At 41.4% G+C, this 72,089-nt stretch overlaps 1 protein-coding gene across 2 annotated transcripts; it reads left to right on the top strand.

The window, feature by feature from the left end:
- The first annotated feature begins 20,166 nt into the window (after window positions 1-20,166).
- GTF2H4 (general transcription factor IIH subunit 4) lies at window positions 20,167-40,655 on the top strand. 2 transcript variants are annotated; one of them, XM_063428197.1, is made up of 15 exons: window positions 20,167-20,376; window positions 21,450-21,585; window positions 22,853-22,972; window positions 23,772-23,876; window positions 27,804-27,935; window positions 28,185-28,281; window positions 28,599-28,687; window positions 30,429-30,537; window positions 32,015-32,083; window positions 33,132-33,215; window positions 36,909-37,041; window positions 38,535-38,665; window positions 39,553-39,600; window positions 39,721-39,799; window positions 39,953-40,655. In XM_063428197.1, the coding sequence occupies exons 3-15, from the start codon at window positions 22,854-22,856 to the stop codon at window positions 40,123-40,125; spliced, it is 1,368 nt and encodes a 455-aa protein (XP_063284267.1). In that variant the 5' UTR covers window positions 20,167-20,376; window positions 21,450-21,585; window position 22,853; the 3' UTR covers window positions 40,126-40,655. The 2 variants fall into 2 exon arrangements, with proteins under 2 accessions (XP_063284267.1, XP_063284263.1); XM_063428193.1 differs by having other exon boundaries at window positions 21,450-21,595.
- Window positions 40,656-72,089: the final 31,434 nt, after the last annotated feature.

Below are 72,089 nucleotides of genomic sequence, written 5' to 3'. Positions count from 1 at the left end.
AGAGAACCGAATTTACACAGGCGCCTCTTAGTCGCACTATACAACGAGCTAGAGATCCGAATTTACACAGGCGCCTCTTAGTCGTACTATCAAAAGTCTAGTGGGTTCCAAATTTACACGCCTTCCCACTTAGCCCAGATAGGATGAGAACTAGCGAACCGAATTTACACAGGCGCCGCTTAGTCTCCCGGTCCCTCCGACCTAGCGAACGTAATATACACCCTAGAACGCTAGTCTAGACAAGACACCGGTGTCCGGCTAGGGCTATTTACACCAGGACCCCGCCTGACTAACCAAATCAAACGGTCTGACTAAAGAGCGTTCGATCGAGCGGTGCGCCTTCGCTCCTTCCCTCCGACAGAGGGGGCAGATACAGATTCAAAAACCCCTTTGGGCCTACCGCACAATCGGTATACCCCTAGCGGGTCCTGCCGTCTAAAACAGCAGTTATCTTACCTCCTCGTTCCTGAACCTGAGTTCACACTCATCGACGGGGACACCCCAGCACTTCTTACGTAGAGGCCGATGATCTCCTGGACAACAGACCAGTGGCGCCGAGACGAAGGGAGGTCCACGCAGAAGTTCAGGGGTGCAGCCGTAGAGAACGTGGGCAAAGATAGACCGTCTCACGCCTCTGCCTCTCAGCTACCGTTGAACGATGAGCTTCCCGGCCAATGCACCAAATGATACCGGAGAAACTGACGGAAGCCAAGCACAGAGAGATGGACACAGGTTTCTTCAGGAAGGAAGAGATTCTTTATTGGATCACCGATCGGGACTCAGAGGGACTAGCGTCACCAAAATACAGCAAAGTCTGAGTACTGAATACATAGAGTACATTCCTTATATAGCACTGTAGCTCCTCCCACAATTAACTACACCCACACATACCCTTAACCTATTTAATGAATAGAGTCTAAACTCATCCATCCGGTCTAACCACGTGGCTCATCTGATACAAAGGAGAGGGACGCGTAATTCCAGTTCTTACATTCCTGCACCTGGTCAGTACAGTGATGACAGTATCTTAGCTACGTGTAATTAACCAACTGATACTACAAACACATATACATACATATGCCTTGTGGCAATCTTAGCCTGCTAAACTTGTATTTTACTGGAATTACATCACATGACTTTTGTCTGAAATGGAAAAAATGGAATCTCTACTAAATGTTGTAATTATATTCTGAGATTAATCAGCCTGGTTCCATAACAGAACTCCCAGAGTCTTTACTCTGGGTTAATTAGAAAATATATCCAATGGCTGTTATGTCAGTATGCTTACATTTTACAAGTTGCTCCTGTTTGGTGTGTTTTGAGCATTGCACAAAAAGTCTACTGATTTGGCACAGATTAAAAGGCACACCAGATGTTGTAGACTATATCGCCCATAATGCTCTTAAAGCCGTAATGCTAGAAAAGCATCAGGGGAGATGTACTCCACAAAATCTGGAGTGACAAAGGTTGCCTACCCCTGCCTTAGTGAATTATTATTTTCATGTATGCTCTACAGATATAATTAAATATTGAAATACATTCTTAGTACAGGTCACCTAGTTTAGTGATTACTTAAACATTTTGTTGGACTTACAGCCATGTATATTAATTCAAACATTCTGATAACAATTTAAAAAATATATTTTACCTGGTGTTTAGTCCTTGTAAATATGCTCTTTTGATCCCATATTACATGCTCTGTTCAGTTTATTGCTTCCTGTGGGAGCAGTCACAGTTGAGTGACCCATGGGAGCATTTAAATGACCCATGGAAGCCTTTAAATGAAAGGCCCAGCACAATCCGATCTCTGCCTTAAAATAATATAGTTTCTATAGAGGACAGGGGAGGAACAGCCATTTTGGACTGGTACAGGCAAGTACAATTTAGCAAGTACAAATGAAAGTGCCCATTTTTGTGCACAAATCTCACAGATCTTAATTTTGCTCATGTGGAGCATGCAAGAGGCTGCTACTGCAACATGTGAAATGAAATATCTTGCAACTTAACCCCTTAAGGACCAAACTTCTGGAATAAAATGGAATTATGACGTGTCAGACATGTCATGTGTCCTTAAGGGGTTAAATGAATATGACATGTGAATATGAATATGGCAGTATAATGACATTTTCACAAATATTTTCACAAATATAGGAGACTCCATTGCGACTATGATTACCGCTATGAGTAATGAATTTCACCATCTCATTTTTCTGTGCAGTCACTTGCAAACACCTCTAGGAATACTACACATACTTACAATAGTCTAGCAGCCTGATATTTCCCAAATACTGCAGTTTACCTGGAAATATTCCAGTGGGCTGGTGTATGCCTGAAAAACATAGAGAACGTAGGCCTTCAGCCCATGCACAAAACTATACAGTACTGAGCTAGTGTATGCTAGTGGCTTGGGGGCTGTCTTCATTGTCTTCTGTCTTCTCTACTTGGTTGTGTAGCAGAGCAGGAAGGGTAGAAGTAGGTGCTGGTGAGAAGCTGAGAGAGGCAGCTTATGCTCTCAGGCTATCTCTGGCAGCCAATTGCAAGTACAGTATACTCGCAATAGATGAACAGTGATAGGCGGAGAGCAGCACTGGTGCCCACTGTTTCCTTTTTTTGCTTGTCCACATGGTGGAATAGGCCCTGGGGAGATAGCACAGCTAAGCGGACAAGTGCACATGTAGGAGTGTGGGGATAGATGCATGGAATTGGTTGGGAAAGAGTGTGTGGGTGAGATTATGTTCTGTGTAAGTTAGTGTGGGGGAGGTCTTACCTCAGTGCCACTTGGGATTCGGGCCAGCAAACAGCTTCCCTCCCGCCCGCCCTATTAGTATATTTACTCACAGCTAGCCGGGGGTATGTCCTTGCCAAATTGAGTTCGAGGCGTTACGTTTAAGTATATGGAATGAGATGAACAAGTTTTTAAGGTCTCAACCTCCCCTGCTTCAAACGGTTAACATTAGGTTGCCTGAGGTGTCGTGCCCATCGAGCGTGGATAAGGTCGGCTGATGGCGGGTGTGGCAAACCTAGCCACTTTTGGACTATAATATGGAAAGGTTGTCTGGAGGTTGTAATATATAATTAATATATATAATGTATATTTGCTGTGTGTATGTTATGCTATGGTGATTCGCATGCTGGCAGCCGTAAGCTACCAGCATACAAGTACTTCGTTCGGCGAACAGCGGCGATCTAAGCCGTTCGCCGAACGAATAAGGGCCCCCCTGGTAGATCACACACTTAGGGTCGTGTGGCACTTGTTAACCGATTGCAACAATGTTGCAATCGGTAATTATAGACTATCCTGGGTGGCCGTCGTTCGACTACCGACCATGCGGTGGTCGGCCATCTTGGATTTGTCTATTTCGCAGCGGTGTTTGGTCGTCGAGTGCCTGGAACTAAAAACGGCTACTCGATGAGGCGAACACCGCTGCACTTCCAAGCCATTCGGGAGCCCGGTTTTCGGTAGAATCGTTCCCCTAGATACGTTCGACAGATTGAGGGGAACTTCTATACAAAACTGTATTTGTGTGGCGTTCGGTCATTTCAGCTGGGATCTGAGCGGTATTCTCACAAAAGGTGCGCTCAGACCCCAGCTATCTACCGAACATTCGGTCATCTCAAAGTACCGAATATTGTGTAAAATGTGTATTTTAAAGTAAATTGTCGGTTCTGCTGCACGAGGGGATAATCCACTTAATCGTCCATTTTAGTGGGAGTATCCCTCTCGTGCAGCAATGCCTGTTGGGAAAAGAACAATGCATGTTGGGAGAAATCCCCTGAATTATCTATACGGAAACCCCTTGCATGGGGAACTGCTTAAATATGCCAGCTTGTGAATAAAGCTAGTTAGTTGACTCCCAAACTGTGTTTCGTCCGGTTATTGGGAGGATTTGGGGACTTGCCTTACTTTTCAGCGCTGACTGTGGATTTACTCGTGGAACCAGCGGAGATCGTGGTCTTTAATACCTGCCCTCCGCTACAATTGGTGGCAAGCGACGGGATCCGACCTTACAGCCGAAAGAGCGCAATTCGTGCAAATTGCAACTGCCGAATGAGAAAAGGGAATGGCAAGCAGAATCCAACGAAAGAACCGACTACCGAAGTGAATGGAGACGGATTATTCTAAATTAAAGAGACAGACGCTAAAGGAACTACTGGAAGCCAGGGGTAAAGTAGCCAGCAGCAAACCTAAGGCTGTACTAATTGCCGAGCTGATGGAGGGAGACCAAGCCCGCAGCGCTACACCCCCAGCAGTCATGGAAGAAACTCTCTACGAGAGAGAAATGAGGACCAGGCTGGCATTTTTACCACAGCCTATATCAGTGGACATGTTGAACTTAGTAATGGTGAATGTGCAGGAGTACGTGATGGCACACAGCCCGCAGTATACAGCATCTCGAGCAGGGGCCGCGACGGAGTCATCCCACAGCCAGGTAAAACCCAAAGTTCCTTATCAAGCATTTAAAGTATTCTGCGAGGAAAAGGAGGAAATCGATGGGTTTTTACAAGATTTTGAGAGGCTGTGCGATTTACATGACTTAGCACGGCCCACGTGGGTCCCCCTGCTGGCAAGTAAACTAGCAGGGCGGGCAGCTGACGCATACCGCGCTGTACCCAGCGAGGACAGCAAGGACTATGAGAAAGTGAAACGAGCGATACTGGAAAGGTATGCCATCACCCTAGAGGCATACCGGCGGAAATTTAGAGACCTGAAGAAACCAGATAAAGACTCACATGCCGAGTGGGCACACAAGCTGGACCAAGCATCCAAAGGGTGGATACAAGCGAGCCAAGCCACTACCATGGAAGGATTGCGGCAGTTAATGCTGCTAGAGCAATTCTTTGACGGGTTAGCTCCAATGACCCAAGAATGGGTACGAGACAGGAAACCTCTCACCCTAACCGAGGCGGCACAATTGGCCGACCAGCATTTTGACGCAAGAAGGCATCAGATAACCCTCTCCAAGAGTTACACGCGACCCACGGGGTCACCCAGCGTTCCCGTTCCCCCGGGTTCCACTGCAACCCCTTTTCGCACGGCCCCAGGGAATATGCCACCCGCTTCCCGGTACAATGGGCGTGCCAATATCCAGTGCCACTCTTGTAAACAGTGGGGGCATATAGCCCGGGAATGCACCCAAAATCGGGGCAGACCCACCTGGAACCAAGCCCGACCGAATCCAGCACCAAGGGCTGCAGCCCACTATTATCAGCGGGAACCAGCGGCCCAAGAGATGTGGAGTGTTCAACCCGAGGAACCACTAGGGGTATTACACGAGGTGATGTCGGTCAGAGCCACTGACAACAGGCAGCATCATCGCCAGCTGGTGACGCTGGAGGGGAAAGAATTACAAGGGCTTCGCGATTCCGGAGCCACACTCACCTTGATTGCACCCCACCTAGTTCCCGGGACCGCTCACACTGGTGGATCAGTGGCCGTGAGGGTAGCAGGGGGAGCAGTGTATCGTTTGCCCACTGCTAAAGTACATTTGGATTGGGGTGTGGGGGAGGGGGTTGTGGAAGTAGGTCTCATGCAAAACCTACCTGCAGATGTGGTACTGGGGAATGACCTGGGCCAGATGACATCTGCTTTTGTCCCACAAGCTCCCTACCAAGAAGCCCAGCCAGTCACCACCCGGCAACAAGTCCGCACCACGGCTCCACCTACACACTCTGAGGCTCAGGTAAGAGACCAAGACCCTCACCCGACACGTATGTCCTGGGATACCCCAGCTAATTTTGAAGCCGAGGTAAAGGCAGATCCCACATTGCAGGTGTATAGAGACAGGGTGCACACTGAACAAGCGGGGACAGAGGGGGAGCGGTATACGTGGGAGAAGGGGCTACTATATCGCACTGCAGAACGGGGAGTGGGGGGGTCCGCCACAGTGACCACCAAACAGTTAGTGGTTCCCCAGAAGTACCGTCCCGAGCTACTTAAGATTGCTCACGATATCCCCTTATCCGGACATTTGGGAATGACTCGTACCCGATATAGATTGACCCATGCATTTTTCTGGCCAGGGATTTCTAAAGATGTAAGACAATACTGCACGTCCTGTGATATATGTCAGCGAGTAGGCAAACGAGGTGACCGTCACAAAGCGAAATTATGTCCCCTCCCGATTATTTCAGAACCGTTCAGTAGGGTGGCCGTTGACATAGTGGGGCCACTATCCAAACCCAGTCCCTCCGGTAAACGGTACATCTTAACTGTAGTAGACTATGCCACCCGATACCCCGAGGCCGTAGCTATCTCGAATATCCATGCCGTGACGGTAGCCGAGGCATTGATGAAAATATTCTCCCGGGTGGGGTTTCCCCAAGAAATAATATCCGATAGGGGCACCCAATTCACCGCCGAGGTCACCCAGCAACTATGGAAAATATGTGGCATTAAGCCAATAGTAAATTCCGCATACCATCCCCAGTCCAATGGCTTATGCGAGAGATTTAACGGTACGCTGAAACAGATGCTCCGTACGTTTGGAGAGGCCCACCGAGACTGGGAACGTTTTCTGCCCCATTTACTTTTCGCCTATAGAGAGGTACCCCAAGAGTCTACAGGATTTTCCCCTTTTGAATTGCTGTTTGGGAGAAGGGTACGGGGACCGTTAGATCTCATTAGAGAGCATTGGGAGGGAGAGAGTAGCACAGATGGAACCCCTATTGTATCATACGTACTGGAATTCCGGGACCGTCTGGAGGCGCTGACTCAGGAAGTGCGCACCAACCTCCAGGCGGCCCAGCAACGCCAGCGCCGTTGGTACGATAAGGGAGCCAGAGACCGCAGCTTTCAGGTAGGGCAGAAGGTTTTGATTTTAAAACCTGTCCGCACAGACAAGCTGCAGGCCATCTGGCAAGGCCCATACCAGGTGGTGGAACAGAAGTGTGACACCACCTACGTGATTGGCCCCTGCTCAGGGGTAGGGAAGAGACGCATGCTCCATGTGAACATGCTCAAACCCTACCATGAGAGGATAGAGGACGTGGCGGCGATATGCGCCTCAGCCTCGGAGGATCAAGAGAATTTGCCCCTACCTGACCTGTTGGAACAGGAGGAGCAGACCGAGCCCTCCAAGGGGGTTCAGCTGGGGGAGCGGCTAAGCCCACAGGAGCGTGCCCAGGTACAAGAGCTGATCGTAGCTAAAGGGGCTACCTTCTCCAATTTGCCGGGGTACACTCCGCTAGCCACCCACCGAGTTGAAACCCCAGGACAGCTACCCATGCGGCAGACTCCGTACCGCGTTCCTGAAGCAGTCAGGACTCACATGGAAAAAGAAATAGCGGAGATGTTGCAGCTAGGGGTGATCGAACATTCCGATAGCCCCTGGGCATCGCCGGTAGTGCTGGTATCCAAAAAGGACGGCACGACACGTTTCTGTGTCGACTACCGGAGGCTAAATGACAAAACGGTGTCTGATGCCTATCCGATGCCCCGGATAGACGAGCTGCTGGATAAGATGGCACGGGGTCAGTATCTCACTACCATAGATTTATGTAAGGGATACTGGCAGATTCCGCTAGCCGAGGATGCCATCCCTAAGTCGGCGTTTGTCACCCCGTTTGGCTTGTATCAATTTCGAGTCATGCCATTCGGGATGAAAAACGCTCCGGCGACGTTTCAGCGGATGGTAGATCGGCTACTGGATGGATTCCAGGAATACGCCTGTGCCTACTTAGACGATATAGCCATATTCAGTCAGACCTGGGCCGAGCATCTACAACACATAGGGGCCATACTAGATCGCATTGGAGAGGCAGGGTTGACGCTGAAACCCAGTAAATGTCATATAGGGATGGCAGAGGTGCAGTACTTGGGCCACCGGGTGGGAAGCGGGCGACAGAAACCCGAACCAGCTAAAGTGGAAGCGGTAGCTAAATGGCCGACCCCTAGAACGAAAACCCAGGTGTTAGCATTTCTGGGTACCGCCGGGTACTATAGAAAGTTTGTACCCAATTATAGCGCCCTGGCCAAACCCCTGACTGACTTGACCCGTAAGAATCTTCCTCGACAGGTTGTCTGGGCCCCAGAGTGTGAACAGGCATTCCAACAACTAAAAACTACACTAATTAATGCTCCAGTACTTGCTGCTCCTGATCCAACTAAACGATTTCTTGTCCACACAGACGCTTCAATGTTTGGATTGGGGGCAGTGCTGAACCAAGTTGGAACCGATGGCGGCGAACACCCCGTAGCGTACTTGAGCCGAAAGCTATTGCCACGAGAAGTAAGCTACGCCGCCATTGAGAAGGAGTGCCTGGCCGTGGTGTGGGCCCTTAAGAAATTACAGCCCTACCTATATGGACAACCTTTCTCCCTACTCACAGATCACAAACCGTTGGTGTGGCTTAACCGTGTAGCAGGGGACAACGCCCGGCTGCTGCGCTGGAGTTTGGCGCTGCAGCCCTTCGACTTTACAATACACTATCGCCCAGGGAAACAAAACGGTAACGCCGACGGGTTATCTAGACAAACGGAACTTGAAAAGGGATCTGTGAGTACTTTCCCGGACCTCCCCAAGCCGATCCGTTGGGATCAGACTGTGTATGCCGGCTTGATTCTGGGGGAGCATTGTGGCAAACCTAGCCACTTTTGGACTATAATATGGAAAGGTTGTCTGGAGGTTGTAATATGTGCCATGTATATTTGCTGTGTGTATGTTATGCTATGGTGATTCGCATGCTGGCAGCCGTAAGCTACCAGCATACAAGTACTTCGTTCGGCGAACAGCGGCGATCTAAGCCGTTCGCCGAACGAATAAGGGCCCCCCTGGTAGATCACACACTTAGGGTCGTGTGGCACTTGTTAACCGATTGCAACAATGTTGCAATCGGTAATTATAGACTATCCTGGGTGGCCGTCGTTCGACTACCGACCATGCGGCGGTCGGCCATCTTGGATTCGTCTATTTCGCAGCGGTGTTTGGTCGTTGAGTGCCTGGAACTAAAAACGGCTACTCGATGAGGCGAACACCGCTGCACTTCCAAGCCATTCGGGAGCCCGGTTTTCGGTAGAATCGTTCCCCTAGATACGTTCGACAGATTGAGGGGAACTTCTATACAAAACTGTATTTGTGTGGCGTTCGGTCATTTCAGCTGGGATCTGAGCGGTATTCTCACAAAAGGTGCGCTCAGACCCCAGCTATCTACCGAACGTTCGGTCATCTCAAAGTACCGAATATTGTGTAAAATGTGTATTTTTAAAGTAAATTGTCGGTTCTACTGCACGAGGGGATAATCCACTTAATCGTCCATTTTAGTGGGAGTATCCCTCTCGTGCAGCAATGCCTGTTGGGAAAAGAACAATGCATGTTGGGAGAAATCCCCTGAATTATCTATACGGAAACCCCTTGCATGGGGAACTGCTTAAATATGCCAGCTTGTGAATAAAGCCAGTTAGTTGACTCCCAAACTGTGTTTCGTCCGGTTATTGGGAGGATTTGGGGACTTGCCTTACTTTTCAGTGCTGACTGTGGATTTACTCGTGGAACCAGCGGAGATCGTGGTCTTTAATACCTGCCCTCCACTACAGCGGGCATTGGAAAGATATGATTTTTATGACAAGGGGGGAGGTGAGAGGTGAAGTGGTGATTAGGAACCACTGTATGTTTATTGGCAAGGACGGTTGGGTCTCTGTATAACACTATGTGTGGAGTTATATATGTATATATGTTAATTTATGCTTATTTATGTCTAACGTTTTTGGTTACAGAAAAAGAAGAGATTTAATAAATAAAGTTATGGATGTGTTATGCAGTAATTTAGTTTGTAATAATAAATGCTGTGGCCTGTTTCATCCATACTAAGTGGTCTGTCGTTATTCGGGGGGGTTGAATGGGGTTAGTTTTGTTCTAGGCTGCATTGCAATTCCCCACTACGTACATACAAGAGGAGGTAAAAGACAGTGCAGATGGGTGTTTAACAAGTCAGGTGTTTAACCATTTGAAAAAGGTTTATGCTCCAACTATGAGGAGCATTTGTTGGAGCGTCTCAAAAGTTTTAAATGTTACAAAGCTACCTTTGTGTATATTTGGAATCAAGACTCGATTCCTTTTGGGTTGAGCACCCCACCCCTCCACCATAGGTGCCCCTTTGGAGGTTACCATAGGAAAGCATAAATTTGAGGCGAGTCTTTGGAAGCAGAAAGCATAAATCTGAGGAGAGTCTCTCAAAGCAATTTAAGCAGTAATTATTGCAATTAGAATGTTTATCTCCCATGTTAAAATAAGTCTAGGACCCACTTATATTGGGGCCATATGGTGTTACTAAATCCGCATATTTGTTTTGCTAAGTTAGGTGATCCTAAATAGCCTTGTAAGATTAAAAAATAATGTGTGTGTGTGTTTGCACTGTTCATTAATCTGTATAATGTATATATTAGGAACAGCACCACTGCTGAGAAGTGTATGTTTCGTTGTGCCTCCAATCCCCTCTTTCTCTATGGACCTTAATAATAGACAGGTTTTGTTTGTTTGTTTATTTGTTTTGTTAAAATCTAAGCATATTTCTTAGTAAGCTAATGATCTGCATTTACTAGGAATGTGAACTGAAATTCAGTTTGCAATCTCAAGGTTTTTTTTGTGACAAATGTTTATTTTGACTTATTGGCACATTACTAGTACCATTCTGACAAAAATGACCGTATTCCACCAGGGAATCGCAATAATAAAAAAAAAATCTGAACAAATATGCAAGTGTCTATCACAATGAAGGAATGAAAAACCTAAAAAGTCCCTTTTAAATAGAAAAAAATTCAGGTTTTGAAGGAACACTTAAAGTACCATACTACTACATCGATCAGCAGGGAGAGCTAACGGAGGTTCCTACTTATTTCTGGCCTTAGTAGTGGAAGTGGGGAGCCGATCAGACCCCAGTTATGAATGCAAACCAATCAAAAATAAGTTGATGACTTACAATAGGGGGAGTGTCAGGACACTGCTAGCAACATTTCCACCATAGTGGTTATGATGCTCTGAGTCTTCCTGAAATACCCTGTGCGTTCCCCTAAACTTAAAGTAAAACTTACAGCAAGGAGCTTCTTAACCTCTTAGGAGCCACATGGCAATGTTTGCCAACATCATAATCTAGTCCAGGGATAGGCAACCTTCGGCACTCCAGATGTTTTGGACTACATCCCCAATAATGCTCTTACACCCGTAATGCTGGCAAAGCATCATGGGAGGTGTAGTCCAAAAGATCTGGAGTGCCGAAGCTTGCCTATGCCTGATCAAGTCACTAAAGATATTTTGCCAGTATGGATTATCTGGCTTGGTTAACACTGAAAGTGTTGTAAAGCCTTGCCTTTGTAAAAAGTCTCTCGGTTTTGGAATAGAATCCTTAATGCCACATTATGATGGCAAAGACTGCAATTTGTCTTTACAATACCTTAAAGTTCCCTCCCACACGAAAAACAAACAAACTGTGAGTTCCTTGAAAGCCAGATTAAAAGGTTAATCCAATCAAAAACAATGTTTTCATTATACACTGTTTTTGATTATTGTAACCATTGATGGCATGTTCCCGCTTCCCTATAAAAGAGAAACAAAGCAAAAACTTCTATGATCCCATGCTGAGGCCAAGATATCCCTGAAGCCTGATCCTTCTCTGGCTGACATCACTCCTCTCATTGCATAGGGAGAGACCTGAGGACTGGTTGAGGGGAGGACTGGAGCAGCACAGGAGGGGCATGGCGCCATTGGTGATCATTCTTCAGCTTGCTATGCGGGCTGATAACACAAATACACACAGATTTAACATTAGAACTGAATGATATTGGAGCTAGAGTTTCACTCCAGCCTTCGAGCCTTCTATTTCTTTGTATGTGCTTTATTTCAAACAGGAACACTGCACATACAAACTCCAAGCACCACGACCACTTCAAAACACGGAAGAGGTAATGGTGCTTGGAGTAACCCTTTAATCACAGGGGAACTGAATGGCTTTTTTCATCTGACCAGATGCATGGTGGAGAATGAAAAAGAGGGGGTAGACCATTTATAATTGTGGCAGGGCCAATAAGGTATCCCTCCTCCTATTAGTGGATGAATAGGGTACTGAGGACCCCATATTAAGCAAAGGGGTAAATCTGGCTAAGTGATTGCGACATCTTATAGTCTTACAAGGTTAAGGGGTGTAAATGTCCCCCATAGAAGTGTTGTCAGGGGTTCCCAAGCCTACAGTCTCCTACAATAATACAAATACAAGTTTTTACATATTATAAAAGCCTGGCTGGTGAGTAGGACATGTTTATTTCTAGGTATAATCAGGAGTTTATGAACCATTGATCATTCTTATCAGAGGGACTGGCCATGGCCTATTGATTATTACATAGAAGATGGTGCAGTATGTTTGCCAGGGATCTTTGGAGACTTTCTAGCCAACAAAGCTGGATTAACCAGAATGTGACATTAGTTAGCTGTTTAAGGCCCCAGGAATTAGACAGGGGCCCTAAAACCCAAAATTTGTGTGGCCCCGTTTACCATTCCTTTGTGAAGAACGAAGAAGGTGGCAGGTAACCTGCCTAGGGATCCTGAAGGCCTCTCTGCTAGCCAATCATTTTTGTATGTATCTATCCATACCAAGACATACCAAGGAATTAGAAGAAGTAGGGTGCATCACGTCATGGCTTCTGTCCTGTATATTAACCCTTCACTCAATCATCCAGAGTAAAAGGAGAAATGATTTTCTTCATATCAGCACATTATGTTGAAAAAGTACAAACATCATCTAGCTACAATAATGTTTGTATGTTTGTACAAACATACAAACATCATCTAGCTACAATAATGGTTGCGTAACATAAGAAATTCAGCTATTGGAGTAGTGAGGGAAGCATATATTGCTTTTTTATGAATAACAAAGAAATAATCCCTAGTTTGCCATTATGTAGAATACTAGCCACATGCTATTGGGGATGTCCAAATCAGGGAAGCATTCATTTACTTTTTGAAGAAAAGTAGTTTGGTGGGTTTCCCCTGTGACTATTGTGTCGACAGAACCCTGAATTATTATTTTTTGGTAAGTTTACTACAAATTCACAATTTTTTATAAAGATATCTGTTAAAGTTCTCAGCTTTCCTTACAAAACATATGCATTTAAAGAATCTCCCTTTTAACAGAGAAGAAAGGAATTATGGTGTCATTCTAAGGTTTGAGTAGGGAAACAATAAAAATTAGTTCAACGTAGTTAATAGTTTTGTTAAACAAGCTGTTTTTTTTTCTTTTTTTTGTAGTACACATTTTGTAAAATATTTATATATTTTATGAAATATATTATCTTCTTGCACCACTTGCAAATGCAAAAATTGCAATAATCAGTAAAAACCACTAGATGGCACCAATGACTTAATTTAGACTTGTGCAAAAAATAGTTTAAGCCAGTTAGACCAAATAAAATCTCTGCAAGACAAACTTTCCTAAAAAGACACATTTTAAAGAAACACTCAACACACATGAAGAGCTTTTAGCTGTTTCTTGACAGTGTATGACAATGCAGATTTCAAAATAAATCAGAACTTTTTTTTTATTTGAGGGAAGAAACAACTCTCAATGTTAATTAAAAAAAACAGAGAGGTTTCCTTTTGCTTCCGATATCTCTACTAGGCATGTGCATGGGGAAAATTTTCGGTTCGGCCTTCCAAAATTCGGGATTTTCGCAATTCGGGACTTCGGCAATTCGGCACTTCAAGACTTCGGAACTTCGGCAACTTCGGCACTTCAGCACTTTGACACTTCAGAAATTTGGCAACTTCGAAACTTCGGCACTTCGACACTTCGGAATTTCGGAACTTCGGCATTTCGGCACCTCGGGACTTCTCTTGCAGCCGCTTGGTAGATAACTCCCTAATTCCCACGGTATTAGGGAGTTATCTACCAAAAGGTTGAAAGACCTAAATTGGTCTTTCAGCCAAATTTACTAATACTAAGTAAAAATTACTTAGTATTAGTAAATACTGCGAGTAGGGGCATGTCTAGTAAACAGTGAGCAGCCTGTGACTGCTCACTGTTTTAAAAAAAATAAAAAATAGTGCCCCCCCGGCCTCCACCCCTGAGCGGCGGGTGGGGGCCCTAAAGTAAAATGATGGGGGGACCTATTGTCCTCCCCCCTGGCCCTCACCCCTGAGCGGCGGGTAGGGGCCCTAAATACTAATAAGGGGGGGACCTAATGTCCTCCCCCCTGGCCCCCACCCCTGAGCGGTGGGTGGGGGCCCTAAACAAGAATAAGGGGGGGAACCTAGTGTCCTCCCCCTGGCCCCCACCCCTCAGCGGCAGGTGGGGGCCCTAAATACTAATAGGGGGAGGACCTAAGTCCTCCCCCCTTGCCCCCACCCCTGAGCGGCGGGTGGGGGCCCTAAATACTAATAAGGGGAGGGACCTAATGTCCTCCCACTGGCCCCCACCCCTCAGCGGCGGGTGGGGGCCCTAAATTCTAATAGTGGGGGACCTAATGTCCTCCCCCCTGGCCCCCACCCCTGAGCGGCGGGTGGGGGCCCTAAATACTAATATGGGGGGGACCTAATGTCCTCCTCCCTGGCCCCCACCCCTGAGTCGCGGGTGGGGGCCCTAAATTGTAATAAGGGGGGGGACCTAGTGTCCTCCCCCCTGGCCCCCACCCCTGAGGGGTGGTTGGGGGCCCTAAAAAAATTCCCCCCCTAGGTGACTAGGGGTCCCCAAACCCCTAGTCACCACCTCCCCCCCCCAAAAAAATATCCTCCTACCTACCCGACACCCTAAAAACTAATGGGGGGGGGGACCTTTAACTAAGTACCTGTAAAAAAGAAAATAAAACTTACCATTTGATGTTTTCTTTCTTCTAAAATCTTATTTTTTTAGCCCCAAAAAAGGTAAAATAAAAAAAAACATAATAACCGACGCAATTATAATTTAAAAAAAAAAAGAGCGCAAAAAATATAATCCTTCTTCACCCATGGAGGGCTCCGCGCAGACTGAGCTCTGCAGGGCGGGGGAAGGCTTATAAAGCACCATTGTTTGGAAAGATGTGTGCCTTATGAGTACAGTTCATAATACCTCCACTGTTATGGTACGCACAAAAGAAATCATGAAGCCACAATCATGAATGCTTGTGGAATGCCTACATTTTGTTAAAAAAAAGTGTGACAAGCCTGTGGTTCATTCTGACTTCATTTGGTAAGTTGCCGAACGTATATTTGTGAACCACCAAACACCAAATGGCTGTGAATAGAGCTGGACGTCGTGTTGTTGGCTTTGTCAACCCGGAACGCCTGACTGGTCGTCACTTCATGGACTACATCCCACCAACCAAGAAAAAGTCAGCACCTACAAGGATGTGCGTGGTTTGTTGCGCATTACCCCCATGATGGCATACCATTTGCAAAAGTAGACAACCCAAGGTATTGCAAAAGGGGTATGTCCAGTCATTTTTAGTAGCCACTACTACTAAATGCTATCTTTGGCCAGTGTTTGTGACTAAGTGGCTACTAAAAAAGACTGGACATACCCCACTTGCAATACCTTGGATTGTGTACTTTTGCAAATGGAATGCCATCATGGGGGTAATTCTCATTCCTGGGCTAACACATGGTCTCAAAGGTAACATTACTAATCTGGCAAATTTTAATGTGATAAAAAGTGCTATATTTGACCCTGTAACTTTCCAAAACACTGTAAAATCTGTTAATGGGTGGGTACTGTTGTACTTGTGAGACTTTGCTGAATACAAATAGGTGAATTGTATTGCAGTTAAAGCTAACAGTATTATGACATTTACAGCTAAAATGTCAGGTGGAACTACAATTTTTTTTTTTTAAATCTTAATTTCTCACAGTTGTTTTTTATTTTATTCATAATAAATTATGTTTCATATAGAAATAGTTCATGATAAATTAAAGTCTTGTTTCTCCTGAACAAAATTATATATAAGTGTGGGTGCACTTAATATGAAAGAGGTGAGTTACGGTTGAACATACATATAGCGCAAATTCCAGTTTTTGTTTTGATCAGAACGTGTGCTATTGACTCAGTCCTGAAGGGGTTAATATCAGACATGATGTCCAGTCTGTTCCTCTTAAAGGACCACTATAGGCACCCAGACCACTTCAGCGTAATGAAGTGGGCTGGGTGCCAGGTCCATCTAAGATTAACCCTGCCTGCTTAAACATAGTAGTTTAAGAGAAACTGCTATGTTTACATATGGGTTAATCCAGCCTCTAGTGGCTGTCTCATTGAAAGCCGCTAGAGGCGCTTCTCACTGTGATTTTCACAGTGAGAAGACGCCAGCGTCCATAGGAAAGCATTGAGCATGCTTTCCTAAGGACTGACTGAATGTACACGTGGCTCTTGCAGCACATGCGCATTCAGTCAATGACGTTGGAAGGAGGTGGAGAGTCCCCAGCGCGAGGGAGCCCGGTGCTGTTTAAAGGTAAGTGTTTAACCCCTAACTCCAACTTCAGCCCGGCGGGAGGGGGGCCATGAGGGTGGGGGCACCCTTAGGGCACTATAGTGCCAGGAAAAAAAAATATAGTGCCAGGAAAACGAATTTGTTTTCCTGGCACTATAGTGGTCCTTTAACCCCTTAAGACCGCAGGACGTACTATGCCGTCCTTATTTTGGTGGCTCTAAAATCCGCAGGGCGGCATAGTACGTCCTGCGATCTTATGTACTTACCCGGTCGCCGGCGATCCCACGCCGGCGATCGCGATATGGGGGACTTACCTGGGAGCCCAGGGAGTCCCCCTGCGTCCTCTTCAGCCGCCCAGGGCCATTGAATCGCGAGGTCCTTGCGAGGACCCCGCGATCACATGGACGGCATAGCCGTCCAAGGCATTGCCAGCAGGGGGAGTGCCTGTAATGACAGGTACTCCCCCTGCTGTCTGAAATTCAAATAAAATCAGTTAAAACAGTGTAAAAATAAGATTATATATACTTAGATCATATATATATGTATTATATATATGATCTAAGTATATATATACACATATACACACATACACATAAATATGCATACACTGTCTATGTGTATTTTAATATTAATATATACATAATTATATATATATATATTAATATCAAAATACACGTACAATGATATTGATTAAATATATATATAATTTTCATTATATATATATTTATATATAATAAAAAATAAATAAATATATAAATACGTTAAAAAAATAAATAAAAAAATAATAAAAAAAAAATAGATAAAAAATATATAAACATGCGTAATTTCGTTCTAACTGTATTTTAAAATTAATATATATATATTGATATCAAAATACATGTAGAACGAAATAATATATATATCTATATACATAAGTATATACGTATATATCACTATGTATATACCTATATATAAATAAAAATAATTAAAAAAAATTATATACATATATATACACACATATATATATACACACATATATATATTTAATAATTCTACGCATATATTTATGTAATAATTTTACATAATTAGGTCATTTTATTAATTACAATTTGCAGGACCTGCAAGTTCAGGGAATTACATTGTCTAGCACTATATTTAACTCTGTAACTTTCCAAGACACCATGAAACCTGTACATGGGGGGTACTGTTTTACTCGGAAGACTTCGCTGAACACAAATATTAGTGTTTCAAAACAGTAAAATATATTACAACGACAATATCGTCAGTGACAGTGAAATTTTTTGCATTTTTCACACACAAATGGCACTTTGAAACACTAATATTTGTGTTCAGCGAAGTCTCCTGAGTATAACAGTACCCCTCATGTACAGGTTTTATGGTGTTCAAAAGTTACAGAGTCAAATATAAGGTTTGCGTTTCAGTTTTTTCACATTAAAATTCGCCAGGTTGCCTTTGAGACCGTATGGTAGCCCAGGAATGAAAATTATCCCCATGATGGCATACCATTTGCAATAGTAGACAACCCAGGGTATTGCAAATAGGGTATGTTCAGTTTTTTTAGTAGCCACTTAGTCACAAACACTGGCCAAAATTTGCGTTCAAATTAGTTTTTTGCATTTTCAAATATTAACACTAACTTTGGCCAGTGTTTGTGACCAAGTGGCTACTAAAAAAGACTGGACATACTCAATTTGCAATACCTTAGGTTGTCTACTTTTGCAAATGGTATGCCATCATGGGGGTAATTCTTATTTCTGGGCTACCATATGGTCTCAAAGGCAACGTAACCAATCTGGCGAATTTCAATGTAAAAAAACTGAAATATGTAACACGCTATATTTGACCCTGTAACTTCCCAAAACACCATAAAACCTGTACATAGGGGGTACTGTTTTACACGCGAGACATCGCTGAATACAAATATGTGTATTGTATTGCAGTAAAAGCAAACAGTATTATGACATTCACAGTTAGAATGTCACGTAGAACTAAAAAAATTTAAAAAAATTCTTATTTTCTCCCATTTTTTAAATATTTTTTTCATATTAAATTATGTTCCATACCTAAATATTTGATGTTAAACGAAAGCCCTGTTTCCCCTGAATAAAATGATATATAATAATGGGGGGTGCATTTAATATGAAAGAGGTGAATTATGGTTGGAGAGACATATAGCGCAAATTTCAGGTTTTGTTTACGTTTTTTTGGATCACAACTTGTACATTTGGCTGCGGTCTTAAGGGGTTAATGTGGGACTGTGAATGTGGTCAGACCCCATAAACCAGAACAAGCTTGTTGCAGGTCACTTGCCTTTGAGAGGGCGGCAGCTTTGTGTAAAGTTATATTAAATTTTATCATAATTTTCTTTAATGCATTGTCTATATAACACAGTAATAAAATGAGGGTGTTGGTCAATCCCCGATAGTTACATACTATTATATTAGCAATAAGATCATAACAGGAGTCAAACTACACTAAACCTAGAAATATAATATTTTCTAAATTAATTTTCAGATATCTATATTAACGACATTACTATTATTTTGCTATAATACTTTATTCAGAAGAAGAAAAAAAAACTACTTTTCAATTTCCATCCATACCACCCATACAAGTGCGGGTGTTCTATCAAAAAACCCTACCCCGTGAAAATTCCCTACCCTCGTCACTTCCGGTGACGCAGCCGCACCGGAAGTGACCCTCATCCAATGGAGGAGGAGGGTGTGCGCCGCCGCGCAGGCGCACATCAACTAGGCTTGGTAGGGATTTTTCACGGGGTAGGGGATATTAACGCCACAGTGCGCACGCGCGGCAAAGTACTCCCGTCGGAGGTACAGCGCGCGTGCGCACTAGTGGCAAGGGAGCTCTTCACAAACCGCGCGTGCGCATTATAGGGGTAGGGAATTTTGATGGCTATTAGCCCTGTGAGATCTCCCTACCCCTATACTGCGCATGCGCGAACTCTGATCGTCGGATTAAAGCCTCTCCCTGCTCCCAACACTCTCAGCCATCCAAGATTGAGGGTGAAGTATGGTGGGACGGTGGGTGTTTATGTGCATTATATTGGGGGGGTCTGCGCAGAATTGGGGGGTCTGTACAGTATAATAGGGGGGCTGCGCAGTATAATAGGGGGGCTGCGCAGTATTGGGGGGGTCTGTACAGTATGGGGGGTTGCGCAGTATAATAGGGGGCTGCGCAGTATTGGGGGGGTCTGTACAGTATGGGGGGGTATGCACTATAGCTATCACACTTTTATATTGTTCCTATTGTATACACCTTCTATTTTTACCCCCCCATACTGTACAGACCCCCCCAATATAATGCACATAAACACCCACCGTCCCACCATACTTCACCCTCAATCTTGGATGGCTGAGAGTGTTGGGAGCAGGGAGAGGCTTTAATCCGACGATCAGAGTTCGCGCATGCGCAGTATAGGGGTAGGGAGATCTCACAGGGCTAATAGCCATCAAAATTCCCTACCCCTATAATGCGCACGCGCGGTTTGTGAAGAGCTCCCTTGCCACTAGTGCGCACGCGCGCTGTACCTCCGACGGGAGTACTTTGCCGCGCGTGCGCACTGTGGCGTTAATATCCCCTACCCCGTGAAAAATCCCTACCTAGCCTAGTTGTTGTGCGCCTGCGCGGCGGCGCACACCCTCTTCCTCCATTGGATGAGGGTCACTTCCTGTGCGTCTGCGTCACCGGAAGTGACGAGGTAGGGAATTTTCACGGGGTAGGGTTTTTTGATAGAACACGGGCTCCGTTTGCGCATGCGCAGTGGTAAACACGGCGCCCTCGACGTCGGCTTCCACGAAGTAACTGCGCTTGCGCCTGTTCTTACGTACGACGCACACTCGCCGGGTGTACGCAAACCACTCGTGTGCGACCGACTAGTGGTCCACGCATGCGCAGCTGGACCTCGTATCCAGACTATGCCTTTCTGAGTCTGTTGTTATGAATACATCTCGGCCATATCTTCAGAACACGGAAAGCTGGTAATGGTGGCAACTATAGTACATGTCCCTGGCTGGTAACAATAGCTATATCGCCTTGTTAGGCTGTGTGTGCAGGAAAGGGAAACATGCTTGGCACTGTGTTATGTACATGGGAACACATATGGGAATATCAGTCCGTCCAATATAAATGGCCCTTGAATTCACTCACCAAGCAGCAATGCAGGTACAATGACAAGCAACCAAAAACTGCACACAGAAGGGTCTATCTGGACTGTAAGCTCGTTTGAGCAAGGTCTTGTTGTTCCTGTAAAATTTTGTAATTGTCTCATTTATTTTTTAAATGTCCCCCTTTTATAATAACGTAAAGTGCTGCGAAATACGTTGGTGCTATATGAATAATGTATGATATCTGAATTGTAGTGAATTAAAACCCTAACTGCAAAATTCACGCTGAAATACCCGAGCTGTGACAAAAGCGCTTTTGGAGAATTTTTCCCAAATAAGTGACGACTTTTTCGTTTGTTTTCGTGAATCAAAAAGGGACATTCTAAGTATGACAATCAATTTTATCATAATGTGATTTTGGTCCAGTCTAGTTCCTTTTTTTTTTTTTTTTGTCAATGTATAATATAACATTGATTCAAAGAAATGACAGTGGTTAAATTTAACGTAAACCATGTCACAACTGTTAGAGTGACCGCAACTAAAGGAACTTGCTTAGATCATTGGAGGTTGTCACAATTTGACGTCATCACACAATACATGGAGCACATTCCTCTTTACATGGACCTCAGTTATTCTGCTCTTTGCCGTTCCAGAATTCACTGAGTTAGAGTGCATACTGGGAGTTCGGCAAGGGAGAATAATGTTCACACTTCCTGCCCCTAACACTGTCCTCCCTCTGGCAACCTTGAGGTTTTCCCGCGGCAGATCTAAACTCACAAATAAAATGCCTGCCCGGCGTCAGGATCTGCATGTTCCAGGCGTCTGGACGATACATATTTTATATCCTTGGAATATCTGAACTGCTGCCATATTTGTATGTTGTATTCATGTGTATTTAAGTGACTGATCATAAAGGAAATGCATTTTAACTATCGTTTATTTTACAGGTAGATCAAAATGTCCTATAAAGTAACCAGTGCTAAGTGAAGACGGATAATTACTCCTTGTATTTAATTTTCATGGACACTTTTAGCAATATGAATGCTTGAGATCAATTCCATGTTAAATTAAAAAAATAAGAAGGCAAGTTTAAGTGAGTATCTTGAAATATATGTATTACCTTTTTTAAATTTGTTTCCTTTATTCATATATATTTGTTTATACCTACCACATTCATTTGTGCATAAGCATCCACCAACAAATAAGAAATATAACAACCAGTAGACTTTCATACTTTCAAGATGGGATACTATGACAGTTAAGGAACACTCCAACATTAAAAATATATACCTTTTTAATCTAACAGTGTTAATTTATTGTGTCAGGAATTGCTGTTTAGGTCCCTCACCACCCTTTCCGTGGAGATTGAAGGTGATTTTACTTATATTTTCTCCCACACCGCGCTGGTTTTGCCACGGCTAAGATGATCAGTTTGATGATCTCAGTCAATTCAATGCTTTCCTACAGAAAAGCATTGGGAGGTTATTGTGCATGAGCGACTAAACGCCAATCGGCATCTCCTCATAGAGAGCATTGAATTAGTGCATCTCTATGGGGAACGTTCAGCATGACTAGACAGTATGAGAGGTATACCTAGGCAGCAATGTAAACACTGCCTTTTCCCTCCTAAGAGACACCAGGACCACTACATTAACCCCTTAAGGACCAAACTTCTGGAATAAAAGGGAATCATGACATGTTAAGCTGTAGTAGTTCTGGTGATTATAGCCTCCCTTTAAAGGATCACTATAGGGTCAGGAACACAAACATGTATTCCTGACCCTATAGTGTTAAAACCACCATCTAGCCCCTCATGCCTCCATAAATCTAGCAACATCTTACTGTATTCATGCCAGAAGCTGTAACTCTGCATGCTGTTTGCCTCAAAAACAACAAGCAGTCTGCTGACATCATCAGAAGTGGTAGCCTGATCCAATCACAGTGCTTCCCCATAGGATTGGCTGAGACTAACAAAGAGGCATTTCAGGGGCAGAGCCAGCATGATTCAAACCCAGCCCTGGCCAATCAGCATCTCCTCATAGAGATTAATTGAATCAATGAATCTCTATGAGGAAAGTTCAGTGTCTGCTTGCAGACGGAGGAGATACTGAATGTTTGGATGCATTTTAGGCAGCCATGACCCAGGAAGGATCTCTAACAGCCATCTGAGGAGTGGCCAGTGAAGCTATCACTAGGCTTCAATGTAAACACTGCATTTTCTCTGAAAAGTCAGTGTTTACAGCAAAAACCCTGAAGGTAATAATTCTACTTACCAGAACAAATTCAATAAGCTGTAGTTGTTCTGGTGACTATAGTGTCCCTTTAACTTGTATCATTTGTGCATTTACAGGATGAAGCTCCAGCGCGTACAGCTGAAGTGTAAGGATCTACATGAATTTCTCCAAGAGCTGAGCCCAGGAGTACTTGATCGATTGTACAATCATCCTGCAACATGTTTGGCTGTTTTTAGGTATATTCAGTTATTCAATATCTGTATATCACTGCCTTTCTATGTACACTCCTTATTTGCGTAAAGGTATCCAATATTTTTACCTTGTATGCAGAGCTTCCAGCTTTATTATAGTGCACTTCTTCCTACCCACGTCATGGGTTCTATGATTAGACCCTGTGCTCTCAGTGTATTTTCTTATAAAGCTTGGTGTGGCACTCTAGCATGTATACGTATAAGCTATAATAATTACCATCAAATTATTTTGATTAATGTTTATGTTCATGACGACAGGTAATTCTTATGCAGACATAGGTGTATTCTTCTCAATGAGTTGGTCTGAATGCGGTGGCCCTGTAATTTGTGTCCTGCAATGTAAACAAATTGTCATTTTGGACACATCTCTAATGGTTGTCTTCCCGACAGCCAATAGATGATGCTTCCCCTGCGAGAACAGAGTCAGACTCATTAAACGCATGCAAACGTTGACTCTGATGCTTCTCATAGAGAAGCATTGGATTCAATGTGATTGCAGGAGCCCAGTTCTTAGTGCGCATGCACTTCTTATACACAATGCTTCTCTACGAGAAGATGATGATGAAAGGATTGTGACTCGGCACAGGTAAGTAAAAATAATGTTGCCATTTTTGCAGGGGCGACAGATCTCAGTAATGGCAGGGAATTTATAGTTTCTTTAAACGATCTAGGTGCTACATGTATTCACAAGGAATGTATGACTGTTATTATTAAACACATTTGTCTCTTTTAGAGAATTAACATGCATTTAATATTAATGACTCAACGTTTTTTAAATTTGTAGGGAGCTCCCAGGCCTTGCTAAGAATTATGTAATGCGTATGTTATTTCTGGAACAGCCCTTACCACAAGCTGCTGTCGCATTGTGGGTGAAAAAGGAAAATTTTAAGTAAGTTATACTTACAAATCCATAATGTCAATATGTGTGCAGTTTCAGTATGTATTATTGTTAGAAACAAAATCAATTTTTACTTATTTTCATGTAATATCAATCTTGTATTTATAAGTTACTGCGTGATTGCAGTGTGGAACATCAGTTTTCCTTCATTCACATTCTTTTCAAAGTGTTCAAGTGAGACATGCTGCCCCTATCAGAAATATCTGTTCATGGTGTCTGTGTAGAGTATTTGAACTAAGGGATTATATTTGGCGCATATCACCATTAAAATAAAGTTTGCTTAAACATCCTTTTAAAATTTACATACATATGATTTTCGAGAAAACCATAGTAGTCTGTATTTATTGAAAGTCTTTAGATGTTGTCTTTAGTTTAATTTTCTGGTTAATGGCATTAATACTGGATGGATTTTACACATAGCAGGTTTTGGGGATGTTTAATGGTGTTCAATCAAGAAAAAATGAAAGGAAATGAGGGAGAAAACTCTCCTAACCAGAGAGTAAATCCCTACATAGCCAGTACCCCAGTGGAGCAATATATATATAAATCACATTAAAAATGTATCATAGACACGGTGCAAACCACAAGAAAAATAATAAACACGTTTAATAAGTAATTAGTAAAGGTAGCACCACTTGCCTAGGTACATTGGACTGATCAAACAGTCAATATGGACAAAGAACACACACACAGTTAAAGATATAGACTCCAGCCTCAAATTTCGTATACTAGATAAATTGATACAGTGGGTCTTGAAAAGTAGTGATAGTGGCCATAGTATAATCAAAAGTTAACAGCAAAAAACAGCCAACTGCATCAACGAATATATATAGAGAAAGGGCCGGTGTGTATATCAAACTTTCCAAATAAGTGGAAAGAAACGTATAAAAACCTAAAGTTCCCCTGGTGAAGCGTGATCCTAAGGTACAGACCAGGATCTTACACCTAGGTATAGATTATACCAATTCAAACTATCCCTAAAAAATGTCTCAAGCTGTGAGAAATCGAAAGGACAGGAAGAGGTAAGTATATTGGAAACAAAAGGATGAATAGGAGATAATCATAAGTAATAGCAAACTGCTTTGTGAATAGCAGGGGTTCTGCCGGCAAAGTAAAGTATAAATGGAATCCCTGCTATTGTATAGCATATAGTGGTAACTAGGTTACCAGAAGCAGAATGCTAAGTATGTGAAACAAAAAGTTATTAAATACCCATAGCCCAACGCGCGTTTCGGCGAAAAATTACGCCTTTCTCAAGGGCTCATAACGATGAGGGTAGTCCAGCACAGCCCCCTCTACACCCCCTTACCTCCTTAAATAGGTTCCCCGCCATAGCGTTCATGCGCCCATTGGCTTGGACAAACGTGCAGCGCCAATAGGATGTGTCAGGAGGACGTACCGAAACATGGCATACAGCCGAAACCCGGAAATGGTCGCGCATGCGCGTACATAACGCTGCGCATGCGCAGACCCCTCAAGATTGTAACAGTCTGGTAATAGCATTAGACTGTTCATGCGGGCGCCCCCTGGTGGGAAAAATACACATAGACATACCAATAGAGTCAGAATTATATAGAGTGTATAATGAAAATTGATAATTAACTAAATAGTTATCTGACACTAATGGGTAGTCAAAAGTAATAGTAAGTGAAGGAAAAGGCTAAGAGGGGGGAGGAGATAAAAGCTACATAAATGGGAAAATAATAAAATAATCTATAAAACAGGCAGGTAATAGAAGTAAAATTATCTCAATCAAACCAAACAAAATTCAGTGTAGACTTGTTCTCTCATAGGTATTAGACAATACATAGCTTAATATGGAACAAAAAATGTTTCCAACATGCTGAAAAAAGTAAAAAAGAAAATAAATAAATAATAGTAGAAACGGATGGCTAGCGATAGGTATACAGAGAGACCATGGTAACATATAAACGTCAAAACATCTGTTAGAAACCCTGTATCTCTCACTAAACCCTGCCTCTCACTGTAGCCGTGTCTGAGGTTTTAGAAAAATCGATAGGGTGGACAGTGAATTGGTGCCTAGAATATTAGTAGTTATGTACAGTAGATGGACAAATCTCAAATACATCAAAGAGTCTATGTGCTGTTAGCTATTAATGTACAGACACATGTATAAAAGCTACATTGATTTAAATGGAGTTTAGGATTAAATAAACGGAGCAAACGAGAACCCCTCGTTGAGACCAAGAGGTTGTAATGTTTTCAGTCTAAAAATCCATCTAGACTCCCTCTGTCTAAGTAGTCGGTCATAGTCACCACGTCTCGGGTGTCTCTTGACCCATTCCAGGCCACAGAATTTCAAATTGCTAGGATCACCATGATGATTTTCTATAAGGTGTCGTGAAATGGGTGTCTCAAGGCGATATTTGGGTGATCTCACGTGCTCCAAAATTCGCTCTTTAAAGGCTCTGAACGTTTTGCCTACATATTTTTGTCCGCAGGAGCATGAAAGTAAATACACGAGACCCCGTGTATTGCAATTAAAAAAGTTCTTAATTTTAATTGAGAGCTGACCTGTACTATCACTCACTGTTTTGGACTCTTTCAAGATATATTTGCAGGCCACGCATCTGCCGCAGCCGTAGGAGCCACAAGGTGGTTTGCCTAGCCAAGTGTCTCTCAGGGGTGGTTTAATGGACAGATGGCTTGGTGCTAGTAAATCGCGAATATTGCGCCCCCTTCTGGCAGTGATATTGATGCGTGGACCTATAACCTCTTTTAAATGGACATCATCCAGCAAGATTGGCCAGAATCTATCCAGACATTTTCTTACTGTATCGTATGTAGCAATCATACGAATGTTGCCTTTATTGTCGGATTCTCTGTTGGTTGGTCGATCACAGAGAAGTTCACTTCTTGCAGTTCCAAGCGCTCTTTTATATGCCTTTTTAATGCAGCGGTTTGGATAACCTTTCTCTTTAAAGAAAATACGGAGTTGGCTCGCTTGTACCTTAAAGTCAGGTCGCTACAATTTCTGCAAAGCTTAAGATATTGGCCAACCGGAATCCCCTCCTTGAGGGGCCTAGGGTGATAACTTCTCCAGTGCAGGAGGGAATTCGTTGCGGTTGGTTTCCTAAAGAGGGTAGAGTGGACAGTCCCATCTACCTCAATGGAGATGGTAATGTCCAGGAAATTAATAGTACGTCCCCCAAATTCGGAAGTTAATCTGAGGTTTTCAGTATTCTGATTCAAGCATCTCACTAAGTCTATGAATTCTTGTGGGGTCCCCTGCCATACCAACAGCACATCGTCGATGTAGCGGCCCCACCATAGGATCTTAGGGAGATACTCTTTCAGATCATCAGATGAAAAAATCTGCCGTTCCCACCAGCCCAGGTGGAGGTTTGCATATGAGGGGGCACAAGCCGTCCCCATAGCAGTACCTCTCACCTGGTGGTAGAATTTGGTGGTAGTTATGTAACAGAATAAATTCTAAGAGACGTACTACAAAGGTTGCATGGAGATCATCACGACATTGTCTCTGGTTCAGAAAGAATCTCACATGTTCCAAACCCCTATCATGGGTTTCTCTGTTTTTTTTTTTTTTTTCTTATCGTTTCTTTAACCCCTTGTGACAAGTCATGATTCCCTTTTATTCCAGATGTTTGGTCCTTAAGGGGTTAAAAAAATATGCACCCTTGATATCTTGTAATATTCAATATACTTTTACTCAGTAGTTAAAAATACAAAATAATTGTAAAACCTCTTGAGGAAAAACGTACACATACTTCTATTAGTTTTCTCTCTCTTTCACACTGCTGCTCACTTACATGCAGGCATGTTTGTGAGTCAATGCTGAGCATGCATTACTTTGCTTTATAAATTAATATGAAGTAAAAAGAAAATGTAGCATTTGTTTCCCTCCATTCCATTTTCATTTTTTTCCCTTCTAATTAGGGAACATGAGGAAAATACACAAGTTCTATCTGGGCTGAGATTATGGCATACACAGCAACTACCTGGTGGACTGCAAGGATTAATCTTAAATCCAATTTTCAGAGAAAATCTTAAAATTGCTCTTTTGGGTGGGTAAGTAGTAGAACTGCACTAACTCCTCCCTGGAGTCAAGAATCAGGAGAAGTAAAATTGTATAATACTAATGTTGCATGATATTGCTGCCAACACACATTTCAACTCACTTCTGCAGGCAGATGTCAATTTTGGTCTGGTGTAGACGGCAAATGCAAAACAAATCACTACATAAGCTATTTGTATACGGGTTAAATGGGTTTCTGTGCTTGCTTTTACATAGCAGTGTTTTTTGTTTTGTTTTGTCAGAGGCAAAGCTTGGGCTGATGACGGAAGCCTGCTGGGACCAGATAAACATGGGAAGGGTGTACTTTCTTTGGATAAATATGCAGAGGAGAGATGGGAGGTAAAGTATACATAAAAATAAATTAAAATGTAAAGAGTTAGTTTTAAAACTATTTAACACGGTGTGTAGTGGGAGTAATGGATTTGTACTTTCATGTTAAAATAAATGAAATATAAAACCTGATGATTTATTTCCAAGGACACTTTAAGCCCCATAAGCACCACAGTGCAAGTAGTCTTTGGGTGTAGTCCATCTGTAGGTGTTACAACATTTATTTTAGTTTTAAGAAGGAGAAAATCTAGACTTTTACTGGCTTGTTTTTTGAAAAATGTGTTTTGTTTTGTTTTTTATCTGATTTTGTTTTGTTTCTATAAAAGGTAATTTTACATTTTATGGTTGGATCACCAAGTGCTGCTGTTAGCCAAGACTTGGCTCAACTTCTTATACAAGCTGGTCTCATGAAAAGGTAATGGCTATGATACATCTAAGTAAAACATATTTAAAAGCTGCTCAAAGGCAGAAAAAGTATGTATGTGCATACGATGTCAAAACTGCAAACATGTTGTCTGAGTTAAAGGGATATAGGCACCGATATAACTTTAGCTTAATGAAGCAGTTATGGTGTATATATCATGCCCATGCTGTCTCACTGCTGAAATCTCTGCCTTTTAGGAGTTAAATTGATTTGTTTATACAGCCCCAGCCACACCTCCCTGTATGTTACTCACACAGCCTTTGTAAGCACTTCCTGTAAATCGTGATCTAATACTTAAACTTTTTTGCACATTGTTTCTGTTAGAATTTCTTATCTCCTGCTTTAATGGTCTGCTAAAGCCTGCAGTAGCCTCCTGTGTGTGTTTATGTTAATTTACAGAGTTAAGAGTAAAGTTAAAGGGACACTATAGTCTCCAGAACAACTACAGCTTGTTGTATTTGTTCTGGTGAGTATAATCATTCAATTCAGGCCTTTTGCAGTAAACACTGTTTTTTGTTTTGTTTTGTTTTTTAGAGAAAAGGCAGTGTTTACATTACAACATAGGAATACCTCCACTAGCCACTCAGCAGATGGCTACTAGAGGTGCTTCCTAGGGCTGTGCTGTGACATTCAATGTCTCCACCCTCTGCATGGACACACTGAACTTTCCTCATACAGATGCATTGATTCAATGCATCTCTATGAGGAGATGCTGATTGGCCAGGGCTGTGTTTGGATAGTGCTGGCTCTGCCCCTGATCTGCCTACTTGGCAATCTTTGCCAATCCAATGCTTTCCTATGGGAAAACATTGTGATTGGTTTTGAATAACACTTCTGATGTTGTCAGCCAAGCAGGCAGATCAGGGGCAGAGCCAGCAACAGCAGACTGGAGTAAATTTAAGATTATACTATATTTAGGCGTGTCAGGGGGGCTAGATCATGTTTTTAACACTATAGGGTCAGGAATACATGTTTGTCTTTGTGACCCTATATTGTTCCTTTATGTAAAGATCTGATTGAAAATTAAACCATATTTTTGCATGCATGCTGTGTGAGCTACAGCCAGAGGAGGTGTGGCTAAGGCTACATAAACATAAACAAAAGGGATTTAACTCCTAAATGGCAGAGAACTGAGCAGTGAGACTGCAGATGCATGATCTATACACTAATTTGCAAAGATAGTTGTAGGAACCGCACTCAATCCCTTTTAGCAGCCACTGGTGCTCTGGAGCAGGACCAGCAATCCCAACAAGTTAAATACACAAAAGAAGTTTCCCGGCACTCAAGTGTGAAAGCCGCAGGCAGAATTTATTGGAGCAAAAAGAGCAGCAATGTTTCGACCTTCACAGAGGTCTTTGTCAAGCTTGACAATGACCTCTGTAAAGGAGGAAACGTTGCTGCTCTTTTTGCTCCAATAAAATTCTGCCTGCGGCTTTCACACTTGAGTGCCTGGAATCTTTTTTTGCATTTGATCTATACACTAAAACTGCTTCAGTAAGCTAAAGTTGTTTTAACGCCTATAGTATCCCTTTCGCTCATATTAATAAAACATTAATTTAGCAAAGAGATTCAATAGCAACATGGCACGAAAAGATAACCTAGATAAATGTAGTAGTACACTAAAATAAGTTTTTGTTTTGCCGTATTCCTTTAAATCTCACTTGCTGTTTCATATTGTTGCACTACAAATTTGCTAATGTGTTTGTGTTTTTTTTTTTGTTTTGTTTTTTAGTGAATCTGGAGAAGCACCTTGCATTTCATCAGCTGGATTTCAGTTTTTACTTTTAGATACTGCATCCCAGCTATGGTACTTCATGCTTCAGTACCTGAAAACAGCAGAGGTGAGTGATGTTTATTGGGATCACTGCAGGCTCTATAACCATTTCATCTCAATTGGTTATAGTGCCTGGTCCCCTAAAACTGTTACCCTATGTAGTGTTAAACCATTTTTGAATGGTTACATGTATCCTATACCGCAACCCCCACTGGAGATATGGCTAAGACAGAGATATTGCCATACCAATTAATACCTGAATGGTGCTTTAATGGTCTGAATGCAGTCAGCTGACACTCTTGCCCAATTACTGCTGCTTAGGCTAATGCTTCCTGATTAACCCAAGCAGCACAGAGAGGATGGGTTGCCAGGTATTCTTGTTTAGCGTTTAAAACATTAAAAAAATGAATACTGAATGTAAGGACAGTGCCTGGGTTATTTAGACATTATAACCAATTCAATGAGATTAAGGAGTTATGGTGCCTAAAGTGTCTAAAAAAACAAAACAAAAACAATAAGCACTATAGAATGCCATAGTGGTTATAGTGCCAGGAGTGCTCTGGTACCCCCCCACCAATATAAGTAGCCAATCTGTTTACCTGGGGTCTGCCATATGCCATTCCCCACATACTCTCACCCAGAAGAGAGTTGAAGGCCAGTTCATTGGCTGAGAGTGTCATCTGATTGCTCTCATCTGATGAGTTAAGATTTGCATAATGTATGCATGTTCAGGTGATGCAGCCCTTTTTGTTTCAAAAAGTCAAAGCATTACTTACAAGATTATTTATATAGTGTCAACAAGATTCATAGCGCTGTACAATGGGTAGACTAATAAACATGTAATTGTAACTAGACAAGTTGGACACACCGTAACAGAGGGGTTGAGGCCCCTGCTCAATAAGCTTGCATACTAGTGAAGGGGTGCCCAAAAGGTAGATCACCGGATTTTTTATTTTATTTTTTAACTACAGCTTCCATGGTGCTTTGTACTTCCTTAATGGAAAAAGTTCTTAAGTCCCAATGTCCTGAAAATGCTACTGCTGGTGTCTTGACTTGAATGAAACCAGCCCATTGATCGACAAAATGTTTGGCTTCAAGGAGCTGAGAAGTCTTCTTTATATGGTTTTATAGTCTTTAAAGATACTATAAGGAAGACTATAAAGTCTCTCAGGAGCCATGGTTTACAGCCAGGAGTTGTGACTAGGATTTCATAAACAAAGTGATTTAACTCTTAAACTGTAGAGAATTGAACAATGAGACTGTAGGAACAAGATCTGTACACCGAAACTGGTTCTTTACGTTTTGGTATTCAGAGTATGCCTTTATGAAATATCAGAGATTTATTGGTTTTGGAAATAATGGATACTGCAAATGAGTGGTTATTCATTGTTGCGTATGTTTACTTTTGTCACACATCTCAATTATGCATTAAAGAAAGGGATGGGGTGGAGGTTCAATGTATTTTCATGTGACTTTTTCTGTTTTAGATTATAAGTCTAGATGCTTTTTAAAAAATAAATACAATTTTTTTTTAAATTCTGTAGAGTCGTGGGATGAATTTGGTGGAAATACTCTCCTTCATGTTCCAGCTAAGCTTTTCAACATTGGGAAAGGTGAATTGACAGCAGCCACACCTGAGTTGTGATTTGCAAAACATCTGAATGCTTGGAAAATAAAAGCATGCTTTACAATGGGGCTGTCTGTGTAAGACCAATAATCAAGACCTATTACAGCATGGCTTGTGTTGTGATTAATGAGATTTTATTTTAAGGGCATATTTGTTGATGAATGTTTGTGATGCACATTTGATGTACACTGATCAGCCACAACATTAAAACCAGTGGAAGGTGAAGTAAATAACATTGTTTATATCATTACAATGGTACCTGTCAAGGGATGGGATACATTGGGCACAAGTAAACAGTCAGTACTTGAATTTCTTGTGTTCATGCTGAACAATTAGGCAGGCGAAAAGATCAGAGTGACAAGGGCCAAAAAGGGATGGTTAGACGACTGTGTCAGACCATCTACAAATCGTTGTCTTGTGGGATGTTCCCGGTATGCACTGATAAGTACCTACCAAAAGTGGTGCAAGGAAGGACAAGTGAATCAGGGTCATTGGTTCCCTAGGCTCAATGAACCATGTGGAGAGCATTGGCTGCTTCGTCTGGTCCGATCACACAAAAGTGCTACTGTCACTTAGATTCCTGAAAAACTTAATGCTGGCCTTATATTGAAGTTTGCTGCATATGGGGCTGCAGACCGGTTAGTGTGCCCATGATGACCCCTGTCCACCACCAAAAAGCCTTTTGGAGATACGAGCACATTTTCTTTTAGATTAAGTGGATTGTCAGGGTGCGTGTGCATCGTTTATGTTGGGAAGAGATGGCAACAACAATTCCGACCTTTGGAGGCCCCACCTCGCAACTTGCAGGTCTTAAAGGATCTGCTGCTAATATCTTGGTGCCAGTTTCCACAAGACACATTCAGAGGTCTTGTGCAGTGCGTGACTCAATGCATCAGAGCTGTCTTGGCAGCCCGAGAGGGACCTACACAATATTAGGCAGGTGGTTTTAATGTTGTTGCTGATCAGTCTATATATTGTAGAAAATAATCCATCAAACCTAATATACTTCCTTTTTATACTGTCTATTTCACAAGGATTATTCTGTTGAAGGCATGAGTGATTCCTTACTGACTTTTCTACAGCACCTTCGGGAATTCGGGCTGGTTTTTCAGAGAAAGGTGAGCAGTCATGGTATTGTAACAGTATAATGAAATGTTACTTTGTAGTGATTATCTTATTGCATTATTATGTAATATATTCCCATTAGAAGAGTAGTGCTAAATGCATGATGCAGGTAGTTGACAAAATGGAAAACAAAACCATATACATACTTTGTTATAATAAATGACTATTCAGAACTTCTACAACTTCCTGCTGGCATCATCTCTACTGGTAAAGTATGGAGTTCCAAATGACATGGGGAATATTGAAAATGCATTCATTTCTGTATATAGTGGATATATGCATTTCTCTTATTAAATTGGAAAGATAGCTTACATTCATAACTACTGATTTTGCAAATCTTAAAGGGACACTGCCTAAGAAAAAGGGGAAAAAATACTTAGTGGATATGCCTTCAATTAAAACATGTATGCATTATGTTCATTGGATAAATGTCTAAAAACAGCTTGCAGATCTTTTGTATGCAGCCTTTGCGAGCCCTTCCCCCACAGCCCATTTTCTGTGGCCAAAGACTTCTTAATGCAGATCAATCAGAGATCTTTGCAAGTCAGGTGCTCTGGACAGTTGCCTTCCTCTTGAGTTTAGCTCCACTGAGCTAACCAACCAGGAAGTATAACAGAACGGTTGTCTTACAGCCAGGGAATGTAACAAAGTGTATTAATAAAAGTGCCAGTTTCTTTTGTAAAATGAAAAAAGAAGACACACTCTTCACACAGTTAGCTAAATGGCTTTACAGTTCCAGAGTGTTAATCTAAGGCTATGTATTTTATTAACGTTTTTATGTTTACTTCCTCAACATTGTCCATGACTCACACTAGTCACAATATTTACCTCATATTTGAGTTGGTATTTTATGCACACTGCTGAGAGTTTGAATACTAGGCAGCATGGACCTATTCGAATTATAGATTTTGTTTTTTGTTTTTTTCTATATATATTTATATAAGTAAATTAAGTTATATGTGTAAGACTGCTATATGGGTTACATAAACTTAAAGGGCTTTCATTTGAACATTTCATACTCCTGTGTAACTTCCGTTTATCAAAAAGAAGGGGACAAACTTGTGATTTCCAATTCTGTCCCAAAGAGGGGAAAGATAATTTTGACTCCTAAACAGTAAGCAATATATTAGCTTGTTGTTTGTTTTTTTCATTTGGATTGCTAAAATATGTAAAGATATATATACATATATATATATATATATATATATATATATATATATATTTATTTATTTTTTTTAATTCTCAAATGACACTTTAGGGGGCCTTGGGTACACTCTAAATGTCTAACGTTTAACCCCTTAAGACCGGAGGGCGTACTATTACGTCCTTTTAAAAGCGGCTCTAAACGCCGCAGGACGTAATAGTACGCCCTCCGTTTTTTTTTTACTTACCCGGTCGCCGGCGATCCCATGCCGGCGATCGCGGTTGGGGGGACTCCCAGGGAGCCCCCCGCGGCACGTCTGCTCTCTTCAGCCCCCCAGGGCCATGTGAGAGTGAGGTCCTTGCGAGGACCTCACAATCACATGGCCGGGATAGCTGGCTGCAGCAATGCCAGCAGGGGGACTAACTGTAATGACAGTTAGTCCCCCTGCTGGCTGGAAATCAAATTCAAATTAATTAAAATAAGTGTAAAAAAAAATATATATATATATATATATATATATACTTAGATCATATATATATATATATATATATATATACACACACACATATACCGTCTAGGTGTATTTTAATATTAATATATATATATTATCAAATTACACGTAGACTGATACTGATTAAATATATATATATATATATATATATATATATATATATATATATATAATTATTGTTATATATATTTATATATAATATAAAAAAATGTAAATACGTAAAAAAATAAAATAAAAAAAATTATTAAAAATAAAATATGAAAAAATATATAGATGTTTTATTTCGTTCTAACTGTATTGTGATATCAATATATATATATTTATATCAAAATACACGTAGAACGAAATAATATATATCTATATACATAAATATATACGTATATATCACTATATATATATACATATACATATATATATATATATATATATATATATATATATATATATATATATATATACCTACCTATATATAAATAAAAATATTTTACAAAATTATATATATATATATATATATATATATATATATATATATATACGTATATATATATACACATATGTGTATATATATATACATATATTAATTCTACACATATATTTATGTAATAATTTTACATAATTAGGTATCATAATTAATTACAATTAGCGGGACCTGCCTGACAACCCATGCCGAAAGTATAGGGAATTTAATTTGCTAGCACTATATTTAACCCTATAACTTTCCAAGACACCATAAAACCTGTACATGGGGGGTACTGTTTTACTCGAGAGACTTCGCTGAACACAAATATTAGTGTTTCAAAACAGTAAAATGTATTACAACGATGATATCGCCAATAAAAGTGACGTTTTTTGCATTTTTCACGCACAAACAGCACTTACACGGACGATATTATTGCTGCAATACTTTTTACTCTTTTGAAACACAAATATTTGTGTTCAGCGAAGTCTCCCGAGTACAACAGTACCCCTCATGTACAGGTTTTATGGTGTTTTCAAAAATTACAGCGTCAAATATAAGGCTTGTGTTTCATTTTTTTCACATTAAAATTCGCCAGATTGCTTACGTTGCCTTTATGACCCTATGGTAGCCCAAGAATGAAAATTACCCCTATGATGGCATACTATTTGCAATAGTAGACAACCCAAAGTATTGCAAATGGGGTATGTCCAGTCTTTTTTAGTAGCCACTTAGTCACAAACACTGGACAAAATTGGCGTCTTTTGCATTTTTCACACACAAATACTAACGCTAACTTTGGCCAGTGTTTGTGACCAAATGGCTACTAAAAAAGACTGGACATACCCCATTTGCAATACCTTGGGTCGTCTACTATTGCAAATGGTATGCCATTATGGATGTAAATTTATTTCCTGGGCTACTATACAGTCTCAAAGGCAACGTAACCAATCTGGCGAATTTCAATTTTAAATGTAACACGCTATATTTGACCCTGTAACTTCCCAAAACACCATAAAACCTGTACATATGGGGTACTGTTTTACATGTGAGACTTTGCTGAATACAAATGTGTATTTTATTGCAGTAAAAGCAAACAGTATTATGACATTCACAGTTAGAATGTCATGTAGAACTAAAAAAATAAAAAAAATCTTCTTTTCTCCCATTTTTTTTATATTAAATTATGTTTCATAGCTAAATATTTGATATTAAATGAAAGCCCTGTTTCCCCTGAATAAAATGATATATAATAAGGGGGGGTGCATTTAATATGAAAGAGGTGAATTACGGTTGGACAGACATATAGCGCAAATGCCAGGTTTTGTTTACATTTTGTTTTGTTCACAACTTGTACATTTGGCTGCGGTGTTAAGGGGTTAAAATGTAGAAACAAGTTTTTCTACATTTACCAAGAGAAGCACGTGTTGTTAACCCTGTATTACCCTATCATAGTGGTAGAATTGTATTTAAAAAGAGGATGTAACCTATTACTAATTAGTGACAGTTGGCAGCTGACTTTCAGATATGTTATACAAATGCCTCGGCTTAATGCATCCTGTCTTTATTTGTAGAGAAAATCTCGGCGTTACTACCCCACACGTCTGGCTATAAACCTTGCATCTGGGGTATCTGGTACCTCGGTGGATAGCCATAAACAAGGCTTTATTGTTGTGGAAACAAATTACAGGATATATGCGTATACAGGTTAGTAACGAGGATTGCTTTCCAAAATAAACACTACGTGACTGACATATTTGTAGTTAAACAAGAAGGCATTCAAACATTGTTTTTAAGATGGTGTTCAAATCCTATAACAAGTATTCATCACTTTTGTTAGCCTTACATTGAAGTGCATATCAAGGACTCACAATTGGTAAATTAAAACTCAGTACTAGTGAGTATGCAGTGCACACTGCATGAAACACCAACTATGAATAACATTTCACATATCAGATGTGAGCTTAAAGCGGCACTGTCATGGCCGAATCCTGTTTTTTTTAACCACCCTCCCAACTACACTGCATCTAATTGATACCCTAAGCCCCCCATATTACCTATTTTTTTATCTTTATTTTCTGCCTGGACCTAGGTCATGGGCGCCGCCATCTTTGTGTGGGTAGATGAAGTCCCTGTGGGACACGTCATCTGCCCACACTAGATATCGCTGTGAAATTCCCACGCATGCCCAGTTAAACACTTGGGCACTCGTACGGGAATTTCATCTATTCATTCATTCGTCAGAAAGACAAATGTATAGAAAAGTCAGACGAACAAACAAACAGTGTTTCGGTGTTCGTTTGTTCGTTTAGTTCATTACTACCAGCGCGCAGCTCCCTCCTTATAAAATGTAAAGTTAAGAAGCGGCAGAGAGCAGTGGCTCCCTGAGCGGCGGGTGGGGGCCCTAAAGGATAATGAGAGAGAGGAGGGGGGCCTATCGTCCTCCCTCCCCCCCCCGGCCCCCACCCCTGAGTGGTGGGAACCATAAATAACAATAAGGGGGGGGACCTAAGGCAAGTTCGGCATAACAGTGCCGCTTTAACTGGACCACTGCATATTTGCACAATAGGGAAGCATCTACAGAATAATACGCCTCCCCTCTATTGTGTCTTTACCCATTCGCCTAGCAGTCTGCGTAACCTTGTTGTTTTTTCTAATATTGAAGTTGCACAAGGACTTCATAAGCATTGGATGGTTTAAAAAGCAGATCCAGCACAAGACCTAGAGAAAAGACAGTGCCGGTTTCCTCCATCACTAACATGTAGATAAATATCCGTGGTTCACAAGCAAACCACGTTCCTGGATGATCATATGCAAGTGTTAATCGTAGTAAATGTAGGGACCAATACAGAATAATGTTTCCTTTACTTGAGTTTAACACTTACAAAAATGTACGTAATTTTCTCAAGCTTGAGAAACTCCTCTTCGGTCGAAATATTGCTGTTTGACATTTGGTTAAAATAAAATTGCATGCTTTAACCTTGGAGTGCCTTAACCTTTTTCTGTTGTTCATATAAAATGCACACAGAATCATAATACCCTGTCACTGGACTCTAAAACAGTTTGTTAAATTGTAGCAGTTATGTATTTACAGTTTGCTTGGTATCATAGGTATATAGTGTGTAAATTTTATTGAAAGTTATGTGCTTTAGTATAATAGACATCCCTATGTGAACTCTGATTTCTTAAAATGTCCTCAGATTCAGAACTGCAGATCGCCCTAATTGCTCTCTTCTCAGAGATGCTTTATCGTTTTCCAAACCTCGTGGTAGCACAGGTGACTCGTGAGAGTGTTCAACAAGCTATCGGAAATGGCATCACTGCTGAGCAGGTAAATGAGATAAAACACACACGATGTTATGTATAAAAGCTGTATGTTCTCTTGGTAGGCTGTTTGTCTAATTGTTTTCCTATTTTTTCCCTTTTATGTCGGAAAATGTTCTTAAAGGGACACTATAGTCACAAGAAAAACTACAGTTTAATGTAGTTGTTCTGGTGAGTATAGTCCATTCTTGCATGCTTTTTGCAGTTAACACTGTCTTTTCAGAAAAAAGGCAGTGTTTACATTACAGGCTAGGGACACCTCCAGTGGCACCTCCTCAGATGGCTACTAGAGGTGCTTCCTAGGGCTCTGCTGCACTGAAATGCACTGAAATTCAGTGTCTTCAGCCTCAGCATGGAGATACTGAGCTTTCCTCATAGAGATGCATTGATTTAATACAACTCTATTAGAAGATGCTGACTGGCAAGAGTGGGGTTTGGCTCCGTCCCCTAGCCCACCTCCTTGGGTGAGATCATCAGAATTGACAATCCCAGCCAATCCAATTCTTTCCTATTACTTCTGATGATGTCCGTCAAGAAGGCAGATCAGGGGTAGAGCCAGTACCAACAGACTGGAATTAAGGTAAGATTGTACTATATTAAGGAATACATGGTTGTGTTCCTGTCCCTATAATGTTCCTTTAACTACACCTCTTCCAATATTTTATTTTCTTGTGTTTTTTGCAGGGTTTTTTTTTCACACATTTGTCACCTAAAGGACCACTATAGGCACCCAGACCACTTCAGCTTAATGAAGTGGTCTGGGTGCCAGGTCCAGCTAGGATTAACCCATATTTCTGTCTCTGTTAAACTTTAGTTTTTCTACCCCATTAGTGACTGCAACGTACACTAAGTAATCTAAGTTTTGCTATCTTTGTTTTTATTTGTTTCAAATAGGTAATCCATTTTTTGAGGACGCGAGCTCATTCTGTGATGTTAAGTCAGGTGAGATATAAGTTTCTGTCAAGAACACATTCACAATGTATTGCAACATCATTTTTTTAATTTTTCTAACATTTCATGAACATTCTGATGTATTTTCATGTTGGAATTGTCTTCTTACAGACTCCAGTACTTCCCCCAACAATCACGGACCAGATTCGTCTTTGGGAACTTGAGAGAGATCGTCTTCGTTTCTCTGAAGGTACATAAGAAAAATTATGGTCCCAAATAGCTGACTCAATAATGCATATATTTTGTTTTTCGCTTGCTTTCTTTATTGCATATTAATTCTCTAGACCCATATTTAAAATAGGCTGCTCTTCTAATGATCCAATTATGTTTCCTCTTTTCTTAGGTGTCCTGTACAATCAGTTCCTATCCCAGGTGGACTTTGAGCTTCTGAGAAACTACGCTCGGGACCTTGGTGTACTAGTCTTTGAAAATCCTGCCAGACGTGTAATGGTTGTAACACCAGCTGGTCACTCAGATGTCAAACGCTTCTGGAAGCGTCAGAAGCAGAGCTCTTGATCTGTTTATTCCTTATTCCTCTAATTACATATTTGTACAGTATAGTTTCTGATTTTGCGTTTGGGCCTTTCCTTAACACAAAAACACCCATTCTGATTAGGTAAAACCATAACTGAACAGAACAATATCTTTTCTTTACCAGTAGCTGTAAGCTAGTCCAATATCAATATTTTATTATTTCATACACTTCCCTAGTGGATTTTTAACATATTTCTGTTACCAGTCTTGTATATAGTCTGCAAATTTAAGTATATTTAAATGATAACCTAATTAACAATGCAGCAGCAGTCTTGCAAAAGGTTGACATGCTACTGCAGATATGTAATGCATTGGTCTTGAGTCCTCACATTCTACAAAAAGAGTCCTGGACTAACTAGCCCAAAATGTATTTTGTATGAGGTGTCATGAATGCTACTTAAGTAGTCCTATTTTGTATGTTTTTTTCCTTTTATTTGCGTATTGGCAATAAACACTTGATTTATTTTTTCTGAGAAAAAAAAAAAGAAATTGTAAATAAAAAAATTAAACTTTTTTTTTGGTTTTTTTTTGTCATTCCTAAATTTTACCATTTACTCACCAGTGTAAAATTTATATTGACCCTATCTCCACCTTAGGATAAAGTGTCCTAGATTTGTAACTGCATACCAAATGCACCATTCAACCCTTCCACCTCCCCCCCCTATCCAACTACTCATGCTCTTGGAAAATAGCATTACATTTAATTTACAAATTGTGCTAGCAAATGTATAGATTGGGGAAAGACCTTTTTTAAAAAATGTTTTTCTTTCACCTCTTAATCAGTTCTTTGGCATAGATGAAGAATTGATTGACATGGAGAGCAGAGTGGACCTTCTACAGGCGATCCTTCTGCTCTCCATCCATAGCAATATCACTCTGTTTACACGCTGGTGTCATGGTGTAGATTTGTCCTGATTGGTGGGTGTTATAGAAGTTTAACATCCACCTCGGTAAGGAGATTGCTTTTATCTCTATAAAGCCTGCAGTCATTATTTGACTAGGCCATTCCATTTTAGAATGGGATTCCTAAACAGATGTCCTAGGCCATCAGTGGTTCTTATAGGGGTAAAATAATCATGCTTCTATAATGTTTAGAAGCAGGCATTTGTCATAAAGGAATATTACATATTTTTATTTATTATACTGTATTTCCATCATAGCAGGAGTTATTCTCAAAAGAGAGCAATATATTATTTAAAATATAACTTTTGTGAATAAATCTCCAATTATGGTGGATAGAAAACTGAATTGCAAAAAGTTAGGCTAAAATAGCCAAGCTGTTTCCATGGCTTATTTCAGTTCACTGTATAGTATAAAATATTCTGGTGTTAAGCAAAACTCTTTTCACTAAACATTGTTAAAGCAAATGTCAAAACTATTGTTAAAATGGCCAAGGAACGAATATAGAAGAGTTAAGTGAATGAGCCCTATGGTTTATATGAACTATTAAAAAAAATGTTTTTCTCTTTTTAGAACCTCAATTTTTTTTAATTTTTTTTTTTGGTCAAGTGTCGTCTAGTTCTTTGCTTGTATAATATGCTTCCAAAGTGTAGTGAAAGATGGTTAATTACACTGCCCCTATCCTTTTTTTTCTTTTTTTATCTTGTATAACTTTACAATATTAAATCATCTGGGCTGACAGGCTTAATTAATCTGACTAATAGAGTATATATATATTCATTTATATGTATTGTAAGATACAGATAGATATAACCTAAAGCTGTTTTCTAAATTTGAAAGTATGAAATTGTTAGTTATCATCTGGAGAATTTAACTATGTGTGCATATATTTTGCCATTAGGATTACAAGGTGAATTTTAGTAAATACATCCATATTTTCGTGTGCATGAGCATGCTTACTCTTTAAGATCTTCACATTAACGAAGTGCTATCAAGAGCTGTCTAGATTACCTACGGCTAGTAGAGTCATCACTTTTCTGACCATTGATTGCTCAAACGTTTCTTTGAGACATTTAGATCTAACACATATTGTAGACCTGACAATCACAACTTCCCAGCATTTGCATGTTGTATTAACAAACACTTAAATTGCATACTCTAATACCTATAAACACATTTATGAGATTTAATCTAAGGCAAAGGAAAGTGTTTTTTTTTTTTGTGTTTTTTTTTTGTTTTTAACTGTAAGAACCATAAGGATGTGCAATTCTCTGCTTAAAGACGTGTTTTTTTTTTTTTTTTTTTATCAGTCTGTACATGTGTTTAAACAGCAACTAGATGCACAATTGCAATAACAATTTACAATGATTTAATTTTTAAACTGTAGGGTAATAGCTTCTTGATCTAAGGATAAATCTGACTGCCATTCTGAGGGCAAGAAGGAATTTTATTTCCCCAGTCTTTCAAAATTGGAGCTGCTTCACACTGGGCATTTTGGATCAACAGCAAAATAACAGATGTGAGAGAGACTGAACTTGATGGACACATGCCTCTTAGCCTACGTAACTATGAATTATATAAACATTAAATATACATATAAATCGTAGACTTTCTTAACATCAATTTAATAAGGACACATGACATGTGTGACATGTCATGATTCCATTTTATTCCAGAAGTTTGGTCCTTAAGGGGTTAACTAAATATTACAAGGACACAATCTAGATGTAAGTTACACTGATACCAATGCCAGGTGGTTGGGAATTTGGCTCATCCTTGGATCCTCATCCTTCACACCTGTACCAAAGTAATCGCCTTCCGTTACTTGACAAAATACAAACATATTTGGCCCTCCTATAACCTGGTTTATCCATATTATCTTAATATTGAACTTTTTCTATTGTATTAATACAGCAATTATTAAATGTGTCTGGCAAGGTAAGGTACCTAGACCGAAATATAAACAACTGAGGGTTTTTAGGTTTATTGCCAAGTGACATACCTAAAAAAGGGTAAGTTACAACAATAAATTATTAAGTGAATAAGACATTACAGGTAAATCCCAGGCAGATTGATTCATTCAGGAAAAGATTAAAAGGAATTTAATTTGTTTGACCCACCTGAAACATGTTTGTGCACAAGTCTACTTTTTTACTCTACTTTTGTTCTTTCTCACCTTATTAAAGTGGATCAAAACAATTAATTATGTTTGAGAAAATACGTACAGCTGAATTTGCAAGATTAATGTGTTTGGGTAGCCCACACCTGGGCCCGTAAACTTGGGTGGCTTATGCACATAGGGCCATCAGATGGGTATTACTAAACAGGGGATAAAACAAAGCAAAAATGTAGTGTGCACCAACCAAGGGTATCTCCAGATAATAACCCCCCCCCCATCATAAAAACACAAATAAGGAAAAAATTTAACTACAGTAATAGATACAAAATATGATGGGATAACAAGCAGCATAATGCAGTTCGAAGCACAGTGTAAAGATGATAGTCTTTCTCGTAACTGATTCTGAAATAGATTCTTTTGCCCTCTGTTGTATATTGTCAGTCCTAATCAATACGTTCAAGGTATAGCTCATGCATGAGGAGATAAAATAATCACACTGACACGTAAGTTCAGTAGGAAAATCCTTCTGTATTACTGGCAGTCTGGAAGTGGCTTTTATAGCCATAAATTGTCACAATCAGCACATATACATTGTATAACCTAAGCTGTAAACATTTTGTTGGATTGTGTTGTAAGCTTTTCATTGGATACTTTTAGTTGCTATGTGTCTTCTCATTTCTTCCCTTGTTGACACATGGCTTATTCTTTAACCCCTTAACGACGAGTGACGGACAAAGTCCGTCACTCAGGGGAATGCGTTAATGACGAGTGACGGACCTCGTCCGTCACCCTTTAAAATTAACCCCAGATCGCCGCAATCGCGGCGATCGTGGGGTTAATGGTGCTCCAGTCTGCCTCTGCATTAGAGGCAGACCGGGAGCACCGGATCCGGCTGCCCCAGTACATGTGCCCGCTCTGACAGCATGTCTGAGCGGGCACATGTGCTCTCTATACTCACCTCCGCCTCCCTGCACTTCCGGGTTCAGTGTGAAGTGCAGGGAGACGGATCAGTGTTGATCCTGCCCCCTGGTGACAAAAAAATAAAGTGTATTTAAAATCCCCCCCCCCCCCCTTTACCCATTTTAATAAAAAATTAACCCCTTCACTGCCAATTGATCACTGACTACAGTGATCAATTGGCAGGGATTACATTTTACTATGATCTGATTTTTTTTTTAACCCCTGAGGGTTAATTATAATTTTTTTTTAACCCTCAGGGGTTACATTTATTTTATTAATTAATTTAAATATTTTAAAATTATAAATTTAGCAAGCTGGGGAGGGTGGAAGTTAGTGGGGAATTGGGGGATTTAGTATTAGGCTAACTAGGGGTTAACGTTAAAAAAAGTTTAAAAATAAGCTTTAAAAAGTTAAAAAACTAAGTTAAAAAAAAAGTTTTAATAACATTTAAGTAAAAAATAAAAAAAATAAACCCTTTACCCAGTCCAAATAAAAATTAACCCCTTCCCTGCCAGTCGATCACTGCCTACAGTGATCAAAATACAGATCACAGTATTATACTGTGATCTAATTTTTTTTTAACCCCTGACGATTAACTTTTATTTGTTTTTTAACCTTTAGGGGTTAAATTTATTTAATTAACTAATTTAAATATTGTATAATTAAATATTTTGCTAGCTGGGGTGGGTGGGAGTTATGGGAAAATGGGGAATTTACTGTTTGTGCTGCTTACTGCTAGTTAGGGGTTAACGTAAAAAAAAAGCTTAGAAAAATGTTAAATCTGTAAAAAAAAGTTTTACGAAAGTTTAGGAAACTTTAACCCCTTAAGGACCACACTTATGGAATAAAAAGGAATCATGACGTGTCACACATGTCATGTGTCCTTAAGGGGTTAAAAAAATTAATAAGCAAAACAAAAGTTTAAAAAATAGTTTTAAAAAGTAAAAAAAGTTTTAGAAAGTAAAAAAATACATTTAATAACGCTCATTACCACTACACCTGGTACAAGTTAGCGGAAAAATGATCCCACGCTAAGGTTCAAAATTTGCCTTTTGAAATACCCTGCGATGTCTTCTTTAAGAAATGGTATGGCTTTATGGGGTATTTGTTTTATATAGCCTGGTAACATACTCTAAAATGGGACATGGGCACAGCGTAAAAATTTAAAGTTCTAAAAAAAATGGAATGGCTGTGTCCCAAATGTGCCCCTCCGATGTCCACATATACCTGGCAAAGGTACATACGGGGGTATTTTTGTACTCAGCAGACATAGCTGAGCAACATATGAAGTATTATACAGTGGTAGTACACATAAGGTTTGCAAAATATACTGTGCAAACTCACTTTGTGTGTCAAAAAGGCAGAAAAAACGCTTATTACCACTACACCTGGTACAAGCTAGCGGAAAAATGATCCCACGCTAAGGTTCAAAATATGCCTTTTGAAATACCCTGCGGTGTCTACTTTAAGAAATGGTAGGCCTTTGTGGTGTAGTTTGAATTTAAAACCTGCGAAGATGCTTGGAAATTGCACATAGGCCCGGCGTCAAAATTCAAAGTTCGGTAAAAACTGATATGGCTTGGTCTCCTATATGGCACTGTAGCTTCACAAAATAGTGCCATAGACATACAATGGGGGTGTCCTTTTACTCAGAAGACTTAGCTGAGCATAATTTGGGGGTTTGAACTTAGTGGCACATATGAAATATACAAAATGCCCAGCAAAAATGCAATCCGTATGTAAAAAATGCACAAAATTATTTTTTACCACATATTTTGGCATTTAATGGTAAAAAAATGGGGGCATGTTAAGGCACAATATGCACCTTATGAGATACCCTGGAGTGTCTACTTTTACAAATGGTAGGCCTTTGTGGGGTTTTTTTGAACAGTCAAACTGTTATAATACCCCAAATGGAAGCATAGGCTCATTAAATCGTCTCTCAAAATTCTACTGTGAATACTGAAAAGGACAGGTCTCCTATATGGCACTGTAGCTTCACGAAATAGTGCCAAAGACATACAATGGGGGTACCGTTGTATTCAGCAGAAGTAACTGAACACATAATAAAACTTTGTACAGGAATAGCACACACCAACTTTACAAAATACACATGAGAATTTCTTTGTTATAAGTTTGTGTGCGAAAACCCCCAAAAAACACAATTTTACTCCAATATTTAGCAGAGGTTGGCGGTAAAATGGCTACGTAGAAAGTGTCAAAACAACCTTAGGTAAATAGCCTGTGGTGTCTACTTTATATAAATATATACTTTTGTGTGGCAATTTTGTTTTCTTTTATGGCTATTAACCCCTTCAGGACGGGTGACGGATGAGGTCCGTCATCCTGGGGATGCCCTTAACGACAGGTGATGGACCTCGTCCGTCACGCGGTAAAATTAACACCGCGATCGCGCAGTGCCGGCGATCGCGAGGTTAATGGTGTTGCTGGGTCCCTCTGAGTCAGGGGCAGACCAGCAACAGCAAATCGCGATGTCCCAGCACATGTGATCGCTGTGACAGCCAGTCACAGCGGTCACAATACTGCTGGGATATCTGATCCGCCTCCCTCCACCTCTTCTGGGTTTGTGAAGTGGAGGGAGACGGATCGTTGCAACATTGTGTCTCAGAAATATACTGAATATCTTTAAAAGGTTCCTAATCCCTTTCCCCTTCCTTTAAAAAAATATTAACCCTTTCCCTGCTGCTTGATCACTGCTAGCAGTGATCAATATACAGGTCACAGTACTTTACTGTGATCTATTTTTTTTTTACACTTAAGGGTTAAATTTTAGTTTTTTTGTAACCCTAAGGGGTTCAATTTTATTCTTTTATTTTATTAATTTGTGATTTAGTTAGTTGGTGGGTGGGATTTAGTGGTAATTTGGGGAATTTAGTTAGGGGTTAAAAAAAAAAAAAAAAAGTTTAGTTATTTAGTTAAAGTTTTCTTAGCTGTATTAAAAATGTTGCGAAAGTATAGCGCAGAGGAGGCTTATGCCCTGTTAGCCGCCGACTCAGAGGCGACTGACACTGCCTCAGAGAGTGACGTAGGGAGTGACGCAGGGGACAGGGACTATGTGCCAGATAGTGCAGTAACATCAGAGGAAATCGCTGATTCCCCTAATGTTCAATATGGCGCAGATGACTGGGTACCCCCTAATCATTTTTCGCCAGACATCCCAGTGTTCACTGCCAATCCTGGCATACAGGCTGACCTGTCTGGCTATAATGCGCTGGATTGTATGGAGCTGTTTTTGGGGGATGATTTTTTTGGGGAGGTAGTTACCCAGACGAATCTGTATGCGGAGCAATATCTTGCACGCAACCAAGACTCCCGAATCGCCAGGACAGAGAGATGGTACCCAACCAGTGTGCCAGAAATTAAACAATTCTGGGCACTGACCATGTTAATGGGGGTAGTTAAAAAGCCCACAATTAGAATGTACTGGACTAAAAATCCTATTTTTAATACCCCCATTTTTTCCCAGACTATGCATAGGGAGAGATATGAGGACATACTGTGTTTTATGCATTTTAATGACAATATGAAGTGCCCCCCAAAAGGTCATCCGCAGTATGACATTCTTTATAAAATACGCCCTCTAATTTCCCACTTAAATGAAAAATTTGCCACTATTTACACCCCCAAAAAACAAATTTCAATTGATGAGTCCCTCATGAAATATAAGGGAAGACTGGGATTTAGACAATACATCCCATCCAAAAGATCCCGGTATGGGATAAAATTTTATAAATTATGTGAAAGTGGCAGTGGCTATGTATACACCTTCCGTGTATACGAAGGAAGGGATAGCCACCTTGATCCCCCAGGTTGTCCAGATATAATAGGGACAAGTGGGAAAATTGTCTGGGACTTAATAATGCCATTACTCAACAAAGGTTATCACTTATACATCGATAACTTTTATAACAGCATCCCACTCTTACAAATGCTGTACTGTTTTGAGACCGTGGCCTGTGGCACTATCAGGAAGAGTCGCACAGGTTTCCCAAAGGCTCTAGCAGAAAAAAAATTAAAAAAGGGGGAAACAGCAGCTCTCTGCCAGAATGAACTGCTGGCACTCAAGTACCGCGATAAAAAGGAGGTTTTCATCTTAACTACGATCCATGGGGAAAACACTCGCAGGGTCGCAGTTCGTGGCAGAGAGGAATATAAACGGGTGCCAGTCTGCATTCAGCAATATAATCGGCACATGGGGGGAGTTGATCTATCCGATCATCTAATGCAGCCGTATCTAATCATGCGCAAAACCAGGGCATGGTATAAAAAAGTGGGCATATATATAATGCAGACGGCAGTCCACAATGCCTTTATTATTTTTAAAAAGGCAAATGCTGAGCTGAAATGCACATTCCTTTCATTTCAATTTCAGCTCATTTCTGGGTTACTTGAGTGCCACAGAGAGGGACCATCAGTGGAGCCTAGCAGAAGAATGGAGGCAGGTCACTTCTGCTTTAAGATTCCACCAACCCCTAAAAAACAAAACCCCCAGAAAAGGTGCAGGGTGTGTTACAAGAGGGGCGTAAGAGTTGAGACAAGCTATTACTGCCCTGATTGCCCCTCTCAGCCCGGCCTATGTATTGGCCATTGTTTTAAAGTTTTCCACACCCAGGCCGAATAAGCAGACCCGTTTTGGGGTGTGATTTTAGTCAACTGTCTGGTTACCAAATCTTGGCTTTGTCTCCCGTTTATCCTGTCTTCTCTGATCCTTGACCTCGGCTTGTCCTATCGTTGTTCCGTTTCTCTTTACCCCTTTGACTTCGGCTTGTACCTTGACTATTCTCTGCTTGTATAGCCCGGCCATTCTAAGGACCGGTATTACAAGTTTCTCTCTCTGTGTTCTCTCTCTTTGTAGTCTGTCTGTGTTTTGGAATCCGTGACAGCGTTGCCCGTGACACATTGTTGCACTAAGAGGACATAGCTGAGCAACATATTAGGTGTTATACTGCCATAGCACACATAAGGATTGCAAAATATACAGTAACATCTCCAAGTGTGTGTCAAAAAGGCAGAAAAAAATGCTAATTGCAACTAGACTTGGTACAAACTAACAAAAAAATGATCCTACGCTAAGGTTTAAAATATGCCTTTTGAAATGCCCTGGGGTGTCTACTTTAAGAAATGGTAGGCCTTTGTGGGGTAGTTTGAACTTAAAACCTGCTAAGATGCTTGGAAATTGCACATGGGCCGAGCGTCAAAATTCAAAGTTCGGTAAAAACTGATATGGCTTGGTCTCCAATGTGCCCCTTCAACATCCACATATCCCCAAAAAGGGTACACATGGGGGTATTGCTGCACTAAGAGGACATAGCTGAGCAACATATTAGGTTTTCTACTGCCATAGCACACATAAGAATTACAAAATATACAGTAACATCTCCAAGTGTGTGTCAAAAAGGCAGAAAAAATGCTAATTGTAACTAGACTTGGTACAAACTAACAAAAAAATGATCCTACGCTAAGGTTTAAAATATGCCTTTTGAAATACCCTGGGGTGTCTACTTTAGGAAATGGTAGGCCTTCGTGGTTTTTTTTTTAACTTTCCAACTGCAATAATGCCCCAAATTGAAGCATAGGCCAATTAAATCCATCTCTCAAAATTGTACTGTAAATACTGAAATGGATAGGTCTCCTATATGGCACTGTAGCTTCACGAAATAGAGCCAAAGACATACAATGGGGGTGTCATTTTACTCAGAAGACTTAGCTGAGCATAATTTGGGGGGTTTGAACTTAGTGGCACATGTGAAATATACACAATGCCTAGCAAAAATGCAATCCATATGTAAAAAACGCACAGAATTATTTTTTACCACATAATTTGGCATATATTGGTGAAAAAATGGGGGCATGTTAAGGCACAATGTGCACTTTATGAGATACCCTGGAGTGTCTACTTTTACAAATGGTAGGCCTTTGTGGGTTTTTTTTTGAACAGTCAAACTGTTATAATACCCCAAATGGACACATAGGCTCATTAAATCCATCTCTCAAAATTCTACTTTGAATACTGAAAAGGACAGGTCACCTAAATGGCACTGTAACTCCACGAAATAGTGCCAAAGACATACAATGGGGGTGTCATTTTACTCAGAAGACTTAGCTGAGCATAATTTGGGGGGTTTGAACTTAGTGGCAAATGTGAAATATACAAAATGCCTAGCAAAAATGCAATCCATATGTAAAAAACGCACAAAATTATTTTTTACCACATAATTTGGCATATATTGGTGAAAAAATGGGGGCATGTTAAGGCACAATATGCACTTTATGAGATACCCTGGAGTGTCTACTTTTACAAATGGTAGGCCTTTGTGGGGTTTTTTTGAACAGTCAAACTGTTATAATACCCCAAATGGACACATAGGCTCATTAAATCCGCCTCTCAAAATTCTACTTTGAATACTGAAAAGGACAGGTCACCTAAATGGCACTGTAACTCTACGAAATAGAGCCAAAGACATACAATGGGGGTGTCATTTTACTCAGAAGACTTAGCTGAGCATAATTTGGGGGGTTTGAACTTAGTGGCACATGTGAAATATACACAATGCCTAGCAAAAATGCAATCCATATGTAAAAAACGCACAAAATTATTTTTTACCACATACTTTGGCATATATTGGTGAAATAATGGGGGCATGTTAAGGCACAATATGCACCTTATGAGATACCCTGGAGTGTCTACTTTTACAAATGGTAGGCCTTTGTGGTTTTTTTTTGAACAGTCAAACTGTTATAATACCCCAAATGGACACATAGGCTCATTAAATCCGTCTCTCAAAATTCTACTGTGAATACTGAAATGGATAGGTCTCCTATATGGCACTGTAACTTCACGAAATAGTGCCAAAGACATACAATGGGGGTGTCATTTTACTCAGCAGATGTAACTGAACACAAGATAAAACTTTGTACAGGAATAGCACACACCAACTTTACAAAATAAACATGAGAAGTTCATTGTTATAAGTTTGTGTGCCAAAAACAATAAAAAAACACAATTTTACTCCAATATTTAGCAGAGGTTGGCGGTGAAATGGCTATGTAGAAAGTGTCAAAACCACCTTAGGTAAATAGCCTGTGATGTCTACTTTATATAAATATATACTTTTGTGTGGCAATTTTGTTTTCTTTTATGGCTATAAGGCTTACAAGACAAACATACCAAATTCTAAAATCGCTCCACATTAAAATTTTATTTTACTCCTTGTGCTTTGTGACCTGTAACTACCAAAAAAAAACTTAAAATCCCAGACACATTATATATTCTGTAAATCAGAACAACTAAATGAATTTATTTTTAATTACTTTCCTTAATCTGCACTAATTAGGCACACATTATTATTGCAAAAACTGTAAAAAAAAAATCTAAATTTTTCATTTTTTTTGCATTTTTCTGTATTTTTTTTTATAATAAATAAGCATGTATTTATATATATGTTACATCAAATGAAAGCCCTTTCTGTCCTTTAAAAAACGGTATATAATATGCGTCGGTGCAATAAATTAGTCAAATGCAAATTGCAGTTGAACGCAAACAGCAAAAAATGCCGTTGTCATAAAGTGAAAGACAAGCTTCCGAAGCTCTGTCCTTAAGGGGTTATGGGTATAAGGGTGATAAGGGTGTTTGTCTCTGGGGGAGGTATCGTCATTCTGTTGAGCTCAGCAAATTCCATAGCCATCGGTCATCTTAAAGCATAGAAAATATATCTTTAAACACGGTATACAAAACATTGATTTTCACAGTACTTGGTTTGGGTATTTAAAATGAGGAATATAAAAGGGGCATTTCAGATCCTACGCAGCCTTCCATCACAGTCCCCCCTTGAAATGACCATTTTATCTTTCCACTGTCCTAAAACACCTGGCCCTTCCTGTCTGGAACTCTTTTTACATACCATAGGGGTTGGACCCGTGGCTTGCCCGCGGGTCGTCCCAAATATGTTACAGGAGGGGCAGTCAGGTGTATCTTTCCCTCATCATAGCAAGCTGTTCATGGTCACATCGTGAGGGACTAATGACCGGAGTGGTGTGTAAGGCCCTGAGTCCTGAAATGGTTCGGGGACTTGATTCAAAAAGACAGGGGATGTCCCCTGTGTCATTTTCTGAATGTATCCTCTAATATAAGGGACAACGCAGCAGGCCAGAATCGTTATTATAATTAGGACTATGCCTATTATGGAGCCAATTTGCGCTGCAAGTTTTTTCCAACCGCTCAGCCAACTGAACCACTGATCCCACCCGTGGTCAAAGCCAGAGTTCTTTTTTAGCTCTTCTGACAGGTCCTTCAATTTCTCTATAGCTAGGGTCACTTTACCGTTTGGACCTGTGTTGTCAGGGATAAACGTGCAGCAGGTGCTAGTATCAGGGAGCATTTTACATACCCCCCCCCCCCCTTTTCAGCTAAGATCATATCTAGTGCCATTCTATTTTGGAAGGTCATCCGAGATGTGGCTTCTAGTTGTTCTGCCACCCCTTGGAGGGCATCTCTGGTGTAACCCCTTAAGGACAGAGCTTCAGAAGCTTGTCTTTCACTTAATGACAACGTCATTTTTTGCATTTTTTGCTGTTTGCGTTCAACTGCAATTTGCATTTTACTAATTTATTGCACCGACACATATTATATACCGTTTTTTAAAGGACAGAAAGGGCTTTAATTTGATGTAACACATATATATATAAATGCTTATTTATTATAAAAAAAATACAGAAATATGCAAAAAAATGAATTTTTGTGTGTTTTTTTTACAGTTTTTGCAATAATAATGTGTACATAATTAGTGCAGGTTAAGGAAAGTAATTAAAAATAAATTCATTTAGTTGTTCTGAATTACAGAATATATAATGTGTCTGGGATTTTAAGTTTTTTTTGGTAGTTACAGGTCACAAAGCACAAGGAGTAAAATAAACTTTTAATGTGGAGCGATTTTAGAATTTGGTATGTTTGTCTTGTAAGCCTAATAGCCATAAATGAAAACAAAATTGCCACACAAAAGTATATATTTATATAAAGTAGACACCACAGGCTATTTACCTAAGGTTGTTTTGACACTTTCTACGTAGCCATTTTACCGCCAACCTCTGCTAAATATTGGAGTAAAATTGTGTTTTTTGGGGGTTTTCGCACACAAACTTATAACGAAGAACTTCTCATGTGTATTTTGTAAAGTTGGTGTGTGCTATTCCTGTACAAAGTTTTATTATGTGTTCAGTTACTTCTGCTGAGTACAACGGTACCCCCATTGTATGTCTTTGGCACTTTTTCGTGAAGCTACAGTGCCATATAGGAGACCTGTCCTTTTCAGTATTCACAGTAGAATTTTGAGAGACGGATTTAATGAGCCTATGCTTCCATTTGGGGTATTATAGTAGTTTGACTGTTCAAAAAAAACCCACAAAGGCCTACCATTTGTAAAAGTAGACACTCCAGGGTATCTCATAAGGTGCATATTGTGCCTTAACATGCCCCCATTTTTTTACCATTACATGCCAAAGTATGTGGTAAAAAATAATTTTGTGCATATTTTACATACGGATTGCATTTTTGCTGGGCATTTTGTATATTTCATGTGTGCCACTAAGTTCAAACCCCCCAAATTATGCTCAGCTAAGTCTTCTGAGTAAAAGGACACCCCCATTGTATGTCTATGGCACTATTTCGTGAAGCTACAGTGCCATACAGGAGACCTGTCCTTTTCAGTATTCACAGTAGAATTTTGAGAGACGGATTTAATGAGCCTATGCTTCCATTTGGGGTATTATAACAGTTTGACTGTTCAAAAACACCCCACAAAGGCCTACCATTTGTAAAAGAAGACACTCCAGGGTATCTCATAAGGTGCATATTGTGCCTTAACATGCCCCCATTTTTTTACCATTACATGCCAAAGTATGTGGTAAAAAATAATTTTGTGCATTTTTTACATACGGATTGCATTTTTGCTGGGCATTTTGTATATTTCATGTGTGCCACTAAGTTCAAACCCCCCAAATTATGCTCAGCTAAGTCTTCTGAGAAAAAGGGCACCCCCATTGTATGTCTATGGCACTATTTTGTGAAGCTACAGTGCCATAGGAGACCAAGCCATATCAGTTTTGACCGAACTTTGAATTTTGACGCCGGGCCTATGTGCAATTTCCAAGCATCTTTGCAGGTTTTAAATTCAAACTACCCCACAAAGGCCTACCATTTATTAAAATAGACACCCCAGGGTATTTCAAAAGGCATATTTTGAACCTTAGCGTGAGATCATTTTTCCGCTAGCGTGTACCAGGTGTAGTGGTTATAAGCGTTTTTTTTCTGCCTTTTTGACACACAAAGTGAGTTTGCACAGTATATTTTGCAAACCATATGTGTACTACCACTGTATAATACTTCATATTTCGCTCAGCTATGTCTGCTGAGTACAAAAATACCCCCGTATGTACCTTTGCCAGGTATATGTGGACATCGGAGGGGCACATTTGGGACACAGCCATTCCATTTTTTTTCAAATTTTGAATTTTTACGCTGTGCCCATGTCCCATTTTAGAGTATTTTACCAGGCTATATAATCCAAATACCCCATAAAGCCATACCATTTCTTAAAGAAGACATCCCAGGGTATTTCAAAAGGCATATTTTGAACCTTAGCGTGGGATCATTTTTCCGCTAGCTTGTACCAGGTGTAGTGGTAATAAGCGTTTTTTCTGCCTTTTTGACACACAAAGTGAGTTTGCACAGTATATTTTGCAAACCTTATGTGTACTACCACTGTATAATACTTCATATGTTGCTCAGCTATGTCTGCTGAGTACAAAAATACCCCCGTATGTACCTTTGCTAGGTATATGTGGACATCGGAGGGGCACATTTGGGACACAGCCATTCAATTTTTTTTCAAACTTTAAATTTTTACGCTGTGCCCATGTCCCATTTTAGAGTATTTTACCAGGCTATATAAACCAAATAAATATACAAAGTGTTCTGTGTTATAAGGCGCTTAAAATAGTGAAATTTAAAGTGCTCTCAGTTATAGCAGCTTTCACACAAAAATAGGAACTCTCTATTCCTATTACATTGAATACAAAAAAAACCACTATTTAACAGATAAGTGCCAAATTAGTGAAGGTGCGTAGCGCTGAAAAGTGGATTACTTACTCCCAGCTTAATGGTGGATATAGTAGTTATGAATGGCTGTATAAGAACAAAAGGGAAAAGTATATAGTGCAACACTGTTGAATTAAAAAATGGAAATATATATTCCAAATTGGAAGCACTCACGTGGTTTAGAGCCTATTATGGATTGGCTCTAATCACTTGCGCCGTTGTGCACTTAAGGTGGCACACACCTTCTAGGTCCACGTGTAAGATGTTCCTCAGAAGCATGTAAAACAAAGGGGTAGGGGGAGACAGGGAGAATTGCCCTGGTGCAGAAATCCTTAATCAGGTAGGGTATAGTATAAACACATACAGATGGCTTCTCACCTTAAAAAGAGCCTATCACTTGGCTCTGAGTGTATAAGCAGATGAGTCCAGTTCTAGGGTGACTCTACCCTTCTTTAAGCAGGATAAAATGGTCCACCAAAGTGCAGATTCAATAAAATTTATATTTATTCCATTAGTATAAAACTTTTAAAAAATAAATTGCAATACATACACAGTGGTGTTAAGTCCAAAGTCCAAAACGCGTTTCGCCGATTCTGTTCGGCTTTTTCAATTGAAAAAGCCGAACAGAATCGGCGAAACGCGTTTTGGACTTTGGACTTAACACCACTGTGTATGTATTGCAATTTATTTTTTAAAAGTTTTATACTAATGGAATAAATATAAATTTTATTGAATCTGCACTTTGGTGGACCATTTTATCCTGCTTAAAGAAGGGTAGAGTCACCCTAGAACTGGACTCATCTGCTTATACACTCAGAGCCAAGTGATAGGCTCTTTTTAAGGTGAGAAGCCATCTGTATGTGTTTATACTATACCCTACCTGATTAAGGATTTCTGCACCAGGGCAATTCTCCCTGTCTCCCCCTACCCCTTTGTTTTACATGCTTCTGAGGAACATCTTACACGTGGACCTAGAAGGTGTGTGCCACCTTAAGTGCACAACGGCGCAAGTGATTAGAGCCAATCCATAATAGGCTCTAAACCACGTGAGTGCTTCCAATTTGGAATATATATTTCCATTTTTTTAATTCAACAGTGTTGCACTATATACTTTTCCCTTTTGTTCTTATACAGCCATTCATAACTACTATATCCCCAATAAGCTGGGAGTAAGTAATCCACTTTTCAGCGCTACGCACCTTCACTAATTTGGCACTTATCTGTTAAATAGTGGTTTTTTTTGTATTCTATATAAACCAAATACCCCATAAAGCCATACCATTTCTTAAAGAAGACATCCCAGGGTATTTCAAAAGGCATATTTTGAACCTTAGAGTGGGATCATTTTTCCGCTAGCTTGTACCAGGTGTAGTGGTAATGAGCGTTATTAAATGTATTTTTTTACTTTTTAAAACTATTTTTTAAACTTTTGTTTTGATTATTCATTTTTTTAAAGTTTCCTAAACTTTCGTATAACTTTTTTTTACAGATTTAACATTTTTCTAAGCTTTTTTTTTTACGTTAACCCCTAACTAGCAGTAAGCAGCACTAACAGTAAATTCCCCATTTTCCCATAACTCCCACCCACCCCAGCTAGCAAAATATTTAATTATACAATATTTAAATTAGTTAATTAAATAAATTTAACCCCTGAGGGTTAAAAAATAAATAAAAGTTAATCGTCAGGGGTTAAAAAAAAAAATTAGAACAGTATAATACTGTGATCTGTATTTTGATCACTGTAGGCAGTGATCGACTGGCAGGGAAGGGGTTAATTTTTATTTGGACTGGGTAAAGGGTTTATTTTTTTAATTTTTTACTTAAATGTTATTAAAACTTTTTTTTTAACTTAATTTTTTAACTTTTTAAAGCTTATTTTTAAACTTTTTTTAACGTTAACCCCTAGTTAGCGTAATACTAAATCCCCCAATTCCCCACTAACTTCCACCCTCCCCAGCTAGCTAAATTTATAATTTTAAAATATTTAAATTAATTGGGGGCGGGGCCGGACCGCCGAGCCGGCTGGTCGCATGCTAGACCAGCTCCTACAACCTAGCCTTTAAACAGGCGATTTTAAGCATAATTCTTCGCAAAAACTTGCCGGCAACGGTGGCCCTTGGCGGGCAGAGAGCCCTGGGGCCCAGGGCAAGGCTGGCCCTACGGGCTACAGTCCCCTGGACGAGGAAACCTATCCGACCCTTTCTGAGGCCTACTCCAGAGGCGAGCGGGACGGCCGGCCGCTGCCCTGCCGCATACTGCTCGGGGCTTGGAGTCGGACCCGCGGGGATGCCGGCCCCGTTCCCCCCCCTATGGACCGGGGGGGTGATCCCGGTCCACACCTCTGAGACCCAACCTACCAAGCCAGCATCCTGAGTCTCCCACCCGCACTGCGGTCCACATGTCGGGCCCAAGATGGCCGCCAAGCTCCGACCTGCAAACAAGGGAAAGCACTTCCCGCTCAACCAGCTCACGTACGCCGAGACTAATGGCGGAGCACGGAACACCTACCCTGTACTATCCACCTCACCTGGGAGACACGGCTATTAAATCCACCAGGCGTAGGGCAAAGCGACTTGTTCACCGGTGAGCCAGCCGTCGGACTCCATGAGAGGGGACCTGCAATGCGATACGACTCCATATACCACACACCGTGCAGAGTGAATCCCGACCGGGCCTACACAAACCCTAGAAAGTCGACCGGGCTCCCTCAAACCGGAAGGGAGAACCCTCAATCAAGCGGCAAAACAAGTCGTAAGAACGTACTCTCACCAGCTCCCGCGAAGGTACGAACCTACAGAGACTTATCCTACTCCAGCACCCATTAAGAACTGCTTAACCCTCTCTGGACACTCCACAGCTGAACCCAACGCCTGGAGACAAGCATCTGCGCCCCTGAAATGCTTCACCACACGCCGGATTAACCCATCCTGCAATTAAGTTGTTTGTCTTAAATTGTATACTTATTTGGGCCACTGGGCAATATTGTTTTGTCAGGGCAGGGGGGGGGGGAGAGACTCTGGGACACTCATGTCAATCCTAGCGTGTAGCTAATCGCTTATTGTATTCGTAAACCTGCATGCTCTTACTATTCGTGATAAAACACTGAATCTACTACGCTTAGAATGCATAGAGCCAAATAGACTGGCTAGAGAGTATTATACAACCCCCATACGTTTGGTAGCAACACTAAGTAATATTCGTCTGTCAATTAGATTGCTAACATATACATAAATCGTATAACTAAGCATGTTTAACAAAAACAAAAATTTTGTGCAAGTTCCTTATGCCACTGTTTAACGCATCTGTAACATTATGAAAATGAACGCTGTTGTGGCGTATGACAATAATCTGTAATCACCTGCACTACAAAAATAAAAAAATTAAAAAAAAATATTTAAATTAATTAATAAAATAAATTGAACCCCTGAGGGTTAAAAAAAAAAAGAATTAACCCTCAGGGGTTAAAAAAAAAATCAGATCTTAGTAAAATGTAATCCCTGCCAATTGATCACTGTAGTCAGTGATCAATTGGCAGGGAAGGGGTTAATTTTTTATTAAAATGGGTAAAGGGGGGTTAAAGGGGGGTGGGATTTTAATTTTACTATATTTTTTTTCCACCAGGGGGCAGGATCACTGAAGATCCGTCTCCCTGCACTTCACACAGAACCAGGAAGTGCAGGGAGGCGGAGGTGAGTATAGAGAGCACATGTGCCCGCTCAGACATGCTGTCAGAGCGGGCACATGTACTCTGACAGCCCGATCCGGTGCTCCCGGTCTGCCTCTAATGCAGAGGCAGACCGGAGCACCATTAACCCCACAATCGCCGCGATTGCGGCGATCTGGGGTTAATTTTAACGGGTGACGGACGAGGTCCGTCACTCGTCATTAACGCATTCCCCTGAGTGACGGACCTCGTCCGTCACTCGTCGTTAAGGGGGTAATTCACAAATCTTTGTTGGTTGTAATATATATAGTTAATCCAATCAACGTTCTTGTTAATAGTAATAATGGGGAGTAGTGACTCGAAGCCCGCTGCTACCTGATCCCGGGCTTTAAACTCATTAGGGACCCCCCTTGGTACACCAATGGCATCTATGATTTCCCTCTTACTTCAAGCACTCTCTTCAGGTGTGTTGGGCTTGTTTTTCACACTCATTATGTGTAAGGGCATAATAACCTTGGCCAAGGCGCACTCTCCATCCCAGTCTATAGGCAATTTACTCCTTAACCTCATATCCCCACATAACCAATATATGTCACCCAGAGCTTGTGTCTGATTCCTTACTGCACTGTATGGCACAGCAGAGTATGTCCCACAATATCCATCAGTAAAGTTACCCACTTTCATACTTTTGGTTCTATTGCCTCTATGACATGTATACTTGCCTGGGTATATAGTGACACCTTCATTTAGTTTAGTAACCTTCAGCAAGATAGGATACTCCTTCTTCCAACTTTCGCATGTGCTCTGATTTGTGTCTGTGCTGGAGTACAAACTTAAGAAGCAGAGCTCCACATCGGGGGGTAAAGTGAGAGGTACGGTGCCCAGGTGTGGCTTTGCTCCCCCACACACATAGCAGTTGGTTTGGTTGTGTTTATTAGCATTGTATCTCATCCATTCTAACCATATGTTAGTGTCTGAAAATCCTGTTTCTATCGCTATGGTATCTTCAAACGTTGGATCTGCTATGGCCATCATGTCCCCAAGGGTTTGAATGTGGGGTCTCAGAGGATTAACAGGGGTCTGAACAGAGGTTCGTTTAGAGATTAGATTCTCCAAATCACTTGAATTATGCATATCTTTAAGTTGGAATCTACCTTGTGGTCCTCTTGCACCCCCCCTTAGCCAGGTGGACAGTATGTATGTGCCATTGTCCATAGGCCTGGGATTTTCTATGGTTAGGGTGTATTTCATCTGACCTGTGCCTCCATGGGGGGGGAGGGAGGGGGTTAGGCATTTACCAGTTTTAAGTAATGTCATTCTACTTATCAGGGATTTTCCATTCAGGTCTTTCCTATTTAAGGCACTCTGTGGTCTGTATCCCCAGTCTGCGCCTGTGTTCCATCCTACTGTCCCCCAGTAGTCACAGTTCTTTCCCCAATAACTATCTGTGACACAGATATAGGTGGACCTTGAGGCGTCATGTGTCATGTATAAGTGACACTGCCAGTAGATATTGGGGCATTTCACGATGCTACAATAATCAAAGGTGTAAGTGGCTACGTGTGTATTGGAAGAATTATACCTGAATATAACCTCATCATTTGTTTTCGTTATTGTCACTTGTTGGGTTATAGCTGACTTTATTGTAAAAAGGATATATATCAGGTGGATCATGGTCTCTGCTGTACTGTCTCAGCCGGAGCTTGTGTCTTTTTGCAATGAGAGGCGTGTATCCAGCTGCTTTTTCCTGCCAATTTTACAGATGTCGAGGTGGTAAGCAACACCTGGTATGGCCCCTCGAATCTGGGTTTTAGAGAGTGCTTCCGCACGGACTTCTTTACCAGGACCCAATCCCCAGGGCACAGGCTGTGAGACCCTGTGTCGGCTTCAGGATCTGGAATGGAGGAAAACACTTGTGCATGGATTTTGGTTAATTGTCGAGACAATGCGATTACATAATTCATCAACGCATCTGTACTTAATTGTAATTGTCGGGGATAGTAACACCCTAACCTTGGCACTGATCCAAAGAGGATTTCGTATGGAGATAGGGCATTTTTTCCCCTTGGAGTATACCTTACACTATACAAAGCTATGGGGAGGCTCTCTGGCCATGGTAGGTTTGTTTCTTGGGCCATTTTGAGCATCCTTGTTTTTAGAGTGCCGTTCATACGTTCTACCTTCCCACTGCTCTGGGGGTGATATGGGGTGTGGAATGCAAGGGTCACCCCTATTGCTGTCCATATTTCTTTTGTCACTGTGGCCGTGAAGGCTGGACCTTGGTCACTTTCTATCACCTCTGGGACTCCATACCTACAAACTATCTCAGTCAGTAGTCGTTTTGCTGTGGTTCTAGCAGTCATGTTAGTCACTGGGTAGGCCTCTGGCCATCCTGAAAACATGTCTACTATAACTAAAGCATATTCAAAGCGGCCACTCTTGGGCATTTGAATATGATCTATCTGGATACGCTGAAAAGGGTAGAGTGGTTTTGCCAAATGTTTGCTGGGAACGCTCTCGGTCTTTCCTGGGTTACATTTGGCACATATTACACAGTAATTGTTTGTCAAGGTAGTGATGCCGGGTGCCTCGTAATACTTTTTGACAGGTGGGAAGGTCCATGTGCCCACTGGACGACTGCTGGGTATAATGCTCGAGGTAAGCATATTCTTCCTCTGTTGAGGTACAGACCATCCTTTTGTATGGCCTCTTTCTTCTTCCATTGTTCAACTTCTTCGGGATCTGCATCTGTTTGCAACTTTTTCAGCAAACCTTCATTGGTAGGTAGATTCATCATGGCGTGTGTAGGATGTTCCATGATGTCTATCCTTCTATCCATTTCCTGTTGGCCTGCAGCTTGTTTGGCCGCTTGGTCTGCTAGGTGGTTGCCTTTTGCTTCCTCTGAGTTTAATTTGCTCGAACAATGCTGGGAAGCTGGGAGATAGCGGGTTGATGTCCAGGCCGTACCATGTGGGGTCTCCCCCTCAGGAAATGGTAGAAGGGTAGACGGATTGAGGACGTAACATCTTTTCAGAGAGATGTTATCGGGTATCAGAATGGAACATTGTAAACGCAGGTGACGTGCCGTGGTGAGGTGTTTGGGTTGGACTTGGTTGATGATGGCAGCTATATCATGGGGAGCCAGGATGGTAAGGTCATGCCCCAGAACAATATTACATGTTTTATCAATCAGGGCCTGTGCTGCAAACACAGCTCTCATGCAGGATGGGCTGCCTTTCGCTACTGTGTCCAGTTGACAAGAGTAGTATCCGATAGGTCTTTGTCTGGACCCATGTTGTTGTGTAAGTACGCCAGTGGCATGACCTTGTTTCTCCGTCACAAACAACTGGAAGGGTTTCTCATAGTCCGGGAGGCCGAGTGCCGGTGCTGAGGAGATAGCCTGTTGAAGAGAGTAAAAGCAGGACAAGGCCTCCTCAGAGAGCAAGAAAGGTTCTGTCTCCAGGGCGTCATAAAGGGGCTGCATCAGGAGAGAGGCTTCTGGGATCCAAGCCCTGCAGTAGGAAATCAGTCCCAAAAAATGCGTGGAGGGGCTTGTGTGCTTTATTGAAGATGGTGAAACCTAAATCACTAAAAACCTGGGACAGCCGTACGTGGTACTTTTCTACGGACTCGGTCTTATCCTGTTTGATATCTTGTATGCTCGTGGCTTGATCAGCCAATTTGTCTTGTGCCCACGCTTTTAGTTGGTAGCAAAACTCTACCCCAGAGTGATAGTCAGTGTCAATACTGAGGAGGTCAGTATTAAAAGCTTTTTCTAAAATTGGCCAATAAGAGTCTCCAGCCTTTATTTCACACAAACTAATCAAATCCCTCCAGGCGTATGTTTTTTGTATCTGTGCGATTCTCCTGTAGAAAGGCATCGTTTGGCGCTCAGGGTCAGGTAACGAGTTAACTAAGGTACTGGCTTGGGGTGGGCTGAACGCTACGTACATTAATGGGGCATCTTTAACTTGCGTAGGTGGGGAAGAGAGAGCGGGAGGGTGGGTGGTGGAGGTTCATTGTTGTTAAGGATGGGGGGTGAATGTTCGTTCATGTATCTATATGAACCGGTCGTGTCCCAAGATCCAGACTGGGTGGGGGCGGAAACATGGTTGGACCAGGCCGGGGAAAGGGCGGGCATGTGAGGGGTGTGTTGATCAGAATGCAACACGGGGATGGGGTCTGGTGCTACGGTAACTGGCATCAGAGTAGCGGCGGGAAGAGGGGTTGTTGGGGAAGGGGTGGGGTCGGGCACGTAATATCGCCCATCAGTTTGCAACACCGGATATAATTTAGTTTGTGGATTGGTATTATCGAAGGGAGGGGGTTTCACAGTTTTTGGAGGCTTATAGTACACATAAATGGATTGTTTGCCACAGCCTATCTTTTGTTCAGCCCATCCCTCACTATGGATAAGTTTTGCAACTCGAAACCATGCTTCCGCTGTATCTAACAGCTTTTTGTTTGTTAACTTGCCCCGTTTCTCTGTGAGCAGTAATCGCCATTCTTCTGGTTGTAACCTTCCCCCCGTCCTTATATCTATCCCACACATCTGAGCAATTTTTCCTGCAGATTTTACCGCCTTTTTGCCCTCCCTCTGCATTACAATGTCTACTGCTAGGCTGCCCCCGGCAGGGATTGAACATTTTTGACCCATTGTCACAGACAAGAAGAGAAAAAGAGAGAGAAATATAGAGCCGAGAAACAAACAGAACGTCTACTGTGCTCGACTGCCACGGGTGACCCCGTGCGTCTTCCCAAAACGTAGACCGGTCACCAGATCTATAGACTCAACTGAGTATAGATCTACATAAGGTTCAAGGGGAGTATGACCACTCTCTCCTCTTATCAATAGGACATAAATCATAAGCAGAAACAGATACACAGAATTGTCACAGACAAGAAGAGAAAAAAAAGAGAGAGAAATATAGAGCCGAGAAACAAACAGAACGTCTACTGTGCTCGACTGCCACGGGTGACCCCGTGCGTCTTCCCAAAACATAGACCGGTCACCGGATCTTTAGACTCAACTGAGTATAGATCTACATACGGTTCGAGGGGAGTATGACCACTCTCCCCTCTTATCAATAAGACATAAAACAGAAACAGATACACAGAAATCAATAAACAGGTAGGTGATTTCTCCTTGTTCCCTTCAGTAAAAACTGATTCTTAAGAATGTTCCTTAACACCCAGACGTATATCTCTTGTAACTTCAATCCCGGGGTCCAAAAGGGAGACCTGCCCCTGCACAGACGCACTTATGGGCTCCTCACTTTGTATAGTTAGTCCCTGCACTCACGCACTTGTAGACTCCTTCCCCTCTGTTATGAAGTACTCACTATAAAACCGCCTGTTTTATTTGTTTTGGAAATATCTATAAGTATCTGGAACAGTTCTCACATAGGGAGTAAGAGACAAAACACTGTCCTGATTTAACCTAACATAGTGACAACATACAACAGGCAGGTAATGGGTTCTGTAAATAACTGGACCGTAGCCAAGATATACCTGTCTTTGGTGTCCGCCGGAGCCGACCTTGGGAGTCGTGGACTTACTTGCAAAGGACAGACAACGGCTGAATAAGACACAAAGGGGGTTATTCCTACCGTGTCACGGAGGTGATCAGTCTCCTATTCTGTCCTTCGCAGCTTGTCCCGCTCCTCTCTTGTTCGGCATCGACCAACACAGGCTACGGCCCCACGTTAGGCACCAAGCTGAAATAGATTATTTTGCCCTCTGTTGTATATTGTCAGTCCTAATCAATATGTTCAAGGTATAGCTCATGCATGAGGAGATAAAATAATCACACTGACACATAAGTTCAGTAGGAAAATCCTTCTGTATTACTGGCAGTCTGGAAGTGGCTTTTATAGTCATAAATTGTCACAATCAGCACATATACATTGTATAACCTAAGCTGTAAACATTTTGTTGGATTGTGTTGTAAGCTTTTCATTGGATACTTTTAGTTGCTATGTGTCTTCTCATTTCTTCCCTTGTTGACACATGGCTTATTCTTTAAGGGTATAAGGGTGATAAGGGTGTTTGTCTCTGGGGGAGGTATCGTCATTCTGTTGAGCTCAGCAAATTCCATAGCCATCGGTCATCTTAAAGCATAGAAAAATATATCTTTAAACACGGTATACAAAACATTGATTTTCACAGTACTTGGTTTGGGTATTTAAAATGAGGAATATAAAAGGGGCATTTCAGATCCTACACAGCCTTCCATCACAATTCTTTTACAGTGTTCTTAGGTAGACCTTCACTTCGTAACAGCATATGAAAGAGAACAGAAAAAGCCAAATAGTGCAATATGTGTCTTAAAACTGTCAAAAACTGTTTTTTTGCAGACAAAAGGTATGTTAACAGGAGAGTGGCTGGGAATATAAAAATTATGACGTGTGTTTATCTATGTGTCAGTGAGTTGTATCTGAGTGTGTATGTCTATGTATCTGTGTGTCAAGGTGTGTATGTGGCAGTGTGTGTGTATGTTTGTCAGTGAGTGCATGTGTCAGTATGTTTATGTATGTATCTGTGTGTTAATGTGGATGCATATCTGTAATAAAACACACACATTACATACAAACACACCCCTGCATTCAAACTCCAAAGACTATATACAAACACTGTGTGTGGGATTTGTTAACTAAATCCAAATGTACTCATTTCATATTAGATTATTAAAATCTGGGGACACTCAGAGTGCAAAACACAGACTTTGTTTTCAAGATTTGCTAATGTCCAGCATTTGCAATAAAAAATTGTGATAATGTAAACTGGATTTCAGCCTGTCTGGTCTAAGAATGCAAATGAAAGGCTGAAATCCAGAACTGAATTATGTAAATACACAACCAAACAATATATACTAATGACACAACAACCATATGAAATACACAATTTATTTTGTCAATTCTCCTTATTTGCTGGTTAAGTAAAAAAAAAAAAACCCTAAAAAAAAAACCATGGACTTTATTTAAAAAGGACACAGGCTTGCACTGTTAACATGACACTTATCTGAAAAAAAAAAAAAAAAAAAACAGAGAAAAAAAGAAACAAAGTAGTTTATAGCCAAGTAAACTGCATGCCCTGTCAGTAGCAGGACTGCCTATACAATACACGGTAAAAAGCCAACTCTAATTCAGAATCTGATGCGTTAACGCTAATGTATTAGGTTTGCCCCTCCACGGCCGCCGTGATCTCGCAAGCAAAAACCCCCGCGTGCCTTGTAGAAAAAAAAAATAGCTTTACTTCCTGTCTGTGAGCGATTCGTGGCGGGACAGGAGGTTAGAGACACAGTCTGCTCGGACCTGTTGGAGATCGTACGGTGGGCGGCTGGGGACATGGCTGGGGGCGGGAGGGTTACAGAGAATGATGTGGTTAGGCTGAGTTTTGACAGCTTAGCCTTTGAGCGGCTGTTTGAGAACCATAGAGTGTGTAGTGTCGGTGCTGGAGCACAGTTATTGTGGCTGGATTACCACCATAGAGTTTGCAGTGTTGGTGCTGGATTACCACCATAGAGTTTGTAGTGTCGGTGCTGGATTACCACCATAGAGTTTGTAGTGTCGGTGCTGGATTACCACCATAGAGTTTGTAGTGTCGGTGCTGGATTACCACCATAGAGTTTGTAGTGTCGGTGCTGGAGGGCAGTTATTGTGGCTGGCTGTATGCTGGAGGAAATGTAATTCTCAGCAGTGGCACTTGTCTGATATCTTTTAAATTCCCCAGTCTATAACATTTTTTGTCTTATAGGGTTAGTCCAACCAAAAATATGTTTTAAAGGGACACGGTGTAGTCACCTGAACTACTGCATTTTAATGTGGTTATGTCAGGGTACCTGTAGTCTCTACCTCTGAGAGGGGTAGAGACTTAGACGTTCCTTCTTCCAGAAGGTCTATTTCTCCCGTTCATCGCGGTTCCCACGGTCGTTTACACGCCGGCCGCGAGGGAGCTACGTCTTTTTATGACACGACGCCCAATAGCCGACGTCATGACGCCAATCCAGCCCGACCTGCCAGTCAAGTCCTGAACACAAATCAGGACTCGTCGGAGGCGTGATTACTCTCTAGAGCCAGGGTATTTAATGGAGCTTTCTGCATTTGCTCATTGCCCTGTCGTGGTTCTAGCCAGTCTAGTCACACAGTGCTCTTGTATTCTGATTGTCTTTTGGTTCTGACCCGGCTTTGTTATTACTACCTGTCTCTCTGTTACCCTTTGACCAGGCTTGTCTCTCGCTTACCTGTCTTCTCGTTCCCTCGACCTCGGCTTGTCTCTGACCATTCTATACGTAGTCCTTACGTTAGTCCGGCCATTCTAAGGTCTGGTATACGTATCTATCTACTCTTTGTACTCTGCGTGTTGGATCCCTGTCCTGATCCTGACATTACGACAGGGCCAATGGATCCTGCAGGTACAAACAGTCAGCTTAGTTCTTCGGATTCTAGGTTTGACGCCATGGAGCACCGAATGGATCAGATGGCACTAGCACTACAGGCGTTATTATCTCGTCCTAATAATCCACCAGAGGAGATGCGTAATACTTCTATTTCTCCTGTGAGTTCAGGTCTAGAGGTAGCTACTGTAGGTGCTTCTTCTCGGATTACTCCACCTGTACGTTATGCTGGTTCTCCTGAGAGGTGTCGTGGTTTTTTAAACCAAATCAGTATTCATTTCGAGTTACAACCCCGCTCCTATCCTACAGATAGGGTGAAAGTGGGATTTATTATCACCTTACTCGTTGAGAAAGCTCTGAGATGGGCTAATCCGTTGTGGGAAAATGATAATCCGTTAGTATATAATTATAATGCCTTTGTAGCTGCTTTTAAAAGAACTTTTGACCCTCCTGGTAGAAAGGTCAATGCAGCTAGAGTACTGTTGCGCCTTAGACAAGATAACCGAACACTTGTGGATTACGCACTAGAGTTCAGGTCTTTGGCGGCAGAAGTTAAGTGGAATGAACAGGCTTATATAGATGTATTTCTAAACGGACTATCTGATGTAATACTTGACGAGGTAGCTACTAGAGAGCTTCCTGAGAATTTGGAGGATTTAATTTCGTTCATTTCTCGTATTGATGAACGTTTAAGAGAGAGACAGAACACTCGAGATAGAACCTGTAGATCTTCCTTTAGACTAGCTCCCTCTTTTCAAAGTCCTGAGACCAAAACCCTACTCTTTCCAGAACCTATGCAGATAGGCCATACTCGTCTCTCAGAAGAGGAGAGACAGTACAGGAGAAGGGAGGGATTATGTATGTACTGTGGAGTCAGAGGTCACTTACGTTTGAATTGTCCCAATCGCCCGGGAAACGCTCGCACCTAAGTTTCTCTAGAGGACAGGCCTTGGGTGTTTCTATTTTGTCCTCTACTCATAATTACAAAGATCACAGGCTTCTATTACCCGTTTCTTTTTTTTTTTTTTTTTAATTCTTTATTTATAGCGTGCAGAGGAGTACAAACATGCATTGTTAGCCACGACAGCTTCATCAAGCATTTGATACGCATATATATGTTACATTTACATGGCTTTGTGAGATACTGCACATTTTATAGTTTTATAATAGAGAAACATGCTATACATGCTATTGATGAGTCAGTAGAAGCCTGACATCTAGATACATGTTGATTATACTGACAGGATTGGTATTCAGGTTTGTAGGATAACCTGTACGCAAGCTTGGGAAGGACATGTGTTTGTTATATGGAGCACAAGTTTAAACATGCAAAATCTTAAACAGTATAGATTTAACGCTAAGATGGTTCATCAGCTTGGTGAAAGGTGATATGGGGTGACAGGTTTTCGTGAGTGAGTCCCGGCACCGTTAGTCAGGATGAGCTTCACAGCGGGTATCCCCCGGTGGTGAGAGCAGAGGGGATGTGTGGCAGAATGATTGAGGCTGGGGAAGAAGCTTTCAGCACTCGTCTGGTAAGTTTAGTCCCAGGATCAGTCCATGCTTCTTGGGTCCACGTCATCTCATGTGGTTGGGTCGTGCAGCCCTGGATCTAGGCGAGGGAGGTCCGTGACCGTATGCTTTGCTGGAGGGATTGGGTGCGGCTTGTTTCTGCTGATTATCGTGAGGCACTCTCCACTGCTTACCGCTGGTAGATGGTTGCCTCTGACCTCTTCGATCACCGCCACTCTGTCGCTGCAGAGAACCTGTTAGCTGCCTGCTATTCTGAGGCATGGGGCGCTCGTTTGAATATGGCGTTGTGATGAGGACTGCCGCCATCTTGAGAGCGTGTTCCCGCCGGTTCCAAGATGCTTCCATGGGTCACAGGGTGAGGGCCGGGATCACCCCCGCCGGCCCAGAGGGGGGGGTAACGGGGCCGGACCCGCCTAGCCTCTCGGTTTTGCCGTACCGCTGGTGGGCAGGCTAGCTGGGCAGCGGCCGTCCACCCAACTCGCCGCCCGGGCGGTCTCCATCCTGCGCGACGGGGATCACCCCACCGAGGGACTAGAACCTCGCGGCAAGCCTCTCCTCGGGACCGGGGTTGTTTGGTTACACCGGAGCACAGCTGTCGGTTGTCGGGTAAGTTTTGCCGGGTTTTAGGGGCTAAAACGGAGTAGCTTTTCAGGAGCTACTCCTCTGTGCGTCCGCTCAACATGGCGGTCCGGCCCCGCCCCCCTATTACCCGTTTCTTTAACTTGGGAAAAGGGAACACTAGAGACTATAGCATTGATAGATTCCGGAGCTGCAGAGAGCTTTATCGACCAAGTTTTTGTCACCAAACATGCTATCCCATCCCAGTTAAGGGAGACACCCTTGGCCATTGAGGCCATTGATGGTAGACCTTTAATTGAGCCTGTGATTTTCCGTGAAACTACACCTCTTAACTTAACTACTGGTATCCTACACGAAGAGGAGATATCTCTATTACTCATTTCATCTCCTTCTGTTCCCATAGTCCTGGGATACTCCTGGTTGAAGAGACATAATCCTATTATTGATTGGGAATTAGGGGAAATAGTCTCATGGGGACAGAGTTGTCAGGAGAAGTGTTTAAAGAGAGTGTCACCGCTTTGCACTATTAACACACCTACTAATTCCACCGACTCTACAGAAGTACAAATACCACCCTTGTACCTAGATTTAAAGGCGGTATTTGACAAAAGAAAGGCCGATACTTTACCTCCACACAGGACCTTTGACTGTAAGATTAATTTACTCCCTGGTACTATGCCTCCGAGGGGTCATGTTTACCCTTTGTCTACAAAAGAGAATTTAGTCCTAGAGGAATATATCCGTGAAAACCTAGACAAGGGATTCATTAGGAGATCCTCCTCCCCTGCTGGGGCTGGATTTTTTTTTGTTAAAAAGAAAGATGGTACCTTGAGACCCTGCATTGACTATCGAGGTTTGAACAAAATAACCATTAGGAATGCCTATCCGATTCCCCTGATCACCAAGCTCTTTGATCGATTAAAGGGCTCCAAGATTTTCACTAAGTTAGATCTCAGAGGGGCATATAACTTGGTGAGAATTCAGCAGGGACACGAGTGGATGACTGCGTTCAATACTCGCTATGGGCACTATGAGTATACAGTAATGCCATTTGGTCTCTGTAATGCACCGGCAGTATTTCAGGACCTAATTAATGAAGTTCTTCGGGAATTTCAACATGACTGTGTTATTGTATATCTCGATGATATACTTATACATTCTAGAGAGATTGAGATTCACCACGAACAGGTCAGAAGGGTTTTGCACAAACTTCTTCAACACGGCCTGTACTGCAAATTGGAGAAATGTAGCTTTGACCAATCCCAGACGACTTTTCTTGGTTACGTGATCTCTGGGGAGGGGTTTAAGATGGATCCGGAGAAACTCCAGTCCATTTTAGATTGGCCTTTACCTAAGGGTCTCAAGGCCATTCAGAGGTTTATTGGTTTCTCCAATTACTATAGACGCTTCATTAAGGGATACTCTTCAATTATTGCTCCTATCACCAATATGACCAGACAGGGGGCTGACACTAAGAATTGGTCTACTGAAGCACTTCTTGCTTTCAAGACTCTCAAGGAACTGTTTGCTTCCGCACCAATTTTAGTTCACCCTGATACTACTCTGCCTTTCCTACTCGAGGTTGACGCTTCTGAGACGGGTATAGGTGCTATTCTGTCCCAAAGGTTGGGTGTGGATAAACCATTACATCCATGTGGATATTTTTCCAAAAAGTTATCGGGTACTGAGAGCAGATATGACATTGGTGACAGGGAACTACTAGCGGTTATCATGGCCTTAAAGGAGTGGAGACATCTATTGGAAGGGACCTTGCATCCTGTTACTATTTTAACAGATCATAAGAACTTGTCCTATATTGGGGAGGCCAAGCGATTATCCTCAAGGCAGGCTCGTTGGTCTATATTCCTCACTCACTTCAATTACATACTCACATATAGACCTGGTTCTAAGAACTCTAAAGCCGATGCCTTGTCTCGCCAATATGAACCGTCTGCGATATCTGAGCCGGTTTTGTCCTCTATAGTACCCAAGTGTAATATTATTGCTAATACAAGTCTCAAGATTCATTCTCCGCTGATTGCCCAGATCATGAAGTTGCAACATCTGGCACCTAGACAGACTCCTGCGTCAAGACACTTCGTTCCTCCTGAACTCCAACTGGAACTCTTACAGTGTCTTCACGAGAGTAAGGTGGCTGGTCATCCGGGCATTCGCAAAACATATTCCTTGATCTCTAAGGATTTCTGGTGGCCTTCTTTACGGAGGGATATTAAGGATTTCATCGGAGCTTGTGAGGTCTGTACTAAGACTAAACTACCTCATTCGCTTCCATGTGGCCTCTTACAGCCCTTGGAAATTCCAGAGAAACCTTGGTCCTGCCTGGCTATGGACTTTATTGTGGATTTGCCTGTTTCTAAAAAACAGACTGTTATTCTCACGGTGGGGGATAGGTTTACCAAAATGGCTCATTTCGTGCCTTTACCTAAACTTCCGACTTCTCCTGAATTGGCGGAAATATTTGCTAGAGAAATTTTTCGCTTACATGGGATACCTTCCGAAATTACTTCCGATAGAGGTTCCCAATTTGTTTCACGTTTCTGGAGATCATTCTGTTCTCAACTAGGCATCAAATTGAATTTTTCTTCGGCCTATCACCCTCAGTCTAACGGAGCTGCTGAACGTACCAATCAAAAGATTGAACAATATCTGCGGTGTTTTGTTTCTG

The sequence above is a fragment of the Pelobates fuscus genome, chromosome 1, assembly GCF_036172605.1.
Source record: "Pelobates fuscus isolate aPelFus1 chromosome 1, aPelFus1.pri, whole genome shotgun sequence".
NCBI lineage: Eukaryota > Metazoa > Chordata > Amphibia > Anura > Pelobatidae > Pelobates > Pelobates fuscus.
This window is presented reverse-complemented; position numbering and strand designations above follow the sequence as displayed.

Bases quoted from the DNA above. Each gene is read 5' to 3' on its own strand.
- GTF2H4 (XM_063428197.1), top strand. From the start codon at position 22,854: ATGAAGCTCCAGCGCGTACAGCTGAAGTGTAAGGATCTACATGAATTT. The intron at 28,688-30,428 runs GTAATGGCTATG...TTTGTTTTTTAG, and splicing joins CAAGCTGGTCTCATGAAAAG to TGAATCTGGAGAAGCACCTT. The intron at 32,084-33,131 runs GTGAATTGACAG...CTATTTCACAAG, and splicing joins GCTTTTCAACATTGGGAAAG to GATTATTCTGTTGAAGGCAT.